Source organism: Borostomias antarcticus (assembly GCF_949987555.1).
Source record: "Borostomias antarcticus genome assembly, chromosome: 19".
NCBI classification, from domain to species: Eukaryota; Metazoa; Chordata; class Actinopteri; order Stomiiformes; family Stomiidae; genus Borostomias; species Borostomias antarcticus.
In genome coordinates this window covers 2,570,674-2,642,762 of record NC_140252.1, presented here as the reverse complement: position 1 = coordinate 2,642,762, position 72,089 = coordinate 2,570,674, and the positions used below count along the sequence as shown (strand labels likewise).

Here is a 72,089-nt window from a genome sequence, read left to right as displayed (position 1 = left end):
GCATATCGAGGGTTAGTGGACGTTCAAACAACCCTCCAAAACCAGGGTTTTCAGATGCTGACTCGAAACCAAGGGGTAGAAGAATACTCACAGGATGCTCTGTGAACCGAGGCAGTGATATGAAACACAGCCAGTGCAGTGAAAAAACATGGGGAAGAAGCCCAGTATTTTCACAAATAATCATTCAAAAATTGTTAAATCCGTGGAATAACTTAATAACTCAATGTAGATGCAAAGGAACATGTCATTGGATCGTTGTGACACGCATTTCAGAAAAAAAATCGCTATTCACAAGGGCTGGGTATCGATTCAGAATTTCAAGAATTGATTCGATTCCAATTCACAAGGTTCAGAATCGATTATCACAATTCGATTCGATTCAATATCGATTCAGTTAGTGTTACTTAAACCAGATTTTTTATTTTTTAGCTGTAACCTTAATTACATGACTGCCAAGTTATGCAACACATCAATACTAGGGCTGGCTATCGATACTGATTTCCAAAAATGAATGAATGAATGAATGAATCATTGAATGAATTAATGAACTATTCATTCCTTAATTTAATTATTCATTCATTAAATAAAAGATCAATTTTGGGATTCATGAAACGATTCTGAATCATTTGATTCAGAATCGATGAATCGATTTTTTTTTTTAACCCAGCCCTACTATTCACAATGTCAACTGCATTTCAATGCATTCCTGCATTTTGTTGCTACTGTGCATGTTGAATGCAATGTGATGAATAGAACTTTGTGTAAACGACGATTCTTGAGTGACAGTAGAGGTGACTCAATGTCCCATGTATGAAGTGTGAAAAATAACGACGCAGCAATTTTCCCCGGCCACTCATCTGATATCAGTGCATTTTAATGGGCACGACTAACGCAAATCAGGCAACTAATACAATTCCGAAAGATGTAGCGAGTGATGTCCCATTTCTTAGGAAAAGATTTCAACCCCTATCCCTTGTGGCTCCGTTCTGAAGGGCCACAACCCAGTCGAGGGCACTCCAAAACTAGCCGCTAGGGCTAAGGGGGGTATTGTGATTGGGCCTAACAATCCACCAACCAGATCTACGATTTCCTATCAACACCCTCAAACTACAGAACCTGTACCATATCCCCCCCCCAGGCTTGTGTGGCCTGTCGGTGTCGGAGCTGAGCGAGGCGCTGGAGGAGGTGGAGACGGCGATCCGGCGCTACAGCGAGGAGCTGATCCAGGCGCTGGCGCTGCGGGACGAGCTGGACTTCGAGAAGGAGGTGAAGAACGGCTTCATCTCGCTGCTCATCGACGTGCAGAACCGGCAGAAGGAGCACCGCGAGCTGCTCCGCAAGAAGAGGAAGGTCCGGACGGCCGGCGGGGCCAGGGCTGACCGCACCCACGTACCCGGCACGGTGAGAGAGGAGGGGGGGGGGCGGGGCCAGGGCTGACCGCACCCACGTACCCGGCACGGTGAGAGAGGGGGGGGGCGGGGCCAGGGCTGACCGCACCCACGTACCCGGCACGGTGAGAGAGGAGGGGGGGGCGGGGCCAGGGCTGACCGCACCCACGTACCCGGCACGGTGAGAGAGGAGGGGGGGGCAGGGCCAGGGCTGACCGCACCCACGTACCCGGCACGGTGAGAGAGGAGGGGGGGCAGGGCTGACCGCACCCACGTACCCGGCACGGTGAGAGAGGAGGGGGGGCAGGGCTGACCGCACCCACGTACCCGGCACGGTGAGAGAGGGGGGGGGGCAGGGCTGACCGCACCCACGTACCCGGCACGGTGAGAGAGGGGGGGGGGTGAGGGGGGAGGAGAGACGGTGAAAGAGGGCGGGAGGGCGGTGAGAGAGGAGGGGGGGAGGAGGAGAGACCGTGCGAGGAGGAGGGATGAGAGACGATGAGAGGGGGTGGGGGGGCGGTGAGAGAGGAAGGGGGGAGGAGAAGAGACCGTGCGAGGAGGAGGAGGGGGAGGAGGAGGAGAGACGATGAGAGGGGGTGGGGGGGCGGTGAGAGAGGAGGGGGGGGAGGAGGAGAGACCGTGCGAGGAGGAGGCGGAGGGGGAGGAGAGACGGTGAGAGGGGGTGGGGGGGCGGTGAGAGAGGAGGGGGGGGAGGAGAAGAGACCGTGCGAGGAGGAGGCGGAGGGGGAGGAGAGACGGTGAGAGGGGGTGGGGGGGCGGTGAGAGAGGAGGGGGGGAGGAGGAGAGACCGTGAGAGGAGGAGGCGGAGGGGGAGGAGAGACGGTGAGAGGGGGTGGGGGGGCGGTGAGAGAGGAGGGGGGGGAGGAGGAGAGACCGTGCGAGGAGGAGGCGGAGGGGGAGGAGAGACGGTGAGAGGGGGTGGGGGGTGACACACACAGGTAGATGCGTCCACCGTTTTTAAACACCGCAGTTGCGCCTGGTTTGCACGTTTGAATCCAGCTGCCTTTCTGCTCCTCCTGCCTGCTAGACGGGTCAACTTCCTCTCTGTCTTCTGCTCTTCCCCTCCTCCCTCCCTCTAGCTCTTCACTATGGAGGGACTCTCCACTGTCATTCAAAATGGCCTCCGGCAAACTTTCGGCAGTGCAGGAGGGGACAAGCAGGTGCCCCTCTCTCTCTCTCTCTCCCTCTCTCTCTCTCTCTCTCTCTCTCTCTCGAGCTACGCTTGTTTCTGTGACATGTTTTCTCTACGACAGCCGCCATTCTGTCACGTGTATTTCTCCATTTATTTTTGGTCGTTCACTGTTCATTTTCTTTAGTTCTCTTCATGCTCTCTTGTTTCTGATCTTCCATTTCTTCCATTTCTTCTCATTTCTTCTCAGATTCTATCCTCAGAAGGATTCACGCCACATTTGTTTCAGAACTGTTTTCATCTCCTAATTTCTCTTCTCTCTGCTTTCCCTGTTTGTGAACTGATCTGTGCCGTCTGATTGGCTGTGAGAAAGACTTGTCTAGCAAGTGTTTAACCAAACCAGGGCTACAGAGTGCGACTAAATTGGTTGCATTTGTGACCATTTCTCTGTGCAGTGCAACTGATTATTTAAAATTGTCACCCCAGTGCAAATAGTCTAACTGAGAAGAGTCCTCCTCCTACAGACTACTGACCCTTCTCCTACGGGCGTGGTTTAGGTGTGGCGACGGCATGTGACAGGACTAGCCTGTGATAGACGGATGGTTCATCCAATCACCTGCCGAGTATTTTTTGAAGTGCCTGCCCTTTTCCAAACCGTGTCCAATGACGCCTCTCCAGATGGTTCTGTCTAACGGGTCATCTGGCGCTTCAGGTTCGCCTATTGTGGTGTCGCGGTAAAATGTTTGTGCCACCAAATATCTGTATGTATGTATGCTGGTGCCACTAACTGAGGAAGTTAGTCTGAAGCCCAGCAAATAGAAATTTCCCTTTGAAAATTCCCAGCATACTCACCCACTTACCTACACAGATGATTAGTCTCACATAGCCAGACACTCTGTTCATGCTGTGTCAGCGCTGGAGAAAGGTGTGGCTGGACTCATTACCGATCGGGGATCGGGGGCGGGGGTTCTTTAAACCAATCACAATCGTCTTCGCCTAGCGGTTGGTTAGGTGGTTTCTGTGTCATGTAGTGAAATGTAAGGATGTTCCTATTAGACAGTAATTGCCAACATATTCTTTGTATATCTTTACATTCATCCACTGAAGGAACCATACAGGGCTGCCTTATTGCACGGTCCAGATCTTCAATCAAACGTTCAGTGTGTAGGTGTCTAGCTCTCCGCTCACGTGGTTGTTGTTTCATGTAGTGAAGGAGACTTGAAAACCGGTAACACGCAGATACGGGAGTCGGGATTGAATCTGATTGTCGCCACTGATTGGGCCAGATGTGTAATCTGTAGCCACTGATTGGGCCAGATGTGTAATCCGTAGCCACTGATTGGGCCAGATGTGTAATCCGTAGCCACTGATTGTGCAGGAATAAACAAATGTCAAGGTTTATCTCCAAAACCTGCGTTTTTGACTGCATTAACCAATCACAGATACTCAGCGTTTGCCTAGAGTTGCCTAATGACAGTGTGATTTTAGTTTGCTGTTCTTGCACTTTGCCTTCAGCACTTAGAATATGCTCTTAGTCACTTGTTTTAGAAAGGAGATGCACAAGTGTGAGTTCTGGCAAGTAGGAGTACATTGGCTTTATTTATGTCACTTTGGATGAAAGCATCAGCTAATTGACTAATGTAATGTAAATGTAATTATTCCTCAACAATTCAAACTGTTGTGGCTGATTATGTACTAGCAGTAGATGTGATAACATTTTCTGTTGCTGTTTCTATATGCTTTCTCTTTTTATTATTTGGTTTTGTTATGTTTTTGCACTTCAGTTTTTCACAATTCACAATTCAGTTTTTCTTTAGCTGTGTTCCGTATCCACTTGATGTCCACGTCCCCCCGGCCTTCTGTCCCCCTCTGTCCCCCTGCGTCCCCCCGGCCTTCTGTCCCCCTCTGTCCCCCTGCGTCCCCCCGGCCTTCTGTCCCCCTCTGTCCCCCTGCGTCCCCTCGGCTCTCTGTCCCCCTGCGTCCCCCCGGCCTTCTGTCCCCCTCTGTCCCCCTGCGTCCCCTCGGCTCTCTGTCCCCCTGCGTCCCCCCGGCCTTCTGTCCCCCTCTGTCCCCCTGCGTCCCCTCGGCTCTCTGTCCCCCTGCGTCCCCTCGGCTCTCTGTCCCCCTGCGTCCCCCTGCACCACCCCATCCTTCTGTCCCCCTGCGTCCCCTCGGCTCTCTGTCCCCCTCTGTCCCCCTGCGTCCCCTCGGCTCTCTGTCCCCCTGCATCCCCCTGCACCACCCCATCCTTCTGTCCCCCTGCGTCCCCTCGGCTCTCTGTCCCCCTCTGTCCCCCTGCGTCCCCTCGGCTCTCTGTCCCCCTGCATCCCCCTGCACCACCCCGTCCTTCTGTCCCCCTGCATCCCCCCGGCCTTTTGTCCCCCTCTGTCCCCCTGCGTCCCCTCGGCTCTCTGTCCCCCTGCGTCCCCCTGCACCACCCCATCCTTCTGTCCTCCTGCGTCCCCCCGGCCCTCTGTCCCCCTGCGTCCCCCTGCACCACCCCGTCCTTCTGTCCTCCTGCGTCCCCCCGGCCCTCTGTCCCCCTGCGTCCCCTCGGCTCTCTGTCCCCCTGCGTCCCCCTGCACCACCCCGTCCTTTTGTCCCCCTGCATCCCCCTGGCCCTCTGTCCCCCCCGACCCTCTGTCCTCCTGCGTCCCCCCGGCCCTCTGTCCCCCCCGACCCTCTGTCCCCCTGCATCCCCCTGGCCCTCTGTCCCCCCCGACCCTCTGTCCTCCTGCGTCCCCCCGGCCCTCTGTCCCCCTGCGTCCCCCCGGCCCTCTGAGACTGACGTGTGCTTCTCTCCCCAGTATCTGACCACCGTCATCCCCTACGAGAGCAAGGCCGGCTCCCCCTCAGTGGAAGACCTCCAGATCCTCACCAAGAGTGAGTCCACCGCCTCTGACCCCAGAACGCTGGCTAACCTGCTCCTTAGTCCTCTCATGAGTCCGTATGAGGTTGTCCTCTGTCAGGCTGTGTCAAGTGTTGCTCCAGCTTCTCTCCAGATGCTGAAACTCCTTATTACTGGTATTATCTTACCACTATAAGAGGGCTTGAATGGATCTTCACAGTTTGTGTATCTGTCCTCTTGTTTACGTCCCCAGTACTCCAGGCCATGAGAGATGACAGTGAGAAGGTGCCCAGCCTATTAACAGACTACATTCTCAAAGGTGACCTCCCACTCTCCGTCCACCACATGAACATTACACACATCCCCAAGTCTGCTGGTATTATCTGTGCTCCATAGACCGGAAGGACATGGCTGCCACACATCACTACACAGGCGAAAACCCTCCTCCATCTCTCATCCTTCTGTACCGTGAGAAGACCAGACTGGTGAAATGTGAAGGAGACAGACAGACAGACACAGACAGACAGACAGACAGACAGACAGACAGACAGACAGACAGACAGACAGACACAGACAGACAGACAGACAGACACAGACAGACAGACAGACACCGACAGACAGACAGACACCGACAGACAGACAGACACCGACAGACAGACAGACACCGACAGACAGACAGACACCGACAGACAGACAGACACCGACAGACAGACAGACACCGACAGACAGACAGACACAGACAGACAGACACCGACAGACAGACAGACACCGACAGACAGACAGACACCGACAGACAGACAGACACCGACAGACAGACAGACACCGACAGACAGCCAGACACCGACAGACAGACAGACCGACCGACCTGCTTATTGTCCCATACATACACGTGTTTGTTCTCTTGCTGCTGTTGTCTGTGTGTGTGTCTTAATGCTCGGGTGTGCTACCTGTTCTTGTGTTGCTCTTTCTTCCTTTATTGCCCGATCTTGTGATTTTAGGGTGTGTTGGCGGCGTTTGGATGTATGCTTGCTCTTGTGCTGCTGTCTGTCTGTCTGTCTGTGTTAATGCTAAGTGTTCCTCCTGTTCTGCTGGTGCTGTCTTGTCTTGCTGTGTTGCCTTCAGTCCGTGAGCCAGTAGGGTCGGTCGCTGCCATCTCAGGGGAATAATGCTAACAGGGATTTTTGGTAAGGTAAACATCTCTAGAGTTAGACTATATGTGATAGCACTGCACCAGTGGTAGCTTTATGTGTACTGCCATGCATTTTATAATGCTATCCTAAAATAAACCTTTCTGAAGTGGCCAGTTTGAGCTACAGTACGTATTCAACCTAGTGGCATTTTATCACCAGGGATCCCACAACATTGACATTCGCCACAACGATGGCTGAGTTCAAGCACTTTTCAGCAAACATCAAATTCTACATTGAAAACGGTGTCATTGGCACTTGCAGTACAGTGCCCAGCTGTAGTGGAGTGAATCTTTTCATCTTTAGAAAAATATTTGTCTTGTTTATTTTGGAAAAGTATGAGGCATAGCATAAGGCATATGTATGTATGGGGCATACCCAGCAATGTGAGATTGGCTTTTGGTCCCTGGTGCTGATATTTAAACCAGTCCAGCTTGGGATTGTCTGATTCTCCGGATCTGTTTGCTTTGCAAGTGTCCACTAAGCAGTTTCCTTGGTTTTAAATGATGATCTTGTTGAAATTGGCTTGGCCCTCCAAACTTCCCCCTCAATACAGTTTTAAAACGAAAATGTATGTGTGCCTAGATGGTGATACAAAAGATATGCTATGCCTCATGCACTATATTTAGTTAATTGAATTCCATAATACATTTCCTTCAAATCTCTAAGTAAACATGGTATTCATACTTTAGGTTAGGTACCGGGGAAACTTTGGTTGCATCTTTCATGAAAACAGAAGTACATCTTATGTACCGTGTAGTCACTGTATTGTCACTGCCAGTTATAGATGACATTTCTAGAGATGCTGATTATAACATGTTTTCAGAAAGACATGGTGTGCTTTGAGCTTTACTCCCACCAATATTCAGAGAAAGGGCGAATAATAAGAGAGAACCATCAGTTTGAAGCAGAATGCCTTATTCTGTTCTATGCATAGTTTTGAAAAGTGTGTACGTGAGGCCTGGTTATAATAGTAATAACACAGAAATAACAACATAAGAGTAATAACACACAAAGCTCACACAGATGCAATGCTACCACATATTTTCTAGCACTAGGGGTGTACACCTTGCCAAAAATGACAGAATTATTATTCCCCCCAGATGGCAACTGTGGCCCAAATTTGGGTTTCTGGGTCACGGACTAGATGATGTGATTGTAAGTAAGTAGGTGTGATGCCTTTTGCCAGGCTGCTATTGTAAATAGAATGTTTAAATGTATAAATGTTTTACTGTTTTTACTGTTGGAAAAAACACCCAAAAAAGAACAAAAGATGGATAATAACTTAATTTATTCACAAATCTATTCAGTATCATACAATATTGTACATTATATGTTTGTGTTGCTTGCTGTATCAGTATACAAAACCTGACTCTTAGAATGAACCTTGCCAGTCACACTGCTATGAGGATGATATTACAGTCTGGGTACATCAGTTAGGATTCTACTGCTGTATTATCAGCTAACTTTTATTAACTGCTATTCTAGGCTGCTTACACAATACTGTTATTGCTACATTACTACTTCTCTTCAACTAACACTGCTGCAGTGTAGCCTGCTGGTGGCGCTGCAGCGCTGCTCTGTTGTGTTGACCTGTGCCCTCCTTGTTTCTCATCTATGCTGCGTTGTTCTCTCGCTAGCTCTGGTATGAGAGCAGGATGTGGAGGTTTGTGAGGCGAACGCAACCGCACGCACGCACACGCGCACACACTCACTCACAGACTGGACCCATCATACTCAACCTGTACTTAAATCCTTGTGCGCTTGTTTGTGCGCTCAGACAAGCAGCCCCTCTGTCTCTGATGCACACAGACAGACTCTCAGGGTGTGTTGAGGACAGACTCGGGGTGTGTTGAGGACAGACTCTCGGGGTGTGTTGAGGACAGACTCTCGGGGTGTGTTGAGGACAGACTCTCGGGGTGTGTTGAGGACAGACTCTCGGGGTGTGTTGAGGACAGACTCTCGGGGTGTGTTGAGGACAGACTCTCGGGGTGTGTTGAGGACAGACTCTCGGGGTGTGTTGAGGACAGACTCTCGGGGTGTGTTGAGGACAGACTCTCAGGGTGTGTTGAGGACAGACTCTCGGGTGTGTTGAGGACAGACTCTCGGGGTGTGTTGAGGACAGACTCTCGGGGTGTGTTGAGGACAGACTCTCGGGGTGTGTTGAGGACAGACTCTCGGGGTGTGTTGAGGACAGACTCTCGGGGTGTGTTGAGGACCCCCAGCTCCGCCCACTGGCTCACGCGTAGCTCCCACGCAGTGCTTGTGATGACATCATACACCCACTCTCTCTCTCTCTCTCTCTCTCTCTCACCCCACCCTGCCCAGCTTGTAGCACCATAAAGGTGTCGTCGCGTGCGCGGTTCATCCAAACTAAGCAGGGTCCTTTCTCTCCCGGTCACCCCGTTCATGTCATCCTCTCTCCCGGTCACCCCGTTCATGTCACCCTCTCTGCTGGTCACCCCGTTCATGTCACCCTCTCTGCTGGCTCTCTCCCCCAGAGGAGGAGGCCTCTCGTTCAAACTCTCTCCCTTGTTTTGTGCGTCACGTTTCCAGTGACACTTTGCTCTGTGCTCTTGTCTTCACAGTTCTCTGTCCAACATAAACCCGGCGGTGGAGCCCGGTGTTCTAGAACCTCCCGACAGAACGCTTCATCCCAATGAGTTGAATCTCCCACCACCACCTTCCTTAATATAATGGACTCTTCCTCTGGATTATTTCTTCTCTGCCACATCTTTCTCCTGTACTTAAAGGACAATGCTCGTTTTTGACAACCTGGACCTTATTTACGATAAGACGTTTGACTCACCGAGATCACTTTGGTGTAGTTCGGAGGCATGTAGAAGAAATTTAAAATCCATCGCGAGCCAGTATATCCATGTAATGGCGGTGGTGGGGGCACTGAGAATGCAGTTTCTAAAAATCTATTTTCTGCCGCGAAACGGTTGTTTTCATCAATCTGTCTTTATGAATCACTAGTTGTGCTTACATAGAGCGTAGGCCTGTTGTGGTTGTTCACATGCCTCTGTAATATGATCTTTAGAAACATCTTTCGAAACGAAATAGCTTCCCCACTTGCTCCAGCAATCGTTGCTCCAGCACGCTGTGCGCATGCGTGCTGGAGCAAGTGAGGAAGCTATTTCGTGTCTAAAGCTGTTTCTAAAGATCATATTACAGAGGCATGTGAAAAACCACAAGAGGCCTACGCTCTATGTAAGCACAACTAGCGATTCATCAAGACAGATTGATGAAAACAACCGTTTCGCGGCAGAAAATAGATTTTTAGAAACTGCATTCTCGGTGCCCCGACCACCGCCATTACATGGATATACTGGCTCGCGCTGGATTTTACATTTCTTCTACATGCCTCCGAACTACACCAAAGTGATCTCGGTGAGTCAAACGTCTTATAATATGTCGTAAATAAGGTCCAGGTTGTCAAAAACTAGCATTGTCCTTTAAGATATATTATTGCCTGATATTTTATCCTATTGACTTCTTTCTCTTTCTGTGTAATTTTAAGCAATGTTTAACTACATTGTCACTACAACATCCTCATTAGTTTGAACCTTGTACCTGCATGTTGTTCGTTGTTATAGTGGCAGTATTATTATTCTGCCCTCTGATTGGCCCTTGGCTGCTGACAGGACAGGGTGTGGTACGGAGAGGAAATCAGACTTCCTCCATCTCTGAGTGTCATCAGCTGTGTCATCCAATGGGAACGATGCGTTCTTTTCATCCTGGTTCTCCCAGTGGATCATAGTAGCGGATGGCTGATTGCAGAACTTGCCATCCATCAGATTCAGATTATTGCTTTCCTCAACGGTGAAAGTTGTACTCAGTAAAGTTGGGTTCATCAGTCAGATGTACAATTGTATCCTGTTGTCAGTCATACAATTGTATCCTGTTGTCAGATTTTTTAAAATATTTTTTTATAGCTTCTTAAAAAGGGACAAAATCAAATTACTTTGTAAGAAAGGAACTGTAAAAAACAAATGTGTACAGCCCATTATTTTTAGAGGACGGGACATTTTAGATGCCAGTATTGTGCCACTTATGACATCATAGTTTTAAATTTGAAAAAGAAACAAAACACTTTGACTTCTGATCTCAACGGTAGCCCCGCCCCTACTACCATGACACTGACCTGACCCCCATCTGACCCCGTGGCTCCACTGGGTGCGTCAGCGTCAGCCATCAACCAAGAGACGTTCAGGAAATCAATCCATTGTAGTCAGTGACACCTCACCACACTCCACTGCAGCCGTTGTGTTGCGTTCGACGCCTGCGTCCAACGTTAAGAGAATTGCAGAGGTTGATTTCTTGATTTTGACGGACGCAGAGTGGCCAAGGGATTAGTCTGCTGAGAAATGATCAAACCAGACATTTATACTCATTCATATTAAGACTTGCTTAATGCAGGGTTAATGTTAAGTTTCTTGTGGGCGTGTGGCCGTCAACATTTAATGTAGTCAGTCAGTGTTCTGGCCATGTTCAGTGGTAGTGCTGTAGGTGTGCTGGGCGTTCTGGGGTTGGTAGATGAGTATCAGCGCACACACACACACACACACACACAGATTCTATCCAGACTATCAGAACTCTCAGGTGCTCCTGGTTCTGGTTGGTCTATCAGTCAGTCAGTCAGAGCAGTGAAGGACCACCCCGTTAGGCTTCTTTAAGCAGTTTAACAGCTAGAATGCTGTTGAATCAAGTATAGAACGTTCCCATTGGCTAGACTAGAAACTTCAAGTGGCTGTTGTACGCTAGCTCCTTGACTTAGCTGTTGTTAATGGTGTTACTTCATTGTTAGTTTGTTTGTGATGTATCAATTAGCCTGTTGTCCTAAAATAGGAGTAGCTATGTTGTTACTTTTCATAAACAATTTTTTTCCAGCCCTAGGCCTTGAGTAGCACAATCGTTGACCTAATTAGTAGCACTAGCTTGTAGTAGCAGTATGCTGTAGTAAAGCTAGCATAGCTACTGTTGTGACATCTGCTGGACTGAGCATCTAGTATTATCTTGACACCATAGATGGCTGGATGAGATACACAAAGTAGAGCTTTGGTGGATTAGTTTACATCTAAGTCCTCTCCTCATTATCAGGGAGGGAATAGTTTAAATAATGAACCTCATCTCAAGGAACCCCAATCTTTTCTTGTCGGGTTGTGTTCCAGTGTGAATTAGCCTCATTTCCTCATTGCCTCCCCCTCACAACCACTGTTCTACAATGGCGATCTTATTTTATAGTGTGGCAGTGAAAGCCATAGATCTCACCAGAGATAAAGGGAAGGAGAGGAGGCCATTTAAGATGATTTAGATGTAGCCAAGGATGATATGTGGCCTGAAAGGGTGTTGAGTAATTGGGGGACTTTGTCAGCTTTAGTAAGGGATACCCGATAGCCAGTAGACGTCTGGATACTACAGATTCACGTGTAACCGTCTCGTCAGCTTCTACCCAGCTTCAAAAGCATTCACAACCTAGCATGTGCTGCATGCACTTTATAGCTGCAAATACATTTAGTGAATGATATCTGAATAATATGATATACATTATATCACACTAAATAAGAACTATTTCCTACTGTCTGCAAAGAGTTGTCATGGAGATTGGTAAAGGTTATTGACTCCGGCTGAAGACCCACCCCCTCAGTCTGGATCTTTTAGCAGCTTATTCACACTAGAAATGTATATGTATATATAAACACGAACAAATAAGGCTGCCTTTGGAAATGCCTGAACATTTTGTATATTGAATCAACTTGTTTATTTTTAAAGCCAATATACTACTTCCCCCATTTTGGGTGTTTGTTTACCGTCTCTTCTTATGGTACATACTACAGTACAATAATTTATTAATTAAATGTATTTTGCAACCATATTAGCAACTGTAGTGGTATACATGTTTTAGTGTCAGAATTGCATTGCAGCCCATTTCAAATAAATGAATATGTTGATTTTACTTGGATGTCTGTTGTCTGTGAGGTGTACAAGATGATTCACTTTTTATTTATATTTCTTACTTTATTAAACTAAATTGAACAATTTTTACATGCGTTTAATGGATAAAATCTAGATCGCAAAATTTGTTCAGAAACAAATTAAGACATTTAATTCAGCATTTAATATCAAACAATAGTCATTTACTTAATGGTGAATAAGAGTGGAGATGAGAGGTCCAGTATAGCAGTCTTGTCTTTATAAAATGAAAATATATTGACTTTTCTCTTTGATGTAGATGAAAGTACAGAATAAGATCATTCATTATCTTCATTGATGCAGTAATACTGTTCTTTATACCAGGAAATAGTCTTTCCCAGGGAAACCACTCCTCTCTCCCTGACCAGGCCTCCCCTCAAACATGGACTCAGGATACACACCTCTCCTCAGAAGACACCACTAGACAGTAGACTGTTTATACTGTACCACATCATTACATCAGTTTTCTCCATTCCTGTAGGGTACTTCCAGGATATCTTCAAAGTACACGTCGTCAACTTTTACAAACTCAACATAACCACTATACAATGTTCTGACTGGCCAACACTAGACATTCCATTGTTATTGTGTCTAGGTCTGTGACAGTCTCTGTTAACCTGCTGACTCTTTGGATCAAGAACAGATGTTGCTTCTAATACTTAACAGACTTTGCAGAGGTCAGGCATGAAGGTCTGGTTCAAGCGTCATTCTGGGGTCACAGATTGGTGTCGGTAAACATGGTATGCTCCTTCCGCACGGTGCTGAAGCCTTTAATTGTGTCAACAAACTCCTCATCTTCCATGAACTGGGAGAGGTCATCAGAGTGAGAGTGAGGGAAGAGGTAGGGAAATAAGAATGTAAATTGTGTTCATTTCAAATAGAGGAGAATTATTTCCATTCTACAGTTGAACACAGTGGGCAGTGTGTTTGGTTTGAGATCCTGCCCTGTAAATGTCCGCTGACAGACTGCTTGATTGACTTGATTAAGGAAACATGTTCTCTGTAGCAATGCCCTCATTATCGGGGGTGGGGGGGGGGGTGCAGGCATTCGTTTGTGTGTCTTACCATCCCACTGTCATGTCCTTGCACGTGGGCGTCCCACACTTCCTCATCCTCCGGCTGCGACTTCCTGTCCATCAGCTGGCTCACGCTGCGCCGCAGGGAGCTCTGGGAGTGGCCTTGTGCAGAGACGTGGAGCGAGGAGACGCTGAGGACGCCTAGCTCCCCCCCGGGGGGGGCGTCCCCCCCGGCCCCCAGCTTACTGTCCACCACGCCCTGCGGAGGGAGGAGGGAGGAGAGGAGTGGCGTCGCTGTGCAACATCAGCTGTCCAGTTGTCAAAACTAACTGCCAGTAAACTGGTTATGCTAGCCAGCTATTTTTCCCCCAAGTAAATGTGACGTTTGTTTGGTATCATGCAGTACATTGGTCTGCCTGGTACAAGATTATGGTGCGTGCATCCGTGCGTGTGTGTCTTACCTCCAGATGCATGGTGAACCCTTTGAGAGTGACACTGTTGGATGAGCTGGTCGTATCCGGCACCATGTCAAACTACAAAAAGAGTGCATATTTGTCAACCACCTGTACACACAAAGTTTTGTTGTTGTTGTTGTTGTTATTATTATTATTATGAGGCTCCCACTTTAAATCAGTGAAAGGCCACATATGCGCGTCTCACCAAGTACGAGTCAGTGGGCGGGTAGATGGCCATGGGGCTCCTCTTCTGCAGGGGCAGGGCCGCCAGCGGGGGGCGCTCTCGGGTGAACGGCGGCCGGCTCAGGGCCCTGTGCAGGATGAGGCCCAGGGCGAGGGCCAGCAGGAGCAGGGCCACGCCCGCCATCACGCAGATGAACCACAGCTCCCGGTAGAAGAGGGGGGCGTGGCCCTGCCCCCCCTCCGCCCGCTCACCCCCCCCTCCGCCGGGAGGAGTGGCTCTCATAGGATCTGCAGGGAGGGGTTCAGGAGGATTGCATGCTGTAATTGACCTGCCATGTGCCAGGCGGGTGGAGTGCTCTAGAACGTAGGACAGGGGTCCCCCAGGAAAAACATCCGGCTTGGTTACAGTACCCAAGAAAGGGCACCCCAGAAATTGTCCCCCAATTTATACGTAGTTTGTTGTTTCTGGTGCACAGCAGAGAGACAGCACTTCAGCAGCGTGCAGGAAGAGACCACAGAGACACGACTAGTGTATCAGTTACTGGGACTCGGTATGACTACAGACTACATACAGTATTCCTTTACACTTAATACTTACACCTATTGTGTTTGTGTTTCGTAATCTTCTTTGATGTCCTTTGAATGTGGCTGATGTAACAGTGCAATATCCCCTTTGGGCTTAATAAATTACCTACCTAAATTACAATAGTAAATACTGGACCTTGAGGATCTTTTATAGGACACTTTGGCTCACTACCTTAAGCTGGGATCAAACCCGGGACCTTCCATTCCCCAGCCGGCCACTCCAGCTCCCATGCTACGTACCCACCTTCCAACAGTATGTACACTAGAGGAACTGACATTCCACATGAAGACCCTGGGAAGGCTTGTGGTCTCATATCCCAGGTGAAGACACACTTGGACCCTCTGCAGTTTGCCTACCGAGCTCACCTAGGAGTGGACGCCGCCGTCATCTGTGCTGCACGGCGCCCACTCCCATCTGGACAGGGCGACGGCGCTCTGAGGACCATGCTCTGATCTCTCCGCTGCCTTCCACACCTCACAGCCCTCACTTCTGGGAGACAAGCTACGGACCCTGCAGGTGGACGCGCCCCTGGTGACCTGGATTACGGACTTCTTCACTGGCAGATCTCAATAACAATATGTGAGGTTCAGGGATGTGTGTCTCAGGGCGAGTGGTCAGCAACCCTGGGGCTCCACAAGGGACTGTCCTGGGTCCCTTCCTGTTCACCCTCTACACATAGGATGTCAGATACAACTCGGAGACATGTTATTTGCAGAGGTTTTTTGGATGAAGTGATCTGGGCCAGCATAGGTCAACATGAATATGGATGTATGGCTTCAGCGAACTCAAACGAGGGGAAGATGATTAAACCGGACCCAAAAACCCAGACCAAAAGTGCCAACGATGCAATACAACAGCTCATCCGCCGATGCACACCATGCACACCATATTCCTGTATTAATCAGAATATGCTCAATATTCCGGTTGGGCAAGAGTCATGTAAACACGTGCTGAACCCGATTAAGGCCATATTCCGATTGGAGAATATTCCGAATTAAGACCCCTGGTATATGTCTGTTTGAATCTGAATATTTTGACATGTATACACCTTAATCGGAAAATGGCCGGGTTTCCCGAACGAGTTAAGATGCCAAAGTACTTCCATGGTACTCCCATGCAAAGGGTTGCTTAAGAAGGGTTCCTTAAGAAGGTTCTTTATCGGGAAACCCGGCCAATTTTTTTTTTTTTTTTTAAACGCGTCACTGATACCTTTGACATGCGCAGCCAAAGGTATCAATGGATTCTTGTAGTCCACGAACAGATTGCGTTCATGTGAAATGCAAAAACGCGTTCATGGATCTCCCCGCTCTGAGTAAGCAATGAAAAGCGGCTTGCTTATTAATCTACTTTCGTCAAATAATGAATGAATACCACCTACTAGCAAACAAAACATGTTCAGTCACAATTATACTGTTAAAACTAAGATGCCTGGATAAAAAAAATGTTTTCCAACGGATATATTTGACGAATGTAGATTAATAAGGAAGCCGCTTTTCATCGCTAACTCAGAGCAGGGAGAGCTATAATTGCAATCTGTTCGTGGACTACAAGAACGCGTCATTGATACCTTTGACTGCGCATGTCAGTGACGCGTTTTTTTCAAAGATGGCGCGGTTCAATAGGGCTTCACTTTTTCGAGCAGTCAGTGAATGGAGTGACCCTATCCAGTTCTATTAAAGGAGTAGTAAAGGAGAATGATGCTTGTTTAGCCCTGTTTTAAGGTTACTTATGATGTTATACAATGGTTCAGATCAAAAAGTTGACAAAGCTAGCATTTTCGAGAAAGTTGATAATTGCTCTACCACCGTTTTGGTCATACAATGGATGTGGATGGGCATCTTGAAAAATCATTCAAAAACATGGTAAACTCTCGATTTCAAAGACAAGAAACTCACCTAGGTGTTAGTTGGCATTCTGACATATAATTCGCCATAATTCGCCATAAAGTAAGATTCTAGTTCATCTGGAAAGGCTTTTTTAAATATTTAGCATAGAACTATTTAGTCGCAGCACATACGTGTGTAAACTTCCGCAAACTCGGTAGCCTAGCAACATAAACAATAACAATAGCTAAGTAGTAAGTAGTTCCGCTTCCTGAATCCCCTCTGCGGATTGATCTACACATCCACAACGGTCGGTCGCTTCAATACAAGTCAATGGATTTCATAAAATGATCAATAAAACCCTACAGGATTCATACTTTGCAGCGAATTTGATGTCAGAACACCAAAGGACACCAATTACCCCCTCGGTGAGCTTCTTGTCTTTGAAATCGAGTTTAACATGTTTTTGAATGATTTTTCAAGGTGCCCATCCACATCCATTGTATGACCAAAACGGTGGTAGAGCAATTATCAACTTTCTCGAAAATGCTAGCTTTGTCAACGTTTTGATCTGAACCATTGTATATGATCATAAGTAACCTTAAAACAGGGCTAAACATGCATTTCCCCTTTACTACTCCTTTAATACATCCATGGCATTTCTGGAGTGAGGAGGAGACTGCAGTCCTACTTCACTACTACTACTTGTGGTTCAAAAGCGCAAGTAGGAGAACACAATAATGGAGGACTATATAGGAAACAAGCATTAAGGCCTCGCTAGCTGTAGGACGCTCACTCAACACCACAACCTAGCTACCAACACTAACCTTACTATAGTAACAACTATCATATGATTTTCCCGCTGAACCACGGGAATATGCCAATTAACATGTAAACAGAATATTCCAGTTGCTACAGCGCATATTTACACCTTATTCGGAATATTACATTAACCAGAATATTGACCCTTATCGGAATATGGTGTGCATGTAAAGACAGACCCACCAGAACCTATCCAGTACCAATGAGCGAAACTGAACTATAATAATCGTCACACCAGCCTGAGCATTAGTTTGCGTGTGGTTTTCAGTGGCTTGGTAGGGAGAGACGGGCGTACTTATCCTCCACCAAGCCGCTGTCTGTCCACTTACGATGTCTTTGTCAGTGAATGCCACAGTGTCCCTGCTTTCTCTGACTTCTATGAGGCTTATGGCAGTGAGCAATAGGGACAAGTCTACACTCCTTTCTTCGAAAGGTGATCACACACACACACACACACACACACACACACAGATAAGACCGTAATTGGAGAGGTACTCCTTTGCACGGCCTACTTTCTATGACAGTACTCCACAGGCAGGCCTCTCCATCCTTCACATTGGCCACTAATAGGACTATTTTTGCCATCCCATATTCCTCCATCACCCACAACTGATACAAAACACATACTGGTGTATCATAAAGATTATTCAATTGTTTTATTATTACATAGACAGCTGTTTTGGTTGTTTTTGGAGTCATCCAAATATTCTCAAGATATTTTTGCGTCAGAGCTTAACCATGTACAGAAAGATTGTGTCAACAACAAAACGGAAAGATCAAAGACATTTAGGGAGAAAGAGCTAAATAAATAAGGGGTCAGAGTGTGAATAAGAGCCGGATGTGTGTCCAGAGACTCACCTGTGCTGTTGTCCGTGGCGTAGTCGGTGGCGGGGGTGTCGACACCCCCTCACCGTGCAGTGCATGTGATCGGGAGGGCGAGGGCCGGCCGAGGGGTTTGGGATCACACCTGTCGTCCCATCAATATTTCACTGCGCCGCTTACCCTGGCTGACACACTCTGGTCGACGCCCCAGAGAGGAACACACACCTTCCAACGTTTCTACAATACTGGATAGTTTGTTCTGCTCACCCCGTTTGTCCAGAGGCATGTAGTCCAGACCCAGAATGTGTTTGTGTGTGTGTGTTTGTGTGTGTGTGTGTGTGTGTGTGTGTGAGAGAGTGAAAGAGAGAGACAGAGAGAAAGATAGGAGCGAGGTCCTGTGTGCTGCTGCTGGATGTGTCCTATCCTCAAAGAATTCCCATCAACCCCTGCTTCCTCCCGTGTGTGTCAGTGTCATGGCAACAGCCAGGTTTCAGCTTACCTGAGCGGGCACGATGACGGCCATCTCATTACTGAGATGGTTCGGGGAGTGTGTGTGTGTGTGTGTGTGTGTGTTGGTTTGAGCTTTAGTCTAGAACATAAGGCAACAGCCATCCATTGAAAGAATGATATTATTTTGTTATTGCCAAATCATGAACGCCTTTGTAATGTATCCTCATTAGAAGCCCTCCAGTCTGCCTTACTTTGCAAAGTAAAACATTTTTATGCTGTAATGCCAAACAAATATCCGTTACACAGTCACACACTATAATGCATTCATGTATACAAGCCCTGCACTCCCAACTGAAAGGGCGTCTTTACCTGCGCTGCGTCTCTTTACCTGCGCTGCGTCTCTTTACCTGCGCTGCGTCTCTTTACCTGCGCTGCGTCTCTTCACCTGCGCTGCGTCTCTTCACCTGCGCTGCGTCTCTTCACCTGCGCTGCGTCTCTTTACCTGCGCTGCGTCTCTTTACCTGCGCTGCGTCTCTTTACCTGCGCTGCGTCTCTTTACCTGCGCTGCGTCTCTTCACCTGCGCTGCAGTCTCTTCACCTGCGCTGCGTCTCTTTACCTGCGCTGCGTCTCTTTACCTGCGCTGCGTCTCTTTACCTGCGCTGCGTCTCTTTACCTGCGCTGCGTCTCTTTACCTGCGCTGCGTCTCTTTACCTGCGCTGCGTCTCTTTACCTGCGCTGCGTCTCTTTACCTGCGCTGCGTCTCTTTACCTGCGCTGCGTCTCTTTACCTGCGCTGCGTCTCTTTACCTGCGCTGCGTCTCTTTACCTGCGCTGGAGTCTCTTTACCTGCGCTGCGTCTCTTTACCTGCGCTGCGTCTCTTTGTGATGCATGTTGTGTGTGGTTCTTCCTGGAGGTATCATGCTTGCTGTTACAGCAGGCTTCATTTGTCTTGCTCCATCCTTAAACCATCTGTACTCCCAGTCTGTCACTGCTGGTTGATAGAGATGTGTATGTCACATCTATACCCTTGATTGTGTCAGGAGAAGGTCATGAGTTGACTCAGCACAGTAGGCTACTAAGATCTGTTCTAGCTAGGATGCTGGGTTGAAATAATGTACTGAATATTTAGATGAAGTAGGGTCCACGTGCTTGTTTGCTCCAACACATATACTTTTATTTGGACATCATTTTAATCCCCATTATTCACGTTATGCGTATAAACGTATGTGTTAGAGTTTATAAACGTATGTGTTAGAATTTATAAGCTTGTGTTAGAGCTTATCATTATTGAAACAGCATACACCTGCAGCTTATTTACATGTATAGACATAATAGCTTACATACAGATACTGCGTTCATGCTAGATACTGTACTAGTAATATAGTACTATTGTGTGTACGTATGTGTATATGTATTTAGAAAACACCCTCGTACTCGCATGGTAGCATGAAATAAAAGGTGTTTTACACCTTGTCCTGTGACTCTTTCTGGAACCTCAAATTGTAACTTGTTTCAGCCCACTCCACTCCCTTATCCTCACTGCTCACACCCAGAATAATCTTACGGAAAAAAAACAACTATAAAACTATAATTTTCATCAGTTGAATAAGTTCAATATGGTATGTATAGCTTTTTTAGTTGTTGTTTCTCACAGAGTATACTGTAATATAAACATTGTAACAATGCCTCTTCAGAGGTCTAGTAGTAATCTAATAAACCACAACACGCATGTACATCAGAAATCATCTGTCATCAGTCTATATTTATTCCATAGATAATAAACAAACAGATCAGCTGTAGCAATACTGTATTCATATCCTGCTTTAGTTGGCATGAGGTCATCAGCAATTATAGTCACAACATATGACACACACAGGGTTTCCCAATCCCCTCCATATCTCCAGTGAGTGAGCCCAGATTTGAGTTGCTCAGCAGTATTGTTGAATATTTATTCACCCTGAAGGGGTGAGTCTTATTTGTGTGTTGGTGTCTCTATTATTTAAATGAAAGAAACATTGAACGCCAGTGTTCAATTTATTGACCTCTGCAGAGCCAAAGATGATCCTGCACCATCCAATCACAGTTCTTCTCAACATCCTGAAGGTGTCAATTAACCTGAACCTTACTGGCAGAACCCGATTTTACTTTTCTGAATCTCCCTGGCGTGCTTACACAGTCAACAGTGTCCATAGTGAATTTAGTATAGGCTGTGACCCTTGCTATACATTAATCTGGACACATGATATTGTGGCGTAGAGACATTGCAAGGTATACGTTAGAAGCGTTCTGTTTCTCTAAACTTAAACTTGACAACATGACAATGCTGTTGTGCTCTGAAGATGACCTAAAACTAACCATGCTTAATATATTCTGAAGATGTCCCTTGTGCAACATCAAAAAACATCTCCCACAGTATTCACCCGCAAGCTAGATCTTCATCCACCCACCAACAGGGGGCGCACCCTGTCCTCTGATGACGGGACTGGGTGTGACATCTCACTCTGCAAGATGCTGCTGGTCCCTCTCAGCCCAGAGGATGTGATTAACGTCCAGATGGTACGTTTCATGTCATATGACAGCATAGATGTTTTATTCTAACCATCGCTGATGTTAGCTTGGACTCCTCGGTCTCCGTTTGATGACACACTTCCTCCCCTCCGTGGTGTGTGGGCAGGGCTGTCCGCGGGGGGAGGCGGGCCGGAGGACCTCGCGCACACGTCTCTCCCTCCCCGGCCCGGAGCTTCTGGTCTCCCCTCTCCCCACGCAGGGGCCCCAGTCTCTCCACCTCCCCACCTCGCAGTTCACTGAGAGAGAGACACACACACAGGAGGAGAAGGGCTTGGGTATTGGATGCATTTGTAAAAAGAGAATAATCTGCACTCCGGTCAATAATGTTTCTGTCTTTATTCCATAGCAGCAGTCAGTGAACGGACGCGTTTCTTCTTCTATTGGACGCATTTCCAATAATGAACTGGAAGACAAACAAACTTTAAAAAATATATAAAAAAATAACACAAGAGGAAACATGGTTTCATATTGGGATGGCTCATTTGCAGCTGTTGTGGGGGGATGAGGGAGGCACTGGTGGTGGTCCCTCACCTTGCGGAGTGCACTTCATAAGCTGTCCCTCACGCTCAAAACCCTCTGGACATGTAGGATGGCACTGGCCATGTAGGAGGTACCGGCCTGCTTTACATCTGGCACAGGTACTGTTCCTCAGACACCCATCACAGTCTGCTGGACACTCTGAGAGAGAGAGAGAGAGAGACAGAGACAGAGAGAGACACAGGGAGAGAGAGAGAGAGACAGGGAGAGAGAGAGAGAGAGAGACAGGGAGAGAGACAGAGAGAGAGACAGAGAGAGAGAGACAGGGAGAGAGGCAGAAGGAGAGAGAGAGGAGCACAGATTAGATACTGGGATTTTCAGCTACTGTACTACTAGTGCAATTCACACACACACACACACACGCATGCAATGCATTCTAGAACACACTCACCAGTGCACTCTCGGAGTGCAGTGTTGGGGGTGAGGCCCTCTGGACAGCGGTCCTCACACCGGCCCCTGTACAGGTAGTGGCCCTGGCGGCAGTGAGTGCAGAAGCTCCTGTTGAAGCAGGAAACACACTCCACCCTGCACTCTTAACCACACAGACAGGGGAACACTGGTTAATACCAATAATATCCACCAATGCTGCCTATTCTCCGAACACAGAACAGCTGTCTCTCTCTCTCTTGTGAAATTGCTGATGCAAGATCACGAGTTTTACCAGAGTTGAACATTTTTCAACTTTTGACCAATCAGAACACGTTATTTTGTTTGACCGGTGAAATTGAGCTGTCATTCAACAACTGTCCATGACCATGTGTAACCGAGTTGAATTGGTTAAACTCCTCAGTATAAATACCACCCATCCCAAAACGTTCACTTTTCAGTGGCGTTGCTGGTAGCGGTGTTTATGAGAGGTGTTCAGGTGCGTTGACAAGTCAGAGGACCAGATATGGAACCCAGCCTGGACAGGTGAGGGTGTTGGAAGCGACTCTGACGAGCTACGCAGCGATACCTGACCTGGAGCAGTGGTGCTGATGACTCAGTTATGCTCAGCTCCACCAGCAGGGGTCGCTGTGGTGTGGAGTGAGTTTAGGGGGATGAGTGTAACTGAGTTGAATTCATTAAACGCACCTCTCAGTATAAACACAGCCCATCTGCGCCATCAGATTGCTGCTTTTACAGACGTTACACGATGGCTGCCTGCGTCCCGCCCCCTCCCTGTGTTTAGAGACAGGTAGGGTTTATTAACCTTAATAAGGTAATGTTCTCACTTTAGATCCTGTACCTACAAAATGCAATAAGTGCATAATTAATAGCTAATAAGTATGTATAAGAAACTACTAAGACGTTTATTAACGTTCTGAAGCAGTTTATTAACTGTTAACAAGTTTCTTATAAATGTCTTATTATCTAAGATTAAATGTGTCTATAATGCGATTAGTAACACTTATAAATGTCTTATTAACACATATTAATGTTAAGCATCTTATAAGGACCTTTCTACCTATTAACTAATGCTTAATAAGAGGACTTTAATATAAAGTGTTACCCATGTTTTGTATTGCGCCTATCGAAGGCCACTCTGGCCACCGTGGGAGCTACTATACAATGAGCGGACATTCCTTCTCCCCAGTAGCCTGCTGCTTTTTAGTCGAGCACCTGTTGCTCTTTTTCTTTGATGCACCTGCCTTCCTCCTGCTTTTGAGATTCACCCACTGGGTGAGGAGGATGCCGTGTGAGATTCTCAGAACTCACTGGTGCAGGTGTTGAGGTGTGGGGAGCGCGTGCCATAATGCCCCCGGGGGCAGGACGCCACACACATGCCCCGCTCCCGCATCACATCGCTCTGCAGGTGGAAGAAAAGGCGGGGCTTGCAGGACAGGCAGCCGTTGAAAGCGGAGCAGGTGAGGCAGCCTGCCTGGCACGACCTCCCCGCCGAGCCACCTGCAGAGTAGAGGCCAGGTTAGGGCTCTGGTGCTCTCACTCTCTGAGTGAGTGTGTGTGTGTGAGTGTGTGTGTGAAGACAAAGGTGCATGGGAAAGGGAGAGTGTATGTGTGTTTGCGTACCAAGGTTATTATAGTTAATAAAAACTAACTAAAAAAAAAAAGAAAATTAGGTGTGAAAAAACATTTTAGTTCACTGAAATGAGAATAAAAAATAGGCTTTATAAAAATATTTAGTTAAATTAAACTGTGCCAGTACGCAAGTCACCTGACATGCGCCAGATGATTTGTTTCACACGGAGTGAAACAGCTTGAGCTTGAGAGATCAGGATAGTCTCATGAGGCTAGAGCAGAAAGAAAAAAAAAAAAGAATACTGAAACTAATAAAAACTAAACTAAAACTACATTTTCAAAAACAAAACTAGCAAACCCGCTTTAAAAACTAATTAAAACTAAACTGAAATTGAAAACAAAAAGTTAAAACTATATATAGAAATAAGAACTAATGAAAAAAGCACAACTATTATAACCTTGTTGCATACATTGTACTGCAGTATAGTCACCTATTCTAGAGGACTTAAAGGAAAATGCTCGTTTTTGACAACCTGGACCTTATTTACGACATATTATAAGACGTTTGACTCACCGAGATCACTTTGGTGTAGTTCGGAGGCATGTAGAAGATATTTAAAATCCAGCGCGAGCCAGTATATCCATGTAATGGCGGTGGTCGGGGCACTTAGAATGCAGTTTCTAAAAATCTATTTTCTGCCGCGAAACGGTTGTTTTCATCAATCTGTCTTGATGAATCGCTAGTTGTGCTTACATAGAGCATAGGCCTGTTGTGGTTTTCACATGCCATGATCTTTAGAAACATCTTTCGAAACGAAATAGCTTCCTCACTTGCTCCAGCACGCATTCGCACAGCGCATCGTTGCTCCAGCACGCTGTGTGCATGCGTGCTGGAGCAAGTGAGGAAGCTATTTCGTGTCTAAAGACGTTTCTAAAGATCATATTACAGAGGCATGTGAAAAACAACACAACAGGCCTACGCTCTATGTAAGCACAACTAGCGATTCATCAAGACGGATTGATGAAAACAACCGTTTCGCAGCAGAAAATAGATTTTTAGAAACTGCATTCTAAGTGCCCCGACCACCGCCATTACATGGATATACTGGCTCGCGCTGGATTTTAAATATCTTCTACATGCCTCCGAACTACACCAAAGTGATCTCGGTGAGTCAAACGTCTTATAATATGTCGTAAATAAGGTCCAGGTTGTCAAAAACGAGCATTGTCCTTTAACTTTGTAGTTGTGCTCTGAATTCTTTCTGACCATATGTTATTAATCTAGAGTAGCATATGACTAGAAGATAGAGGACTCCCAAATGTATCAAACGTTTGCCCAGCTTTATACAATTTAGGGTTTACCAGTGCTATCATAAATTATGGAAATACACTCAGTTGCCACTTTATTACAGTAGGTAGCCTACAACTATCTAGTACCAGGTAAGACCTACTTTTGCCTCCATAACAGAATTTATTGTGGCATTGTGCCCTTTTACACACCAGCTTTGTAAACAGAGCATCTGTGGCCTTTCTGAACGAGGCCATTCTCCAAGGTGTTTTCACAGACAGAACTGCCACTCACTGGATGTTTTTGCTGGACCCGACCACAGGGCCATCCTAAGTCTGTTACTGAGTGACTGGCTGACTCACTGATACCATTGTTAAAACATGCATGTGTGAAAAGAAAGTTATGCAACGTTGGCTAGCAAGTTTTATTAGTCACAATTGATTAGCTTGCTGGCGGAAAAAAACTATTTTCTCAGCAACCAAGCACCTGATCAGGAAATAGATTTCACCACTGAAATCAGTGTGAACTGTACGTGGTAGCTAGCTAGTGTTGCAGTCACTCAGGCGTTTTGAGAAATTGTTACGTGACGTTAAACTCACTCCCCCAGTAATCAGGTTCACACCTTTGTGGCGGATCAACTGGCATTGTCGGCCAATTCGCCTTATTCACCTGGCAGTACAGGACAATGCTCGTTTTTGACAACCTGGACCTTATTTACAACATATTATAAGACGTTTGACTTACCGAGATCACTTTGGTGTAGTTCGGAGGCCTCTACAAGAAATGTAAAATCCAGCGCGAGCCAGTATATCCATGTAACGGCGGTGGTGGGGGCACTGAGAATGCAGTTTCTAAAAATCTATTTTCTGCCACGAAACGGTTGTTTTCATCAATCTGTCTTTATGAATCGCTAGTTGTGCTTGAGCTTATGAATCGCTAGTTGTGCTGGAGCAACGATTGCGCGCTGTGCGCATGCGTGCTGGAGCAAGTGGGGAAGCTATTTCGTTTCGAAAGACGTTTCTAAAGATCATATTATAGAGGCATGTGAACAACCACAACAGGCCTACGCTCTATGTAAGCACAACTAGCGATTCATAAAGACAGATTGATGAAAACCGTTTCGTGGCAGAAAATAGATTTTTAGAAACTGCATTCTCGGTGCCCCCACCACCGCCATTACATGGATATACTGGCTCGCGCTGGATTTTAAATTTGTTCTAGAGGCTTCCGAACTACACCAAAGTGATCTCGGTGAGTCAAACGTCTGATAATATGTCGTAAATAAGGTCCAGGTTGTCAAAAAACGAGCATTGTCCTTTAAGCTGCGGTTTAGCTAAGAGAGTGTTTAAAGTTTACCTGTGAGAGGTGTTACTTTTCTATTAGGGAATGACATCGCTGGTGGCAGAGTTATGCCGGTTTTAGAGGTTTTAGAACGCCCTGAGATTTTGTTGCCTGATGTATTGGCTCAGAAGTTCCCTGAAGTGTTTTCAGTTTGTGCAGTCACCCGTGCTCAAGCACGTAGTTTGGGTGAAGTAGTGGACCTGTCAGAGACCATGTTCGCGACTGAGTTGTCTGATACGCCTGCTTCCCCACCTGGGTCTATTCAGCCTACAGATGAGAAGAGTGACCAGCTACTTCAGTGTGATAAGCTTATCTCTGAGACAACCCAACGTCCCATGACTCGTAGTAGTCTTATTGTTGCTCAGAAGGAGGATTCTAGTCTAGCCAGATGTTTTGCTGCTGCTCTTGCTCCAGAAATAGCTAGAAACAAGGAAGTAGCTTATTTTATGGAAAACGGCCTCCTGATGCGGAGGTGGAAATCCCGCGTTGATTTTGAGAATGAGTGGAGTCATGTAGTTCAGATTGTCGTGCCTACCCCATATCGGCAGTCTGTTTTATCTCTGGCTCATGATCATCTCTGGTCGGGACATATAGGGGTCACAAAAACCTATGACCGAGTTTTAAAGCATTTCTTCAGGCCTGGGTTAAAGAGAGATCTAGCCAGTTTCTGTCGGACGTGCCATGCTTGTCAAGTCACGGGGAAGCCCAATCAGGTTATTAAACCTGCCCCTCTTCACCCGATCCCGGCTATGGGGGAGCCGTTCGAACATGAACTTGTGGATTGTGTTGGTCCTCTGCCTAAGACCAAATCAGGCAACCAGTTCCTGTTAACGATGATGTGTGTAGCTACACGGTACCCTGAGGCTATCCCTCTAAGGAAAATAACTTCTCAGTCTGTGGTAAGAGCCCTGATCAAGTTCTTTTCCACATTCGGACTCCCTAAGATAGTACAAACCGATCAAGGTACTAATTTCCTTTCAGGTATATTCAAACAGGTGTTAACATCGTTGTCTATCTCTCACAGAATCTCAAGTGCCTACCACCCGGAGTCTCAGGGGGCTCTCAAAAGGTGGCATAAGACTTTCAAGTCTGTTTTGCGTAAGTACTGCATGGAGAGCGGTAGAGACTGGGATGATGGCGTTCCCCTAGCTCTATTCGCAGTTCGAGAAACGGTCCAAGAGTCACTGGGTTTTAGCCCAGCTGAGCTGGTGTTTGGGCATGCAGTAAGAGGCCCTTTGAAAGTGCTAAAAGATCAGCTTATGGGAGAGACTCCACACATGCAGCGAAATGTGTTGTCCTATGTGAGCAGGTTTAAAGAGTGGCTGCATGAGGCTTGCAGTGTCGCTAAGGAGAGTCTCTCTGCTGCTCAGAGCTCTATGAAATGGCAGTTTGATAAACATGCACTTTAGCGTTCTTTCCAGTTGGACTTGGTTTTAGTTTTGCTGCCTGTCCCTGGTTCTTCTGTGTGTGCTCGTTTTTCTGGTCCTTACTCCATCGAGAGAAGATTGAATGATACTGACTATGTTGTCCGGACCCCTGATAGGAGGAGAAAAACTCAAGTATGTCACGTAAACATGTTAAAGCGTTACCATCCTAGAGGAGACATCCAGCCTGAGAGCCACAGTGTGCCCCCCATGGCCGCTGTGGGAGCTGCGGTGCCAGTTGCTGTGTGTCCTAGCTCTTCAACGCTCACCGTGAGTGATGAGGATGGTCTGAGTGGACGTACGGTCCAGCAACAAACTCCTCGATTATCGAACTCTGAGGTGTTGTTGGACCTTCCTTAGTTGATGCCACATTTGAGCAAAGAGCAGGAGGTTGACATGGTGGAGCTCATCCATGCTTTTCCTTGTCTGTTTGGAGATGTTCCAACCCGCACTACAGTTCTGCAACATGACATAGATGTGGGTGGTGCGCGGCCGATTAAGCAGCATCCCTATAGAGTGAATGCAGTGAAGAGATCAGTGATGAGGCAGGAGGTCTCATATTTATTGGAGAATCATCTGGCACACCAGAGTTCAAGTCCATGGAGCTCCCTGTGTCTGCTGGTTCCAAAACCTGATTCCACTTTCCGTTTCTGCATAGATTACAGGAAAGTGAATGCTGTAACAATTCCTGATTCATTCCCCATGCCACGCATTGACGATTGCGTAGACACCATAAGTTCAGCCCGTTATGTCACTAAACTGGATCTTTTGAAAGGTTATTGGCAGGTGCCTCTCTCGCCTCGAGCCACAGAGATATCGGCCTTTGCTACACCTGATAGTTTTTTACAATATTCAGTCATGGCGTTTGGAATGCGAAACGCTCCGGCAACATTCCAACGGCTGGTCAATATAGTGCTGGGAGATGTGCCTAACTGTACTGCATATCTTGATGATGTAGTGGTAAACTCAACTGATTGGTCTGCTCACATGAGCTCGCTGACAAGTGTTTCGGCGGTTGGCAGATGCATCTCTGACATTGAATTTAACAAAATGTGAATTTGTAAAAGCAACTGTGACCTACCTAGGCAAACAGGTGGTCGGTGGCAAAGTGCGCCCCCTTGAGGCTAAGGTAGAGGCCATAGCATCTTTCCCAGTGCATCTTTCCGAGAGTTACGCCGTTTCCTCAGGATGACGGGTTATTACAGAGGGTTCTGTAGGAACTTCTCCTTAGTGGCAGCCCCTCTGACTGACCTGATCAGTCCCTTGGTGTCGTTTGTGTGGTCGGATAGGTGTCACAGCCTTTGAAAGCTGTAAAGCCCTCTTGTGCAGTGCACCAGTCCTTAGTGCTCCTGATTTTAGTACTCCTTTTCCAATTGAGGTTGACGCGAGTTGTATGGATGCTGGGGCGGTTCTCACCCAAATGGATGCTGAGGGTTTGGTCCATCCAGTAGGATACTTCTATAAGAAGTTTAATAGTAGTCATATGCGATACTCTACTATAGAGCAAGAGACTTTGGCCTTACTGCTTGCCCTCCAGTTTTTCGAAGTCTATGTGGGGTCTAGTGTGGAGCCTGTGGTTGTCTACACAGACCACAACCCCCTAGTGTTCCTACACCGCATGTACAACAGCAACCAGCGATTAATGCGGTGGTCTCTGATCTGTTTATCTGTAGACAAACATACTCCAGGAGCTTGCTCGATCGCCTTGTTGAGAGGGGTCAGGGAAGAATTTTTACAGCTCACTTATCTGGCCCCTGGGTGATACTGTTTTTTTGCTTCCCTCTGGAATATGTAGAGGTGGGCCGTATGCCCACCTCCCTTGTTCTCTGTAAAGCGCATTGTGTTGCCTCTGGGTATGAAATGCGCTATACAAATAAAGCTGTGATTGATTGATTGATCATTCAGAGTTATAATTTGGTGATCCGCCGCAAGAAAGGCACTGAGAATATTTTGGCTGACGCCCTTTCTCGTGAGTAGCTTGTTGGTGGGTGTTGAAGGGGTTTATTGCGGTTTCGTTGGGATGGTTTGAGGTATCGTCAGCCATGGGCTGACTCTTTATGGGGGGGAGTGTTACGTGTGTTGTTTATGCATGTTGTATGGATGTAGGCCTACTGTGTTTGGTTCTGTTTTGTGTTGTGTTTTTGTCTCCCCCTTCTGTTTCACTTCTACTTCTCAGATGCGCGCGCCTGGTTCACCAATCATCATTCACCACCTGGTCCATATCTCCAGTCAGCCAGTCCCACGCCCTATATATAGTCCCCTTTTTCTTCAGTTCTCTCTCTCTTTTGAGAGCTGGGTTGATTTGTGGTTAGTTGGAGAGCTGTGGCAGAGCTCTGGTTTGTTTTGATTCTGTTTGATGTTTGTCCTTTAGTAATATGTGAAGCTTCTATACTTTGTAAGCCTACTTTAGTTGTGTTATGTTTGTTAAATCTCTTGTTTTTGCATACAGGGACAAGTGAGAATAGGAAGATACCCTGGGGTCTACATCTTAGCATCACGTAGGTTTACCTGTTGTTACAACCCTAGGTTAGAGTGAGCACCACCCACTGTACTTAGGGGTGCTTAGCACCTGCCAAGGGGGGTGGGGTTATTATTTCTTTTTGTATTTTCTTTGGTGCCACTGATAGTTCTCCTTGATCCCTGTGTTGCTGGTTACATTATATTAATAAACCTTCTTGATTTATTAGTGGTTTCTGAGTTTTGTGTTGCTGCACCCTCACCTGCTATATGTTGCCTTATGTTGCGCCCTTCCTCCCTGAGCCACCTTGTGGGGGCGTAACAATATAAATATATATATATATATGTCCACCTAGACCCTCATATATTTTTCTCCTTCCTCTTCCTCCGCCCGGCCCCGACCCAGTGCTGCGCAGCAGCTATCATTAGGGCCCCAGCACTGGCGGTGCGAGGCCCTATTGAAACTGTAAGGATTATTATTCTCCTACCTTCTCCTTCTCCCCAAACCTTTTTGGCGGCCTAAATATCGATGAAAAGCATGAAACTTTGCAGATACGTCAGTCTCAGTGAAAAATGTGATATTTCATGGGTGACGGAAATGGGCGTGGCAAAACGGCTTAAGAGCGCCCCCTGGAAAATTTAAAATGGCGAGCCCCACCTTTCAATTTGATGTAGGCGAACGAAATTCAGTTGTCATATGTAGTTCATTGAGACACACTAAAATGTCTCTTGGAGCTATACCCAACATCCAACAGGAAGTCAGCCATTTTGCTCTTAATGTGCAATTTTTTCCTTGCTTTTACCATTTCCATGCCTCGTACTTTAACGAACTCCTCTTACAGATTTCATATTCGGTCAGCTTCATCTTAAGACCTTTGTGATCAAAAGTAATAAAAAAAATTGAGTTGTCACCAAACACCCTTGCCGTGGCGCCCTGCCAAATTCATTCAGAGACGTGTCAAATGTCATTCAAAGACATTTCACCATAAAACAGGAAGTCCTCATAACTCCTACATACATTATCCGATTTGCACCTAATTGCTGATGCTTCATGAAGGTCGCATTCTGAACACATCTATGCGTCGGTATTGAGTCACACTTACAGCGCCACCTACTGGTGAAACAGGAAGTACTCAACTCCTACTCCAAATTGCTCATGCTTGATGAAGGTCGCATCTTGAACACATCTGTAAGTCAGTATTGCGTCATATGCGTCGTTCCAGGCAACCCGTAACTCGTGTTTTTCCGACCTCCTACACATGAAAATGCACTGGAATGGCAGTCAAACCCGTAACTTCCCACCCGTGAACTCGTACCAGATCAATGTACTCCCAGTTGCGCTCTCTGACGTCACACAGCCCTCTAAGCAAGATGGCAGCCCCCATGGGTATGGCGACAAAGATAACTTTAGGGCAACGTAAAGTAAATTTGTACGTTGTAATCAAAATAATACAAATGATTATGCACTACAACCTGCTATGTGTATGTAATGATGCCCAAATATGTTGACAAGAGATAGCTAGTGCTAGCTAGCTAACATTAAGGTAAACCTGAACGTGACCATGCAAACGGCGAAAAGTCGATGATGTCAATAACTATCAAATGTAACGTACAATTTCTTAGCATAGCGAAATTAGGCATACAATGTTTAGCTTGCCAGCTCTGACAATGTGCCAAATCTCAAGCTTTTTACCGTATCGGCTTGTTTAGATTTATCCAGAATGCCACGCATTCAGACAGTTTGCCTGGAACGCTATGAAGTCGCGAGTCGTGACTTGAAGTCATAACTTACGAGCTCAAAATCCTATCTGGAACGAGGCAATAGCTAAAGCGCCACCTACTGGTGAAACAGGAAGTCCTCATAACTCCTACATAAGTTATCCCATTTACTCCAAATTGCTCAGGGTTGATGAAGGTCGCATCCTGAACACATCTGTGCGTCAGCATTGAGTCATACTTATAGCGCCACCTACTGCTTAAAGGAAGTCCTCATAACTCCTACATACATTATCCGATTTACACCAAATTGCTCAGGGTTGATGAAGGTCGCATCCTGAACACATCTGTGCGTCAGCATTGATTCATACATATAGCGCCACCTACTGCTTTCAGGAAGCCCTCATAACTCCTACACACATTATCCAATTTACCCCAAATTGCTCACGCTTGATAAAGGTCGCGTCCTGAACACATCTGTAGGTCAGTATTGAGTCATACTTATAGCGCCGCCTACAGGTCAAGCAGGAAGTCATCATAACTCCTACATACATTGTCCGATTTACACATTTAACCATCCTGAACACATCTATGCGTCGGTATTGAGTCACGCTTAGAGCGCCACCTACTGGTGACAGGAAGTTTCTCTCAGTACTGGACACCGAAATAGCACACCCTTTAACGGCGCCGCACCCCGACACACATGGGGTGCGAGGGCCTGCTCACTGCTGCTCGCAGCCCTAGTTTATAGATTATCTTTTACTTGACGAATTAGCTGTTTCACGTAGCAACACCAGGCCAAGAATCTTTGGCGTGGGTGGATTCAAACACCATTGCAGTTGAGGGATTGTCTTGACGTTGATACCCTTGGCTGAGGAAGCTGCACATCCAAAGGAAGCCAGTGTTGACAGCATTCCTTCCGTCACTTCTGCTTCATCCAAAATCATCTGCAGAGCATTGATCATCTGCTTTCATGAAGCGAATAACCAAGAACAAGCAAGCACATTGCTGATCCTCCAGGCTGTGCTGGCATCACAGAAAAACCCACCTGGTGCACATTTGGTGTTCTTGTCAGAAACAGACGTTCTAGTGCTAGTCACACAAACTATGACCTTCTCACCAGACATTACCATTCTAGTGCTAGTTACAGCAAACTATGACCTCTTGCTGAAGAACATGTCAATTTCTATGGCCTCTGCTGTTGTGCAGATCGAGTGAGCTCTAGGTAAAGAAAGAGCAAAGGTTTTCTTCAATGCATTCACTGGGGTCGACATAGCGAGGTTCTCCCGTATAGGAAAGGCAACTTGGCTGCAGGTCTACCTCAAAGCAGATGATGATCAATGCTCTGCAGATACTTTTGGATGAAGCAGGAGTGACGGAAGGAATGCTGTCAACACTGGCCTCCTTTGCATGTGCAGCTTCCTCAGCCAAGGGTATCAACATCAAGACAATCCCTCAACTGTGGCATCTCTCCTGCGAACATATGACAGAAAGTGACAAGCTCCCTCCAACACTTAGAGCTCTGAAGCAGCACATCTTGAGAGTCCATCGCTCTGCAGGATCTGCAGCTGGATCCCCTGCAAAACAGGTACTTCAAACACTCGGGTGACATGCTGGAACCAACGACCAGGTCCTCCCAACACTCGGGTGACATGCTGAAACCAACGACCAGGTCCTCCCAACACTCGGGTGACATGCTGGAACCAACGACCAGGTCCTCCCAACACTCGGGTGACATGCTGAAACCAACGACCAGGTCCTCCCAACACTCGGGTGACATGCTGGAACCAACGACCAGGTCCTCCCAACACTCGGGTGACATGCTGAAACCAACGACCAGGTCCTCCCAACACTCGGGTGACATGCTGAAACCAACGACCAGGTCCTCCCAACACTCGGGTGACATGCTGGAACCAACGACCAGGTCCTCCCAACACTCGGGTGACATGCTGAAACCAACGACCAGGTCCTCCCGACACCTAAGGCCATCATTGAGACGGTCCAATGCAAGAGTAAATCTGACTGTTCTTAAGGACTCAGCCTGTAACAACATGTGTCAGTGCAGCAGCCATTATTAGAACGATGATGATTCCCATCCTGTGATATACAAAAATGATGATGATGATCATGATAGTTATGATGATGTATAGAGACTGTCTAATGAATAATGTTGCTTAATAATGATAATACTGTGGTCTAACAAGCATGTCATGATGCTGAAGATGGTTATAGAAACATCCAAAGTTCACACTTGCCAAATTATAAACTTGTTAGACAAATGATCAAACTCCTCAATAAAAAGTATATTAAAATGCATTTTAGTTAGTTCTACATCAATTATGTTGGTATCATTGGATTCCTTGACCCAGAAAATGTAGGTTTAGCAGTTGAAATCAATGTTCCAGCTTATTTAGAAGCAGATATTATAAAACTTTTACGATGGTCATTTTGTAAATTCTAAGATGCCTGCCACATAGACATCAGGGCAAATGGAAACATTGATTTTCAGATTCCTGATACAATACCCTTTCCAAAAATGTATAGTTTTGCAAATCCCCCCCAAATTCTAACAAAAGTTAAAATCAAAACATAATGAACCTGACTACAGTACAAATACCCTCCACCCATGCTGATGAACTAGCTTTTCATCGCGTAGCTGGTTAAAACAGTGTCTGTCCCACGGGAGAACCGGGTTCGAATCCCAGCCTGGGCATGTGCATCAACGAGCAGGCGTACTGTACCTAGTGAAGTGACAACCGAGCAGGTGTACAGTACCTAATAAAGTGGCAACCAAACGTATGGGCATATTGTGTTTCTAAAGACCTCTGTATTTGTGCATGTGAAGAAGAGAGAATCTAACTTACAGTAGGGCAGAACAGGTGCCATTCAACATATACCAGAGGTAGCCTAGGTTATATATATTGAGCCGATGCTACTTACGTCTGTGTCGCAGATGTCTTGAATAATAATATTGACCATTGATCAATTCCATTAAGTATAGAATCAAAATCAACAATGGAATCAAAATATGCATTTTCTCCCCAATGTGCAGTACAGCTTTTAATCCGAGAAGATGGTGCATCTTGCGCTACTTTCCAGTGGCTTTTTTCCTGCACAAAAACTTCACAAACAATTATTCCAAAATATTCCAAAATCATCCGTATACGTACATTGAAAATGTGGTGTGAGACCATATGGAATTAAATGTAGCCTAGGTTACTTCTGATGAAGAATCTTATGGAATCACTAATGACCCCAGACTTCCATCGGGAATGCAAACATCTGAGACCTATTGTTTCATAGTCGCCCCTCAAATCAAACGCAAGTTTCGGGTGAGATGCTCTCTCTCTCTCATGCAGACATGACCAATTGCATTCCTCTCACACTAGAACACACTCCCTCTCTTCCACCCTCCTTTTCTCTCCCTCTCTCTCCCAAGAATGTGGGCACCTGATGAGTCTTATATCACTGTAGATGTTTAACATCATCATGCTTTGCATCAAAATATTTAATGTATGTAATATTGTATTGTGCTGTTTTACCTTGTGTAGGTCATGTCACAGCTTTCCCCATTGCAAAAAGCTGCAGTGCTGTCAGATGTAGTTGTAATAGCAATAAAGCGATGGAATGTGTTGATGCTTTGCAGCACATCTCACATATATAACATCTAACAGTGTCCACGGATATCTCCATAATACCATCACCCCCCCTGTATTTACAAGGTAATGAAAAGTGTGACTGCAAGTTTGAGAAATGTCTCCATTTGGTTTCATTTAAACTAGAGAAGCATGACTTTACCTCAGTCTTCAAGTAAACCTGAGTTTACAACTCGAAGCACTCCATCAATGTTATCACACTGAGCCTGGTTGGAATCAAAATGACTGAAGAGGCTCAAAAAGATATTTCTACCTGCAGAGAAAAGCCTGTATTCCCACGCCTGGGAGTGTGTGATCACATGCCTGACTGAAGACTCACCCCGACTTCGCTCCAGTCTCCCTCACGTTGAAGCAGCCACAGCTCTACTGGGACTCTGGGGTTTCACATTTACAATATGTGCAGGAAATAAGAACCAAACTGTAAGACTCTCACATCCTAAAATGTAGATGTGGACATCTAGACAAATCAACAGTCCTTTGTCCCAGAGCACTAGGGAGTGAAGACCAGACACCCTGGACCAGACACACTGGACCAGACACACTGGACCAGACACACAGACACACTGGACCAGACACACTGGACCAGACACACTGGACCAGACACACAGACACACTGGACCAGACACCCTGGACCAGACACACTGGACCAGACACACTGACACACTGGACCAGACACACTGGACCAGACACACTGGACCAGACATACTCGACCAGACACACAGACACACTGGACCAGACACACTCGACCAGACACACTGACACACTGGACCAGACACACTGAACCAGACACACTGGACCAGACACACTGGACCAGACATACTCGACCAGACACACAGACACACTGGACCAGACACACTGGACCAGACACACTGACACACTGGACCAGACACACTGGACCAGACACCCTGGACCAGACACCCTGGACCAGACACACTGACACACTGAACCAGACACACTGGACCAGACACACTGACACACTGAACCAGACACACTGGACCAGACACACTGGACCAGACACCCTGGACCAGACACACTCGACCAGACACACTGGACCAGACACACTGGACCAGACACACTGGACCAGACACCCTGGACCAGACACCCTGGACCAGACACACTGAACCAGACACACTGACACACTGGACCAGACACACTGGACCAGACACACTGGACCAGACACCCTGGACCAGACACACTGAACCAGACACACTGACACACTGGACCAGACACACTGGACCAGACACACTGAACCAGACACACTGACACACTGGACCAAACACACTGGACCAAACACACTGGACCAGACACACTGGACCAAACACACTGGACCAGACACCCTGGACCAGACACACTGACACCCTGGACCAGACACACTGGACCAAACACACTGAACCAGACACACTGGACCAGACACACTGAACCAGACACACTGGACCAGACACACTGACACACTGAACCAAACACCCTGGACCAAACACACTGGACCAAACACACTGGACCAGACACACTGACACACTGGACCAGACACACTGGACCAGACACACTGGACCAGACACACTGAACCAGACACACTGACACACTGGACCAAACACACTGGACCAAACACACTGGACCAGACACACTGACACACTGGACCAGACACACTGGACCAGACACACTGGACCAGACACACTGGACCAAACACACTGAACCAGACACACTGGACCAGACACACTGAACCAGACACACAGGACCAGACACCCTGGACCAGACACACTGAACCAAACACACTGGACCAGACACACTGAACCAGACACACTGGACCAGACACACTGAACCAGACACACAGGACCAGACACACTGGACCAGACACACTGACACACTGAACCAAACACCCTGGACCAAACACACTGGACCAGACACACAGACACACTGGACCAGACACACTGAACCAGACACACTGGACCAGACACACTGGACCAAACACACTGGACCAGACACACAGACACACTGGACCAGACACACAGACACACTGGACCAGACACACAGACACACTGGACCAGACACACAGACACACTGGACCAGACACACTGAACCAGACACACTGAACCAAACACACTGAACCAGACACACTGACACACTGGACCAGACACACTGAACCAGACACACTGAACCAAACACACTGAACCAGACACACTGAACCAGACACACAGGACCAGACACACTGAACCAGACACACAGGACCAGACACACTGAACCAGACACACAGGACCAGACACACTGAACCAGACACACAGGACCAGACACACTGAACCAGACACACAGGACCAGACACACTGGACCAGACACACTGACACACTGGACCAGACACACTGCCAACGACTGTTGTTTTGGGTCTCTGAATACATTTGTCATGTTCTGGGAAGTCTGTGGTGATGAGGACCTCGCAGTGTTCCAATAAGATGGTCTATTTTCTTGTGGAACTGGTTTCATTCTATGTTCATGAAAATCTGTACACTCACAGCCAGTAAATATTTGGCCAACAATGTCATAATGGTTAGTAGCTAGTATTAAATCCACTGTTATTACTCCAATACCTACTGTTTCATAGTTTGACCTGACTGTAAAATTGGGTTAGGGTAAGGGGGGTTCCACTGAAGCAAATCAAATGTGATTTATAGCGCATTTCATACACAAGGCAACACACGGTGTAGTAAAAATGCACAGGACTGCTAAGGGAGGAATAACTTTAGAAGAACACCTCAGCCAAAATAGCTCCACTTCTCTTGGTGCCGGGAACAGTGTCAAAACCTGTATCAGCGGGAGGTCATGGAGGGTTTCTGTTGTTGGAGCTGATTTATCTGTTGGAGATCAGCCCGGCGTTGCCAGACAGGGGAGCTGGAAGAAGTTGTAAGCCTAAATTGTGAACATGTGCTCTCTCTCTCTCTCACACACACACACACACACATATTGACAGGGCAGGGTGAGTCCAGGGTAGTGGTGACAGGGTGAGTCCAGGGTGGTGACAGGGTGAGTCCAGGTTAGTGGTGACAGGGTGAGTCCAGGGTGGTGACAGGGTGAGTCCAGGGTGGTGACAGGGTGAGTCCAGGGTAGTAGTGTGGTGACAGGGTGAGTCCAGGGTGGTGACAGGGTGAGTCCAGGGTGGTGACAGGGTGAGTCCAGGGTAGTAGTGTGGTGACAGGGTGAGTCCAGGGTGGTGACAGGGTGAGTCCAGGGTAGTGGTGACAGGGTGAGTCCAGGGTAGTGGTGACAGTGTGAGTCCAGGGTAGTGGTGACAGGGTGAGTCCAGGGTGGTGACAGGGTGAGTCCAGGGTAGTGGTGACAGGGTGAGTCCAGGGTAGTGGTGACAGGGTGAGTCCAGGGTAGTGGTGACAGTGTGAGTCCAGGGTAGTGGTGACAGGGTGAGTCCAAGGTAGTGGTGACAGGGTGAGTCCAGGGTGGTGACAGGGTGAGTCCAGGGTAGTGGTGACAGGGTGAGTCCAAGGTAGTGGTGACAGGGTGAGTCCAGGGTAGTAGTGTGGTGACAGGGTGAGTCCAGGGTGGTGACAGGGTGAGTCCAGGGTAGTGGTGACAGGGTGAGTCCAGGGTGGTGACAGGGTGAGTCCAGGGTAGTGGTGACAGGGTGAGTCCAGGGTAGTAGTGTGGTGACAGGGTGAGTCCAGGGTGGTGACAGGGTGAGTCCAGGGTAGTGGTGACAGGGTGAGTCCAGGGTGGTGACAGGGTGAGTCCAGGGTAGTGGTGACAGGGTGAGTCCAGGGTAGTGGTGACAGGGTGAGTCCAGGGTAGTAGTGTGGTGACAGGGTGAGTCCAGGGTAGTAGTGTGGTGACAGGGTGAGTCCAGGGTAGTGGTGACAGGGTGAGTCCAGGCTAGTGGTGACAGGGTGAGTCCAAGGTAGTGGTGACAGGGTGAGTCCAGGGTAGTGGTGACAGGGTGAGTCCAGGGTGGTGACAGGGTGAGTCCAGGGTAGTGGTGACAGGGTGAGTCCAGGGTGGTGACAGGGTGAGTCCAGGGTAGTCGTGACAGGGTGAGTCCAGGGTAGTGGTGACAGGGTGAGTCCAGGATAGTGGTGACAGGGTGAGTCCAGGGTGGTGACAGGGTGAGTCCAGGGTAGTGGTGACAGGGTGAGTCCAGGGTAGTGGTGACAGGGTGAGTCCAGGGTAGTGGTGACAGTGTGAGTCCAGGGTAGTGGTGACAGGGTGAGTCCAGGGTGGTGACAGGGTGAGTCCAGGGTAGTGGTGACAGGGTGAGTCCAAGGTAGTGGTGACAGGGTGAGTCCAGGGTAGTAGTGTGGTGACAGGGTGAGTCCAGGGTGGTGACAGGGTGAGTCCAGGGTAGTGGTGACAGGGTGAGTCCAGGGTGGTGACAGGGTGAGTCCAGGGTAGTGGTGACAGGGTGAGTCCAGGGTAGTAGTGTGGTGACAGGGTGAGTCCAGGGTGGTGACAGGGTGAGTCCAGGGTAGTGGTGACAGGGTGAGTCCAGGGTAGTGGTGACAGGGTGAGTCCAGGGTAGTAGTGTGGTGACAGCTGGGGGGTTGCTAGGCAGAAATGTGGGGGGTCAAAGGTCAGAAGGGTGGGGTTCTGTAACCTTCCCCCTCTCCCCTCCCCCCTCCCCCCGCTGACTGTAAACACATGAAGAGGCTCTGCTCTCTGGGACGTCCAGATCAGGTTCTGAACAAAATAACGTCTGGAGAGAGAGGGAGGAAAAACCAGCCAGCTGTCTGGAAAGACGGGTGGAGAAACACTGGGAGAGGGAGGGAGAGGGGGAGGAGGGAGAGGGAGAGGAGGGAGAGGGAGAGGGAGAGGGAGAGGGAGAGGGGGAGGAGGGAGAGGGGGAGGAGGGAGAGGGAGAGGGAGTATGGAGGGATTGGGGGAGGAGGGAGAGGGGGTATGGAGGGATTGGGGGAGGAGGGAGAGGGGGTATGGAGGGATTGGGGGAGGAGGGAGAGGGAGTATGGAGGGATTGGGGGAGGAGGGAGAGGGGGTATGGAGGGATTGGGGGAGGAGGGAGAGGGGGTATGGAGGGATTGGGGGAGGAGGGAGAGGGGGTATGGAGGGATTGGGGGAGGAGGGAGAGGGGGTATGGAGGGATTGGGGGAGGAGGGAGAGGGGGTATGGAGGGATTGGGGGAGGAGGGAGAGGGGGTATGGAGGGATTGGGGGAAGAAGGGAGGGAACTTAGAGCAACCTTATAGCAATCTAAACCCTTCGAACTGGTGAGTTGTGCTCATTTTCACATCATGCCCCCTATACCAGATAAGTAAAGGAACTGAACACCGAAATACACACCAGGACATCAACAGGAGAGAGACTGGAGCACTCGGGTCATCTTAAAACCTTTTTATTAGGTGCAAAGTCTACTTTCAGTCGAAACGTCAGTTTTTATTAAGATGACCCGAGTGCTCCGGTCTCTCTCCTGTTGAAGATATTGGTCCTATTCTGAGAAGCACCGGTCCTCATCTCCAGAGAAGAAGGGTGAGCGTGTGAACTCCCAGGTTTACACACCAGGACATGTCAGCATTGTGTGTGAGGTCTAGCTCTTCATTGTCATCACGTGGTCCACTCATATAGCAAGCACCCTTAAGCCACCCGATAACCCTCAGCCTTTGAGAGAGGATTTGCTCTGGGATTATGTCTACTCAGTGATTTGATAGGAGCACTTCCTTCTGGACACAGTCAAGTGCCGCCGCTGCAAAAGCAGACGTGAGGGGATAACACCCTACAACAGGGATCCTTTGTGTAGCATGAAAAGGTGAGCGGTTCAGAGGAGCTCTGACCAGTGTCAGACCAAGCGCATGCGTAGTGAAGAGCGAAGAACCGCGCCCGACTATGGCTGAGGAAGATGGGACCCTGAGATAGGTGGGGCTCTTACACTGAAATATTGCTTCCTACAGGGCCAATACTAGCATGGGCCAATAGGCTACTAGCATCACCTATCATGTTCACTATTTATATTTTGGCAGGTGCCCCATCTACGGCCTCACAATCACTGCGGCCGTAAGAACAGATGCACCCACTTTTTTTTTTGCGTGCTGAATTTTGTTTTCGGAAACTGTGTTTTCAGAACCTAACCAACTCTAACGCTATTCCAAAGCCTATATAACGTGTTTATGGCTAAAATATACTAAAAACTAAAATATACTAAAAACTAAAATACTTCCGGCCACCGTAAGAATAATCACTGCCTCATATTTCAGTATTATTCTTGTCTACAAAGATGTAGAAACCCCTTTGAATACTGTTGATAAACAATGGTTTTGCAAACCTATGCTAAGGGAATAGACAGCAGACCATTAATAATAATAATACAATTTATTTGTAAAGCACTTTACAATTGAAATAAATCACTGTAAAGAGCTACAGAGAAAAAACAAGACCAAAACATGAGAATAAAAGCACATAAGCATAAAACAAACAAACAAAAAAAGCCTTATCAGGCCTTGTGGCTGCAGCAAGCTACTTCACTGGAGGTGGATGAAAGGGAAATCACTTTTTTTGCTTGACAGAATGGAATTGTGGAAGGGTGAAAATAATCAATCTGCACCAAGTTATTCTAAATACCTAAACAAGAGAATAAGTGACCAAAGTAACTACACAAAAAAGGTTGCAAAATGTAAATAAAATCTACACTTATAGTAATGAACTTAAAAACAACATTTGTATGAATATTACATTATTATTGCTGTCGTGGTCTCTCTCGCTTCATCCTCTCACTCTTCGGAGAACTCCCTGCAGACATAAAGAAAAGGGTTGGAAATGTTATAACAGGTCCCACTTAAGCGTGAAGGAAACCCCAGATGTCCCAGTATACCTGCTATATGATCATACATATGGATAAAGTTAAGTAAGTTTTCAAAGCAGGTGGTAGTCGAGTTTTGTACATGAAAATTACATTCCCCCAGTGGACATTTATTCAAGTAGTTATTACAACAGATGTGTAACTGAACCCATCTCTAGTTGCACCTGTATCAGGGCTCCGTTATAGAATAGAATAGAACTTTATTGTCCACCGAGGTGGAAAATTGTCTTTGGCTCACCATACAGAAAAACAACAACATAATACAGTATATTGCACTGTATAGGCCGACTATGCCATTAAAAACAGCGCACATTAGCGAAGATCAGTTCATTCTGTCCAAACAAAGGCATAATACTCATAATACGCATCTAGCGCAGCATGCTCCTGTATCTTAAACTACAATATAGCCTACATACCTTTGCAACTAAATTGTCGATCCATCTCAAAGCTGTATATTTCGGTATGCGTGTGCTGGTGTTTTTCGGAAAACAATAAATTAGTTGCAGCTATTGTAGCGATCTGGCAAGGACGTGGGTACAGGTGGCAGTGCCAGGGGGAGCGGTCCTGTTCAGTCTCTGCCTAGTGTGTCTCTTCCCTACCCCTCATGTGTCTTTCACCGAGAGCAGCAGTACTAGGTACTGCCCCCACCGCGCAGCACCAGAGCGTGATTTAGGGGTTCGGTGTCTTGCTCAAGGATGCTTCGCCACACTCCGAGAGCTGGGAACGAACCGGGGACCTTCTGATTCCCAGCCGGACACTTCCGAGCTGCGTGCCGCTGTTGTTTATGGTCCAGAGGGCCCCAGCGCCATGGCAACCCCTGGACATGAGTTACACCTTTCTTTGGACATAATGAGCTGCCCGCTTTCCAGTGGTTCGTTCCATGCCATAGTGCAGTAGGCTACAAGTGACCTATGTAATGATAGCTGTAGTCTCTAGTCGTCTACAGATTCACTTTTGGATCTGTTGTTATTGTGACTGACCAGGTGAAAGGCGACTGAGTAAAGGTCATTTTACTTATTTTAGCTATTCAGATGCATGCATTAACTACCTCTGCCTTGCATTATTCTCTCTGATAACCATGCTGTCCACTTCCCCAAATTTGTTGTTTTCTTAAATGAGTTCAAATTGTATTTGAATTCCCTAAAGCTATTTAAGGAGTTAAAACACACACACACATACATACATACATATATATATTCAAATATTTCCTCACCGGCTTAGATAACTAATGTAACAGATGTCCCCCTAACATCATAGACATTTGTTTCATTTTCCTTATTTTGTATCCTACTCCCCCCCCCCCCCATTTATCATTGTGTTGTCTGTTGCTCTTTTGCGTTTTGTAACTGAATGCCAGCTGATGTTCCCCTTGGTAAACTCCTTATGTTTCTTGATCTGTAATATGTAAATATTCCCATTTACAAAACATGCTGTCCAGTGTCCCCCATAACTAGTGACCTTGGACACCGCGGCCACGTGATGCGCTTTGATGGTCCCCGTCTTCTCCTCGAAGGCTTTGGTCCTCGCCTCCTCGGCCAGACGGTGCAGGAACAGCAGCACGCTCAGCTCCACCTGGAGGACCACAGATTTGAGAGCAACGATTTGAAAGTTCAACACCATCAAGCCAACCTAGCTGCCTGGTATAAAGTCGGTTCCCGGCTGTTGTGTATGTGGCCTAACTACACAACTATACATTAATCAAACACTTGAGAAGAGCACTCAGTTTAACGATGTTTAATGGTCGAGACTCAGGGTGAACAGGCAGAGAGAGATCAATCCGCGCCTCCTTGCGCATGCAACAGCATGTTACTATATAACATAAAGTAGTCCCTTATTATGTAGGCTAGACACTACACCGGCCAACATAAGCTATGACTATGCTTACAGTACATGATTAGATACCGAAGGGAGCTGAAGTTACAGGGAATGAGACGATGAGAGCGGTCAGGAGGACAAAGTTCAGCCAACGAGCTACTTACCATTGCATCCGCCGCAGTGCCAGTGCGCATATGAACATGCTTCTTCATCAACGACTTTAATGCACTCCTTGGTGCCCTTTTCATCATGTTAATCTCGGTTAAGCTCACTTCAACACAGAACAGCTAAAGATGTTCGTTTACCTTTTTCAATCTCCCGCCTGCCTACTACCGGCGCACAATATGACGTCAGGATTGTTTGTGTTTAGAGCATTGGCGCCCTCTTGTGGCTATTAATGAAAATGGCCTATATCAGAAATATGAGTGTACAAAAGTAGATGAGAAGTGAGCAAGGAAGTTAGTGCTTGTAATAGAATCAATATGTATTATCGGTCCAGTAACTTATAGTAGCAGTAGTAGTAGAAAACATGTAGGCCTACTATCCTTCATGTGAAAATGGGGTTTGCAGCATCACACAAACACAACCAACATCAAACAGACAAAAGAAACACGTTCCATTGGCGATGGTGATGCACCCATGGATTATTAAGGGATTATTAGGGAAAAAGTACAACAGGCAATAAAATAGCTTTTGTAAAATTGTATTTATTTCATTTTAAATGTGGATAATACAATAAATATCATTGGAGATATCACATACAGTATGGCATACACTTTCTAGTTCACAGGGAATAACACTGAGGACATTCACAGTGAGAACAACACATCTATAGGACACACAACAGCTAAAGCAAACCCTGCACCTGGCAATATAGTGGCTATGCAGAGTGGGGCACCATACCTGGGTGTGGAATAGCTTCAGCATTATGTGGATCCATGCAGTAAGCTGTCAGAACCCTTTGTCACTCACACAGGAAGGGGAGTGAAACTCTTTCTCTTATCGATCTTGGCCAATAAATAAATAATAGAAGCAAATGTCACAGGAGTGACATCCCGGAGGAATGCACTGATGGAACATACGAGAAAACACACCACTTTTACGTCCTAGAACAAATATAAATGGTCCGTTTGTGAATAACACAACACTTTGGACAAGGAACAGCTGTATGTAATGTTATAGAAAAGACAGTGAACGGTGAAAGGTTTTAACACAAAGAAATGCTTGCAGTTGATTTCACAAAGCAGGATGTTTTGAAAGAGCTTAATGAAATGTACTGTACTAACCTACACTTCTCTCTTCCTGACAAACACACGATAAAACCCTCTCTCAGATCAGATCAACAAAACAAGAAAGGTTATTCAGACACTTTACACTTTCTCTCCTACTGCACATCCGCCTTGCATGGCAGATAACACAACTTCCCTTAAACACAACTTCCCACTAACCAATCAAAACACAGAAAACATGACATTCAAAAAATTACATGTGATACCATTTTATAGTCGTGGATTCTCTTTAAAAAGGACTGTAAAACATAAAAATAAAATAAAATATTTATACAAATATAATGAGCGAAAAACTGATAAAATGTAAAAGAAAACATATCACAATCCACCCCCTTTACTTTCCCTTTTAAATAGCAGTCGTTTTGGATTGAAGGGAGGTAGGACATGGAATGGTCTGTTCATACAGAAATGCAATGGAACATTCTTATTCAGTAAGTTTAGGACTCATCAGAAGGAGATGGTACAAGTCTTCTCTTGGTAAACAATGTATTTTCTTTCTTCATTTGAAGGGTGTTTGTGGTGGATATGTGTTTAAGTAGAGAGACGAGTCTTAAGATGTGCGCCTTAAACTTCCTCCCCTCTACACCTTTTTCATGTGATGGAAAACGCATATTGCTCCTGAATATAATGTTTCCTCCCGACTATGACGGTCCTTCCAAGAACATCTGTACATGTCGTCACCTAACATTATTGGACCACTTGTTTCTAGTTCAGTCATTCGTTCATTTAGCCAGCAATATTTCCTATCCGTCACAAGACCAACAGTAGTAATTGACGTCAGGGTCTGTAGGGCATGTATAGCGGCTAGGCAGGCTGCATGCTGGGATAGCTGTAGGTGGCGTGGGAGGTATAAGGCAGCCAATGCAGTGAGAGGAACCAACGCTGTTACCTCAACCTCCATTTGGAAGAAACCAGCTCTACCATAACCAAGTCAAACCGCCTGGGGAAACCCCACCTCGAACCCCCAGTTTGTCTTTTAATCCATGAATCACAGGACAACAACAACCACAAATCGACCAGGTCTATCAACACTTTCCTAGAACCACGAGAGACCATTGAGAACCATAGGACTCCAACACACTTTAACCACAACACACCAAAACCTCCAGGTATGCGTATAGGTCAGTTAGCATGTAAACTGGACATCATAGCTTGGGTCGCCATATTCAATGGGGGAATGGTATTTGGAGCTACAGTAGGTGGTGCTGGGTGGGGTTGTACTGGGGGGGGGGGGGGGGGGTGTTAGGTAATCGGTGGGTACAGGTTACTCAAAGGCCCAGACCTCCAGGCTGTGGATGGTGAAGTCCTTCTGGGAGGAGAGGGGCTGGTTGTTGAAGGTGGCGCAGGTGGAGGTGGAGCCGTGGTACAGGTCAGCATCCAGCCACAGCCCTAACTGACCCCTATGGAGACAGAGAGAGGGAGGGAGAGTGTATGGGAGGTATAGTTTTGGTTTGAGATGTCTCATCTTTTTCCAGTCCAGCTGCTTTGCCTTCAGTCCACATTACTCAACTAGAAAAACCGTGTAGCGGCTAAATGCCTCCGCCCAAAAATGCAACCTAACCTAATTAACCCTAACCCTAACTGACTGCTAACCTAACCCTAACGCTAGCTAGTTAACGCTAACTATAATGCTAATGCTAACACATGCTAGCTATAGTGTTAGAATTATCGTTAGCTAGCTAGTGTTAGCATTAGCGTTAGCTAGCAAGCATTAGCATTATCGTTAGCTAGCTAGCATTTGCGTTCAAAAGTGCCTTTTGTGATATCATGGTGACCTTGACCTTTGACATTTGAATACCAAAATCTAATCCAATTAATCTAATTAAGTCCAACTGGACATTTTGGCCAAATATGTACAAATTCCGTCAAGCCGTTCTTGAGATATCGTGTTCAGCAGGCCAAAAACACCTTTTGTGAGGTCACAGTGACCTTGAACTTTCACCTTTGACCCCCACGATCTAAGCAGTTCATCATTGAGTGCCAATGAACATTTCTACCAAAGGGGAAGAAATTCCATCAATGTGTTCCCGAGATATTATATAACATCGGACGGACGGACGGACAACCCGAAACCATAATGCCTCCGGCCAGGCTATCTGGCGGAGGCATAAAAGCTGGAATGTGAATTTCAAAAAGTGAGAGAGAAGGGGCTTTGCATCGAGGTCTTCTGCATCCTGCACCCTATGATGGATGGTCTTTTTTTCTCCTTTATCATTGATCCTCCATTACACAAAACCAGCAGTTCTCAAAGCTCTGCTTTCCCTGCTACAGCTTGCTGTGTTCTTTCAGAAGTACCACACCTGCTCCAGAAGTACCACACCTGCTCCGCTTCATCAGTAGTTCTACCCCACGCTGCCCACAACCGCCCTGCCTCTGTCTGGACCTAGTGTGCCGAGTTAGAATTTTCATTTGTGTGAAATTGTCATACTATTGCAGTTCATGACCAGAACCAAAATGGGCCCTGCTTAAAGGAGTAGTAAAGGGAAAATCATGTTTAGCCCTGTTTTAAGGTTACTTATGATCATATATAATGGTTCAGATCAAAAATTATTTTTCACGGTGCCCACCCACATCCATTGTATGACCAAAACGGTGGTAGAGCAATTATCAGACTTTCTCAAAAGTGCTAGTTTTGTCAACTTTTTGATCTGAACCATTGTATATGATCATAAGTAGCCTTAAAACAGGGCTAAACATGATTTTCCCTTTACTACTCCTTTAATCTGGGCTATTTGCTCAGGAGGTAACCATAAAAGCTCTGTTTAAGGAGGGTCATAACCTTTTAGGCATATACATGGCAAGGTATTTGCATAAAGGGTGTTCTCATTTAGAGTATAAAAGAGAGCTGTAATGGTTGAACACTACGGTTTTGGGAAACTTCTGACTGCACTTTAGCTGAAAATGAGTTTGTGCATCGGAGAAGAGGCTTCTTGTTTCTGGGAGCTTATTTTCTGACACTTTGCTGATATGTGCTGCTCTGCAGGTAATCATAACAGGGCTGAGTGTACTGTATGTGTTTTTTATTTAGCCTTAATGTATGCTTTAAGAGAATACATAAGTCAGTGAGCCCTGAATTATGTCTACAAGAGTCCAAGCTTACAGTCACCATTACATTGTAACTTGTATAGTACGTGTTCTCAAAATGGCTTACTGTCAACTGTAAACTTGCTAGTTAGCTCCACTCACCCCCCTCCTCCCAGCTGAAGAGAATCAATGTTGCCTTTCACAAAGTAGGAGTTCTCCCCAGTCCAGCGGAACATCTGAGGACAGAGAGGAAGAGAGTATATATGCATTGTTGCAATGTAAGGTCCAAGCCCGGTCACACAGCGGGGATCATGTGAGGACTGAGCAGACGGATGGAAGGAGTGTTATTGACTCAGACCTTGATCTCAGGGCAGAAGCTGTAGAGGAACGTCTCTCCTGTGCCATAGCAGTGCTCACTCACTCTGAAGGGATGTGTGGAGAACGCCCCAAACACCTGAGAGAGAGAGAGAGAGAGAGAGAGAGAGAGAGAGAATTGGTAATCAATCAGAGTCCAGTATAATGACTCACACCCTTTCTTTGTCCTGCAAATAATCAGCCACAGATCTGGATTTGCTGCAGCTTATAGCAAGTCTTTACTACATATGATAGTTTGTATGTTTGGTGTGTGTGTGTGTGTGTGTGTGTACCTGGCTGTCCATGTCTTTGATGACCAGAAGTACAGGGCTGTCCACCTCTGCCAGGCTCCTGTACAGAGTCTTGAGGCTGGTCCCGTGTTCCCCGGTGCTGTAGGCCAGTCTCCAGGGGTAGCCCTGCACCCTCGCTGGCAGGCGGCACGCCAGCTGGAGCACACACACTTCCTCATTAGTCTGCACAGTGTGTATGCTTGTGTGCTGTTGGTTGTGTATAAGATGCCATAATGTCACATTTCTCATGTAAGGAAAAATGAGGAGAGAACAATTCCACAGGAATAAACTATGAAGATGTAGGTGTATGTGTGTGTCTGTAGGTATGTGTGCGTATGTGTGTGTATGCGTCGGTGTAGATGTAGGTGTGTGTGTATGTGTGTGTTTACCTTCTCAATGTGTGTGTCCTGCAGCAGGGCGCTCGGGTCAGTCAGAATGGGCAGCTGATCCCCAGGCTCCTCCCCCTCGTAGCTGCCGAAGCTCTGCCTCCGTTTGGCCTCGTTGATGTTGATGATCTGTGGGGACGGACGCGTTGTCACATGTGTGTCCAACAGCCAGAACATGGCACCACACAGCCACAACACAACACTCACCACAGCTTTACACAGCAGAGGGCTAGTCCAGACAGACCAGTCTGGCAGTACAACTGACTGAGTGTGAACATCAGGAGACAACATGGATGAAAAAAGACGGAAAGAAAATAGGCCGCGTGTTCCATCATTATTGCAGGTGAATTTTTGATGTATTTCGCCAAACAAACGTTGTTTATAGCCAGTTGTTGATTATTAGTTCATTATGTCCTTCAACCACACAGGAAGTTTCAAACATTTTGTTTCATAAAACAAGTTATATTACAAAATATGGCAGACAGTAAATCATTTAGATGCACAATTTGTTATTTTTGTGAAGAATTGCTGATTTTTGTTGGTGTCTCAACTCTCGAGGGATAAACATTAGGTGACAGCAAAGAGAAGAGAAGACTTTTGACATTTTTTTCCTGTTTGCTTACATGTTTGAAAAACACAATCCAAACTGCAGAGGTTCTCAACAGTCTCAACTGCCAAACATTGCAGTAAATAATTTAGAATTACATTTCATGATTGATGTTATTTTCGTAAAGAATTGCTGAGTCTCAAAGGATAAAGATTAAGGGAGAGCAATGACCAAGTGAGTAATACATTTCTTTGTTTCCCTGGCACAAAAGGGGGAATTAAAATAAAATAAACATCGGCCGGATTGTTATTTTAATCATTGGCCCAGAATTTTGCGATCGGTGCATCCCTTATATATACACACACACAGCATATATATTAATATATATGAGAAAAAATATTTTAATCCACATCACTGTATATTTTATTATTACCTATATGTATGTATATATATGGGTCAAGGTTTTCAAAGTAACAAAAAAATGTAACTGATATTACACTTCCCTAAAAGGATTTTTATGTTCATTAGTGTGACCTATGCCCTTATGTAAGTTATATTCAAGAATAAAGCCCATAATTCATTGTCCCCCACCCAGTGACAGCCGAAGGGGAGGGGGGACTTAAGTTTGGCCCGTGTCACGTCATATGTCCGTCCGTCCGTCCGTCAGTGAGTGAGTCTGTCAGTCCCCCCCGTAGTACCAGAACCCACCACAAAAGGGGCGCCTTTCCAATGCATTTTTTTATTGACAAATACATTTAGATTTTTATATCAAAAACTATGCTTGGTGTCTCAGTATAGTCTCAGACAAGTTTAATTGGGAAACCATCTACTTTCTACATTCACAGAGAGTACAGCTTGAGGTGTTTAGTAGAGCTAGATATGTCTGTATTGCAACATTCATTACAGGACCTTGGACCATACAGGTGCATGGACTTGTTTGCCCACTAGATGGAGACGTTATTGTACTCTTATTCACTCTACCATGGTTTGTAGAGAGTTTACTTTGGTCAATCATTGATCCACATGATATGACATTAGTAGCAATAGATATGTCTGTATTTCAACATTCATTATACTGTAGGACCTTTGACCATACAGGTGCATGGACTTGTTTAACAACTAGAAAATGTTGCGTCTAAAGCCCAGTTCACATACAAGATTCGCAACGAGACTGGTTGCAACTTGCAACCACCTGCAACAGTAACCCAAAACTGTGCTTTGCAACATTCTAAAACGGAACTATTCACACCAAAGCAACGAGCGGGGACCGTTTACCGTTTCCATAACAACGGCTCTTGTCACAACCTTACGAAACGCGAGCCATTCTTTCGGTTTTCAAATACGTGGTCTGTAGCCACTGTAATATGATCTTTACACTGGCTATTCTCCCTCACATTCTCTGCGCTACGATCGGATTGTTGCTGACGAATGACGACGACAATATTCTCGGCACCAACTACGATCGTAGCGCAGAGAATGTGAGCCGGAGAATAGCAGGCTGCGCGCTGGCCTGTGCGCATGCGTGCTGGAGCAAGTGGGGGAGAGGCTTGTAAAGATCATATTACAGTGGCTACAGACCACGTATTTGAAAACCGAAAGAATGGCTCGCGTAGAGGAATATCAACTGTCGATTCATGCAATGTGATTGATGAAAACAACCGTTTAGCGGCCGAAAATGGATTTTGAGAAGCTGCATTCCCTATGCCCCGTGCGCCGCCATTACATGGATATACTGGCTCGCGCTGGATTTTAAATTTCTTCTACAGGCCTCCGAACAACACAAAAGTGATCTGGGTGAGTCAAACTTCTTATAATATGTCGTAAATAAGGTCCAGGTTGTCAAAAACGAGCATTTTCCTTTAAGGGTCATGCCTCTCGATTCCAGACTGCCGGCATGTGATATAAAATCACACATTACGCTGTCTTTCTTTGGTTCATTATAAACAACAAAGACTGAAACAAAAATTGAGGGGTCTTCTTTAGGGCAATATAGTGGGATCTCTGTATATAAACGCCTAGTGAGAGGCAGGGGGCTTGATACCACAAAGGAACATGCATAATGGATGGGGGACATGTTTACATGTATACAGTACTTGTTTTTATTTTGATTCATATGAATGGTCCCTCGTAAAATGTCATTCAGTATAAAGGCCGTTTCAGACGGGGAGCGATATTCCGCCTGCGTTCTCGCTCGGATCAGCGGGGGACGCACGCGTCCTGCGCGCAGCGGGGAAAGCTGACTACAATTCAGCTCTTGTCGCGGGCGGGCGTGTGCACGAAAATAATTTCACGGGGTCGCGCCCGCTTGCCGCTCCGCCCCAGATTGTCCGCAGCTCCCAAATTGTCCGCTCGCCTCTCTCATTGAAAATGAATTACAATGCGCGGATATCGCTCCTCGTCTGAAACGGCCTTTAACTGTTTTTTTTTGGGAAAAATGTGATTTCATGCCCATTTTTCATAATCACAAGTTTATATATGCCTGCGTAGACTGGCAGAAATATAACCACCCAGAACAAATTACATTTTATTTTGAATACTACATTTTTGATGTGTCATCATGGGTGCAACTCAATAATTGTTGTTTTACAAAAACCTTCAGCATCTATAGAAATATATTTCACTTCATCCTTTGAGATTTGTTTTTGTCTCTCCAAGTCAACAAAACAAGATTTGGATTTTAATATAAAATACTGGCGTTGTACTGTATGACAATATTTTGTTACCCTGAATGACACATATCACTACTTCCCACAAATATTGATTAAATGTGATTCATTCAGCAATAAAAACGACCCTATGACATATTATTAGTTGCAGCTATTGTCTCTAAAAAACAAACAGGATCGGATGTTTATGTGCAGGCTACCTTAGATTCCATTATCCACAAGATAATGTGCCTTGAAATAGCCTACCAGTTCAAAATGACAGTATTCAGTATGCTAATATTCAGTATTCATACAGGGGTTTCAAGGTAGCTTTATTTGACACTTTGAATGCATAGCTAACATCAGAAGACAGACTAAAAACTGTGGTTGCAATAGTTATGTATAGGAGCTAGCTATTACCAAGCTAATGTTATCTTGCTATCTACTGTAACTATAGCCGCTAGTAGCAGCTAATGTTAGCTTGGTGATATACTGTAGCTAGCTACATAAGTAATGTAACCACCATTTTTAGATGTCTTCAGATGTTGGTAGCTATGTAGCTATGTTTGTGGACAGTTCTAAATGGACATGTTGGCATTCAAGTGAAACAGTACCTTTCTTTTCTTCTGGCTAGCTAGTCTTTCCTCACTGGAAACAGGATCTGCATCTGCTGTGCAGCCCTCTCCTTATCAGACAATGGTGGTAATCTAGCTACAGTAGGCCTATACAGATAATGCGCCTTGAAATACCGTAAAATGGTTTAAAATGACAATATTATAATGTTTATACAACAAGCAAATATGAATTGCATGATTACATTTTGTAAACTAGTGAAAATGTGGCATAACAATGCTACTGTCATTCAGTATAATGGCTGACACTGTGGTATAACATGAAACTCTTTTTGTAGCGAGTTTGCAGAAAGCTCACCTCCCAGCTCCGGGGCCCAGGGTCACTGAAGAAGTTGTCGATCATGTTGAGCTCGTCCTTCTCCACCACCACGAAGCCCTGCTCCCGCGCCTCCTTACCGTACACGTCAGGAGACCACTGAACGAAGAACGCATACAGGTGGTCCACCCTGAGGACACACACACACACACACAGACACACACACACGCACTGTCCCTTTAACACGTGTATGGAGACAACAGCAACCCTCTCCTCTCACGTCAGATCTTTGGTTCTCTACATTTTCTTTGCAAAATTCATCGTCCCAACGTCAATTCATTACACAGTCAGCCCTATACAATTTTACATTTGTGGGATGCCCTGCGTGTGACTGCTATCTTCTCATTGGTTAACCGCTCACCTCTCTTGTGGGACAGCGAACCAGTACTCCGGCTGCTTCCCCTGGCCCCCGTAGGAGTGGGCAGGGCTGGAGGTCAGACCAATGGCAAAGGACTTCCTCATGGGCTTGCCCACTTTGAAGCAGAGAAACATGGGAGGGGTCTTACTCTTCTCCTCCGACGAGAGCAGCATGTCTGCACGGACAGAGGGATGGAATGCATGCAAAAGAGGAAGAATATTTCAGCCAACATTCAATATTTTGTGACACTTCAAGGTGCAGTATGCGGTTTGGCTCGGAAGCATTTTTGTTATACTTTTTGCAATTCCCAACAGCAATCAATCAATAAAGTGCTCTGACACTAAAATTAAATAAATCTGTAATCTGTGGAAGAAGCAGGACTTTAATAAGTGTGTCAAATAATTTTGAGTTCCTCCTGGACCTGAGTGCAGCCTTTGATACTATAGATCATGCAATCCTCATCAAAAGACTGGAGAAATGCGTTGGCCTCTCCGGTCCATTCCTTAATTGGCTTAGGACCTATCTAACCGGTCGTGATTTCTTCGTTGCCCTCGGTGACCATAGCTCAGGAAAGATCCCTATGACCTGTGGGGTGCCCCAAGGATCGATCCTAGGACCCCTACTCTTCAGCCTGTACATGCTGCCCCTTGGCAGTGTCATCGGGAGGCACAACATTAGCTACCATAGCTACGCAGATGATACCCAACTCTAGTGTTGTCATGATACCAAAATTATGACTTCGATACGATACCTGCCCAAAATATTTCTATACCGATACCGAAACGATACCACGGCGAAAATCTAAAACATAAGGAAAAGTAATGGAATAATAGATCACAGAACATGGAACTTTAAATTGTTGGCTTTTATAGTGCTCTGTTCAGTCTTTTTGCATCTTTTGAGTCTTTATTATATTTCCTGTAGCTTTCAAACACAGCTGGAAAGGAAGGCTGCCTCGACTGGGTGGTTTGGGATTGTGCTGGCATCTGTTTGTTTGTCTGTGTGGGGAGAAATCAATAAATTATGGCTATGTTGTTGCAAACTGTGAGATAATCAGAAGAATTTGAAAAGCGTATTATTATTATCAATTAACCCAGGCCTATTGAAGCATTTTTGCTATTTCAAATTATCAGAAGAGATAATTGTCTCACGGTTAACAGTTCTCTCGCTCTAGGAGGTCGGAGCAGGTATTGATTTTTTTTTGTCACACGTGCGCTAGGCAGAGAGCTAGGCTTGCAGCCAGGCTGCAGCTATGCTAGCTAAAAGTCTCATGCTACGGATGAAAATTAGCTTCTCTAGCTATCATCTGGTGCAATAAATGTATTGTGCATTCATACATTCAAACATAAGGTAAGCTAAATATCCTTCGGTTGCACGCGCACACACACACACACACACACACACACACACACACACACACACACACACACACACACACACACACACACACACACACACACACACACACACACACACACACACACACACACACACACACACACCTGTGGGATCTTGGGAGAGAGAAGCAGAGCGCTATTAGCCTACAAACAAACACGGCTTCACTGTCGCATGAACGCAAATCAATACGGCTCTTATTAAAACACTGTCTTTCTTAAAGTATCGATACTTTAAATTTGGTTATTGTACCGTTTTTGACGACAGAGTATCGCGGTACTTTTCTAGTATCGATACACCGTGCAACACCACCCAACTCTATATTTCTGTAACACCCAGTAACTACAGCTTGGTTGACTGCCTTGTCAAGTGTATTACGGATATAAATGTATGGATGTCACATAATTTCCTCCAACTAAACCAGGACAAAACAGAAGTACTGATCATTAGAGAAAAAGCTGAAAGAGAGAAACTATCTGCACACTTAAAAACTCTGGAAATTGACACCAAATGCCAGGCTAAAAACCTAGGTGTCATACTTGACTCGGATCTTAATTTCAAAAACCACGAATACCACGATCAAGAATATTACAAAGACATCTTTTTACCACCTAAGGAACATTGCCAAGGTGCAACCCTTTCTCTCTCAGGCTGACACCGAAAGACTATTGCATGCTTTCATCACAAGCAGGCTGGACTACTGCAATGCTCTACTATCAGGCCTACCAAAGAAAGCAATCTCTAAGCTACAAATGATACAGAATGCTGCAGCACGAGTCCTCACCAAGACTAGATGAAGGGCACACATCACACCAGCCTTAAAATCACTACACTGGTTACCTGTCAACTCTAGAATAGACTTTAAAATACTATTACTAGTCTATAAATCTCTCCACAGTCACGCACCAGAATACATTTTAGACATGCTTGTTAGGTACATGCCCAACAGACCACTCAGATCCTCAGGTACTGAACTCTTAACAGTTCCAAAAGCCAGGACCAAGAAACACGGAGAGGCAGCTTTTAGTTTCTATGCCCCCAACCTCTGGAACACCCTGCCGGAGTGCCTAAGAAGGGCCAAAAAAACGGAGGTCTTCAAGCGAGATCTCAAGACGTACCTTTTCGACCTAGCCTACAATCACTAGCTAGGACCTTGAGACACAGAAAGGCAGCCCCAAACCTACCTGTGAATCCTCTGTATACATTGGTGTATATCCTGCTATGCACTGTATGTATATCAAGTTGTGTACAGAAGCTTGTTACCCTGAAACAGGCTTGTACTGTTCTGACAGCTGTGTTGCTTCAATGGCTCAGTGTGCTACTAACCGCTTTCTGCCTCCCCTAGTGCCTCTCTCTCTCCCTCCTACCTTCTAACCAGGTCCAGTGGATGCCCCACTGTCGCCCGCAGACCACCCTGAGTCCGATAGATACCCCCGTGTCAGCTGTGGATGTCGTAGTATTTAGTTAACACACACACACACGTACACACAGACACACATCAATCCACATCCGGCTTAGGCCTGGACCTGATGCTCTTAGCCTTTCTTGCTCTGAAAATGTAATTTAATGTAATTTATTGCTCTATAAATGTTCTTAGCCGTTAGACAAATATATTCCAGGAGCTTGCTCCATGTTGCCTATTTTAATATCTGTGTTGCTTTTATGGCTCTGTGTGCTACTAACCTTGTTCTGCCTTCCCTCTCCCTAGTGCCTCTCTCTCTCCCTCCTATCTTCTAACCAGGTCCAGTGGATGCCCCACTGTCACCAGCAGACCTCCCGGAGTCCGATAGATACCCCTGTGTCTGCTGTGGATGTCGTAGCATTTAGTTAACACACACGTACACACAGACATACACCAGCCCACTTCCGGCTTTAGGCCTGGGCCATAGCAAACACACACCAGTATTTGCCATGTCTCTCCTATGATGCTTTTTTAGCCTCTCTTACTCTGAAATGTAATTGAATGTAATGTATTGCTTCATAAATGTTCTTAGCCGGTAGACAAACATACTCCAGGAGCTTGTTCGATCGCCTTGTTGAGAGGGGTCAGGGAAGAATTTTTTACAGCTCACTTATCTGGCCCCTGGGTGATTACTGTTTTTTTGCTTCCCTCTGGAATATGTAGAGAGTGGGTCGTATGCCCACCTCCCTTGTTCTCTGTAAAGCGCATTGTGTTGCCTCTGGGTGTGAAATGCGCTATACAAATAAAGCTTTGATTGATTGATTGAGTTGTCCACTCAAATGATTGGATGGCTTACCTGCCTGTCAACCTGCTCAGAGTCATTTGTTTGCACCCAGTTTGGAGGAGTGGCTTTGAGGGAGGCTTGAAGGGAGGGGCTGGGATTTTGTCGGTTGCAAATGTATTTCTAAATGGTCCAACAGGAAATCACAAACCGCATACTGAACCTTTTAAATACTCAAATCCTAACTATCCACAGCCCCAGGTGACACTGTACATCACTTTACAGTTTTAATGTACTCTCAAATCTAAAAAATATCATACAGTATAACATAGCATCAACCACATTGAAGGAATAGTCTAAACTGTAAATGTTTTGAGTTGTTTTTTGTGCGCTCACCTTCGATGGGCGCGTGTATCCGCTCTAGCAGCCAGGACTTGGCCTCTGCATCAGAGCTCCTCTTCCTCTTCTCCTCCTCACTCACACCCTCATCTCCTGCTGGTCTTTTATCAAGCTCCCTTGCAGGGATTGCTCCCTGAGGACTACATTTCCCAGACGCCTTAGCAGTCTCACTCAAAGTCAACTTCCCGCTTTGGTCCACTATTGAATGTATGGAGTCAGCAATACCATCGCTAACGCCGTTCACTAAGGCCTCAGTCTCTGTGGTTTCCATATCTTTAGCTTTGGCTGCAGCTAAGCTAACGTTAGCCGACTTCTCCTCCAGTATCCCAGCACGCACATGGTTATCATCAGCCGCTGACGACGCATGTGAGTCTGTGGTGCCCTCGGTGGAGATGCTCTGAACCAGTCCTTCATCCTCCTCCTCCTCCCTTTTCTCCAAGGGGCGATCTGCCTGGAGAGTGTCCATCTGTTCTGGTGGACTGTCTGAGAGCTCCCTCTGTTGGTCCTGGCCTGCAGAACCGTTGTGTAGTTTGGTCCCACTCTTCAGGTCTTCTGTGGTCCCGTTCACAGGCAGCTCCAGCTCAGTGAAACCCCCGTCCGAGGAAGACTTCTCTGTCCCCTCACGCTCTGCCGTCTCGATGACTGGGAGAACAATCGCGTGTTAGTGACGTTTTGCCTGACAGTATACATTTCTATCAATTTCAGGCTTTGCCCAACTCCTTCAAAATGTAAAAACATGCTTTCATGTTTCAGACTATCCTAACAGGTGTTCCAGACTACCCTAACAGGTGTTCCAGACTACCCTAACAGGTGATTCAGACTACCCTAACAGGTGTTCCAGACTACCCTAACAGGTGTTCCAGACTACCCTAACAGGTGTTCCAGACTACCCTAACAGGTGATCCAGACTACCCTAACAGGTGTTCCAGACTACCCTAACAGGTGTTCCAGACTACCCTAACAGGTGATCCAGACTACCCTAACAGGTGTTCCAGACTACCCTAACAGGTGTTCCAGACTACCCTAACAGGTGATTCAGACTACCCTAACAGGTGTTCCAGACTACCCTAACAGGTGTTCCAGACTACCCTAACAGGTGTTCCAGACTACCCTAACAGGTGTTCCAGACTACCCTAACCAGTGATCCAGACTACCCTAACCAGTGGTCCAGACTACCCTAACAGGTGTTCCAGACTACCCTAACCAGTGATTCAGACTACCCTAACCAGTGATTCAGACTACCCTAACAGGTGTTCCAGACTACCCTAACCAGTGATTCAGACTACCCTAACCAGTGATTCAGACTACCCTAACAGGTGTTCCAGACTACCCTAACCAGTGGTCCAGACTACCCTAACAGGTGATCCAGACTACCCTAACCAGTGATTCAGACTACCCTAACCAGTGATTCAGACTACCCTAACCAGTGATTCAGACTACCCTAACAGGTGTTCCAGACTACCCTAACCAGTGATTCAGACTACCCTAACCAGTGATTCAGACTACCCTAACAGGTGTTCCAGACCAGCCTAACAGGTGTTCCAGACTACCCTAACAGGTGTTCCAGACTACCCTAACCAGTGATTCAGACTACCCTAACAGGTGATCCAGACTACCCTAACCAGTGGTCCAGACTACCCTAACCGGTGATCCAGACTACCCTAACCAGTGATCCAGACTACCCTAACCAGTGGTCCAGACTACCCTAACCAGTGATTCAGACTACCCTAACCAGTGATTCAGACTACCCTAACAGGTGTTCCAGACTACCCTAACCAGTGATTCAGACTACCCTAACGGGTGATTCAGACTACCCTAACGGGTGATTCAGACTACCCTAACACAACTATTTATGGCTAAAATGCTTGAAATTGATGGTTAATAGACGGCGGCCAAAAGAAGAGACGTGCTATTCTTACGACGACGACGTGCCACGACACAGAATCAATACAAAACGACACCGCAAGAATAGTCACCGCCTTTTTTGAGTATTATTTACATTTGTTATTAAAAATAAACTACCACTTGAATGTTCCTGAACATAACTTAGCCCAGACTGATCTTTTCAGTGTTATCCGTCTTGGGGAGCTCTGATATACAGCCTTGTAAATCCTTCTCAGCTAGAGGATAATTGGAGAAATTGAAATAATTTTCCAGGCAACACACGATTTTCCAGGACATTTGACTTTTCTCTCATTTTCCATGTGTTTTCCATGACTGGAAATCAGTTATCTATTTCCCAGGACGCCTGGGAACCCTGATATATTGTCCGATTACACTCTCCCTGGACTTCTTTAGTATGAGGTCTTAATGAAAAGACTATTAGAATAAATATGTGTGTAGTCCTACTAGTGGATGAGTGGGCAGGGTGAATGTCATCCAGCACGATGGGCCTTTTGGGGTCCAGCGCCTCGTAGCGGCTGAAAGGGTTGAGGTCCCTCTCCGAGGGTAGCTCCTCCCACTCCCCGGGCCTGTAGAGAGGACACAGATCCTGGGATAGGTCTCTATGGAGACGAGGACACCGCACACCGCAAAGAGGACAGAGAAAAATGAAAGGAAACAAAGGAAATGCAAAGGAAGTATAAATTAACACAAAGTAAAAAAAACAACAACAATGGAATGTAAATTGCTAAATATTGAAAATGTCAACAAAAAATGTCATGGGACGGGGTCCTACCAACATGCCCAAGCTGGTAAATACCAGGCCAATTAGTCCAACTACTAACCACTATAAATAAGTATTAACATAAAAATGTCTAAACTACTATAAATACCACTACCATTGCTAGTACTACTATAACTAATAACTACTTTCTCTTCCGAGAAAGAGAGAGAGAGAGAGAGAGAGAGAGAGAGAGAGAGAGGTCCCTGAGGTAGGCTAATGTACTGCACAGGGTGCACTGATCATGAATTGGTATGTCCGTTACGATTATTATTATTTTCTTACTGACAAATTGGCCAATACTAATAGCATTATACATATATACTAAAGCTTATACAGACAACCTTCCCCCTGTTTCCCTCCCTAGCTTTTCCAAGTGGTATTATTGTTTGTGCCGCTGTCGCAAAGCCATACCACATTTTAACAGACCCTAATACAGTGCAATAGAAAAACAAACAATCTGTCTGCCTATCAACTCTCTGATAATAACAGAATATTGTGACTTTCACCACTGCTCATTTTAGAAAGGTACTACAAGAAAACAAGTTATTTTTTTAGATGATCAAATGGATCATTTGTTTGTTTCTGGCTGAAGGTGCACGTTCACGTGAGGAGCTGGCAATGATTGAGAAAGGGAGCAAGGGAGAGTGGTTCTGTGTGTGTGTGTGTGTGTGTGTGTGTGTGTGTGTGTGTGTGTGTGTGAGAGAGAGAGAGAGAGAGAGAGCTGGACTAGACTCAGGGCTGTATAAAGACATTTTTCCCATATCCATGTAATGAGAAGTGTGGTTAGAAGAACAAGGAATGAGCTCGTTATGTTACAAAACATCACACCAGCGGTGCTTGGCCTCCTAACTAGCAATTACAACAGGGTTCCTAGGGGGTAGGACCCCTAAAAAAGGAGCAATATGAAGATTAAAAACAAAATAAAACAAAAAACACTTTGATAAATAAAAATAATGAATGCGGAACACATGTAAATCCTTCTTCTCTTGACAGTCTAGAAAGAGAAACCAAAAACAGTTGGATCTCGGGACATTTCCTCAAAGAAAGCAAGAAGACCCATGAGGAAGGAATATAGAAGAGAGCAGAGCAGAGATGGGCAGGAATATCCAGCAGGGAAGGTACAGCGTTGATAGAAACATCAGCAGGCCAGGGAGGGCAGAAAAGATGACAGCAAGAAGAAAGAGGGCAGAAAGGAGTCTGGAGCAGAGGGCAGGTTTGAGAGAGAGATGACTCTGGGGTGGGGAGGACAGGGCCCTTACGACGGCAGCTCGTCCTTGAGCCTCATGCGGGAGACGTCGTCGTAGAGGGCCACAGACACCACCTCCTCCATAGGGCAGATAAGGCCGTACTCCTCACAGCCATGCTCGATCACCAGGGGGTCCGACTTGTGGGGGTCAAACATGATGTTGTTGGGCGTGACGATCATCACCCCTCCCACCACGCCCTGCCAGACAAAACAACGCCCGAGTTCAAACTCACTCTTTCACGAATGCATGTCATACAACAAAACCCAACCGCAATCACATGACTGAACAATAGTTTGATTGAACTTTTAGCTTGAAAGGCCACGTCTTTTGGCGCCAGTCTACAAAAGATATGCCTCTCGTCAGGTACTGTGGCTTCTACTCACCATTCCGTCTGTGAAGTACTTGCAGCTCATTTTGATGAACTTGACTGTAGCGGGACTCTCGTCCTCAGAGGGGGGAGACAGCTCACGGCAGATCGGTCTGGTCAACCTGGAGTCCCCATCCTGTACAACATTAAGAGATTCACTAGAGATCGCTCTGTCCATCCTGTACAACATTAAGAGATTCACTAGAGATCGCTCTGTCCATCCTGTACAACATTAAGAGATTCATTAGAGATCGCTCTGTCCATCCTGTACAACATTAAGAGATTCATTAGAGATCGCTCTGTCCATCCTGTACAACATTAAGAGATTCATTAGAGATCGCTCTGTCCATCCTTTATAACATTAGGAGATTCATTAGAGATCGCTCTGTCCATCCTGTACAACATTAAGAGATTCATTAGAGATCGCTCTGTCCATCCTTTATAACATTAGGAGATTCACTAGAGATCGCTCTGTCCATCCTGTACAACATTAGGAGATTCATTAGAGATCGCTCTGTCCATCCTGTACAACATTAGGAGATTCATTAGAGATCGCTCTGTCCATCCTGTACAACATTAGGAGATTCATTAGAGATCGCTCTGTCTCTTATATCCAGGCGAGTTTCATGTCCAACGCTAACCACCTTTGCTTTTTGCTTCTTTTTTATTTTTAGACGCATATGACTTACATGTGACTCTTTCTCTGACTGCCCGTCGGTCATGGCAGGATCCCGTGAACCCTGTGACTGAGAGTCAGCTTCTGATTGGCCCACATCAGGAACAAAGAGCTTCTGCGAGGGCGATAGGCAGGTATGTTACAGAGGCCGGTCACAGGTGCATGCTTCAGTAGCCAGTCACAGGGTCGTGTGTCATGGCTGACAGCATGAGGCCGGAATAGAATTGAATTGAAACCTTTATTGCCCCAGAGGGGAATTTGTTTAGCACACATCAAGCATACAGAAAACATTAAAATGTACGCCCATCACCAACACCACAATGTCACCAACCACCATCATCTGTCATCACCATCCTCACCAACATCATCGCATCAACATCATCATCACTGCAACCGGCATCAACAGCTGTTCAACAATTTAATGCTTCTCGGCACAAAAGAAGTGCTGGCTGGTTTTGTCCTTGTTTTGGGCGTTCTAAACCTGCGTCCAGAGGGGAGTAGGGGGAACTCTGAGAAGAGTGGATGGGAAGGATCGTCCAGTATTCGTCTGGCAAGGTTGATGGTATATTGATCAGAGAGCTGAGAGATACTATGAATATCTGAGCCAGTGATTTTCACTTTAGGGGGGCGATACTGACGGACGACGCACCTGTCCAGGATAGACGCTGCGGGAGAACAGGCGGTTGATCTGGACCAGCTTGTTCGGGGTGATGTTGAAGTTAAGTGCAATGCTGTACAGCGTGTCTTGGGGCCCCACCTGTATAGCATCATATGTATATCTTATAAGATTAAATACCTTTGATACCAGCCAAGAGGTCGATTTATCCAAAGTATAACGCAGTGTGAAAATACAGAACAGTGTGTCTCTTATATCTGATGTTGGTTAACATAACTCTGGTGAGATATTATCAGGGAGTCAGAGCCCTGTGTGGGGTTCTGGGAATTCTAGAGAGAGGGTGAGAGAGAGAGCTTTGGGACGTTACTCACCATGTACTCTACTGTCCCCGGGGGTATCCGCTTCTCCCTCTTTGCCTGGCTTTTAGTGTTGCATACGTCATCTGAGAGAGAGAGAGAGAGAGAGAGAGAGAGAGAGAGAGAGAGAGACACTGTCAATATTTCTTGAGTCTGAGAGAAGTTGAATTGCTCAGTCTCACTCAGAGACATGGATTCTGTCTAAAGAGGAGTTATACCAGTGTCAGCATGGAATGTGCTCACTCTCTTCCTCTGTTTCTCCATATCTCTCTCATCCCTTCCTCTCACTCTCACACACACACACACACACACACACACACACACACACACACACACACACACACACACACACACAGCATAACAAAGTGAACTCCAAATGACACAGTCATGGTCAGCACTTTTCTTGCCAATAACAAGAGGTTGTAAATATCAGAACCCCCCTCCCACTCCTTCCCATACCAGCCCCAGTCCCTCTGCACCCCTGAGTGAGGAAGGTAAGTAAGTAGCCTTGAGAACCAATGTGCCTAGTGGCCCACAGGGCAGGAGCCTTTCTCCTGATTCCTTAGCGTGAGGCAGCTTGATGTACAAGTCCACCCCCTGGACACGACGCTAGTACGTCAGAGGGACTCACCCCCAATCCAACCCTTAATGCTGAGTGCCAAGCAGGGAGGCATTGGATACCATTTTTTATAGGTTTTGTTATGACTTGGCCGGGGATCGAACCCCCAACCTCCCAATCTCAGGGTGGACACTATCCACAAGGCCACTGAGCTGTGCCCCTGAAGGGATGACTAAGTACACTCCAGCTTTGTGTGTGTGTGTGTGTGTGTTTGTGTGTGTGTGTATACTGTACATGGACGGACTGTACATCAGCACAGAGGAACATCTGTTACTCAGGCCACTTATTCACTGAAATCTTTGTACAGAATAATTCACACATGGTGGATGTGGCTTTTAAGTGTTAGATTAAATAAACTGAAGTAGCTAGTAGTTAGCTCATACCATTTCGCTCCAGTAGTTTTTGCATAACTCTGCTAACCGACAAACACAGGCACACACACACGCCACCAAAAACATTACCTATTGCACTGCGCTCTCATTGGGGAGGAGGTAAAAAGTGAAGGGGTCTGAATCATTTCTAAATGCACTGGAGATTTAAAAAAAATAAAAAAAAATAAAATAAATCCAGTAGCCGCACACACACGTGCGCACACGTACACCCACAAACACACATACACAGGAAAAGGAAATTGGATTTTACACTGATTCTAAGAGATACCGAGTCACCGTGAGTAATAGGCTTACTTATCTTGAGTGCTTATTATTATTGTCTGGTGGGCTGAATTAAGTTAAGGCTGCACTTTCATCTGCCCTCAGGAATGTGCAGCTGCGATAGCCGAGGATGTCAAACCTGTGGTCTTAAAACTTGCCTAATCATCATATTCTGTCTAGAACCGCAGTGGTCTAGAACTGCGGAACAAGTTGTATAACTTTCTTTATAAACATGAAGATCATAACGACCATTAGGCCCCAAATGTGTCCTCTGCTGCAAATTAGCAGAGCCGCGTATGTGTTCTTGTTTTCTGTACAATGTTTGTCAATTGTAAAGTTTACAATAGAGATTTTCACAAGATGGGCCACTACTACCTACATGTAGTGATTTAACTTAAAAGTCCACATAAATGATCTCAGGCTAATATTTAGACGTCTTCATCCCTCTGTAAACCTTCGGGCTGAACCGTTCAGTAGCAGTTACACAGGGTTTAATAGCACAGGCCTCACCTGAGCCTTCTGGAGGGGTTGGTTTGATCCTCTGTAGGTTTGCTTCTGAGGAAGTCTCATTGGGATAAGAAGCAGGGGCATCTGGACAGGAGATGATGGGTGTCTCCAAAGACGAATCTGATTGGTTCTGCTCAGTTACAATCCTCTCCGATTGGCTCTGCTTGAGCTCTCTCCGCCTCTTCAGCCTGATGGGACAGAAAATGAGGAGGTTGGTTTTGTTGACTTCCACTCAAAATGGGGCCACTGCATGGAGATATACACAGGTTTAAAGTGGAAAACCGTCAATAAATCACCACGCCAGTCTTCAGTCAAACGTGTCCATGCCATAACGACACTCCCCATCTCTCTCTCCCGCTGATATACATTTAGCACTGTCCTGTCTAGTCCCTGCAGCCTGTCTAAGGTTGTCTAACCATCAGTGTTATGCACCAACTGACCAGAACAAATTCCTAGTAGCCTGAGTAAAAATCTACAGTACCTGGCTAAAATAAATCTGATTCTGATTCTCTCAGGGTTTCTCACTTCCTCTGCTGTCTACTCGCCTCATCCCCTATTCAGCATTATAGCATTATCTCATCCCCTACTCAGCATTATAGCATTATCTCATCCCCTACTCAGCATTATAGCATTATCTCATCCCCTATTCAGCATTATAGCATTATCTCATCCCCTACTCAGCATTATAGCATTATCTCATCCCCTATTCAGCATTATAGCATTATCTCATCCCCTATTCAGCATTATAGCATTATCTCATCCCCTACTCAGCATTATATCATTATCTCATCCCCTATTCAGCATTATAGCATTATCTCATCCCCTAGACAGCATTATAGCATTATCTCATCCCCTAGACAGCATTATAGCATTATTGCACTGTTGTACATATTACTGTGGTTAAAAAAACAGTATAGTTTAACCTGAAGGCCTTGTATCTCTGTTGTAACAAAAACAACAAACATCTTTATTCATCACACAGTGAAGACACACACATCACACGGTGGTAGGCGGCAACACCGAAACACACACACATAATGACAGAAGCGTCTACTGATGAAACCTCTCCCTGCTCTGAACCCATCCCGACACCCTTCCCCCACGGGCAGCTGGGAGCAGACCGTAGGCAGCGTGCATCAGCCGCGCCCGGGGACCAACCAAGTGCTCCTGTCCGTCTTCACCAGGGACAGACAGCCCTAGCAACCTGTTCACCAGGGACAGACAGCCCTAGCAACCTGTTCTTCTGCATGTTTTGCTTGGTTTGTTCTTTTGGGAGGAAACCCTTGCAAACATGGGGAGAACATGCAAACTCGGAAACCCGGAGACCTTCTTGCTGTGAGACGACAGTACAGGGTACTGCGCCACCGTGCTACACGTGAGCGATTTCGGGGTTCGGTGTCCTGCTCAAGGACAAGTCGGCAGTGCCGGGAGCTGGGACCAAAATGGGGACCTTGCGATCCCCAGCCTGCCGCTCTACCTCCTGAGCTACGTGTTCTTATTGTCGGTCAACATTTTTTGTATTTCTTATTGCATTTCTTCTTTTCCTTTACTTTACTTAGTGTTGCACAATCTGGTAGCTGAAGGAAAAAACATTTCACTGCTCACTGTACCTGTATGATGTGGTATAAAGTGACGACAAATAAACCTTGACTTGTTCTTTTGACCTGAATAATCATTGATAGGTCAGGTGGATGCTACTGTCATGGCGTCTCCAGTAGCCGGGGTTCAGCCAGCGTTCATCATTACCAGAGGGTGGACAACAGTCAACATGGCTCCTTCGGATCTCAGTGGACACAGAAATAAGGCTATGGGACCAAATCAAGCTGGCTACCAGTGTACAAAAAGGAGGCCATAGGCCCACAGAGCTCGAGAAAGGAAAGAAGATTAGATGTCAGAGTGGCAGGGAAGGTAGTGTTAGACGGATACATTCATGAAAGTGGAGAGGCTCGTTAGACAGTGAGGCACAGCGAGGGGGAGAGTGTGTTATAGCCCTAATGGAACATCAGTGGCCAGAGGATCGATAGGGGCTGCAGACAGACCCAGACAAGTGAGTCAGCACGGTCCTGGCCTCCCTCCATCTCATTACCAACGCAGGCAGCCAGTCAGAGAAACATCTGGTAAACGTTTCAGGATTCCGCCACTGCATTCCAAACAACAATCCTGTCTCACTCAGGGACATTTCCGAGGGTGGAATGCAGAGATTTTCTTTGGTCTCTCCCTCTGCATGCCCCGTTTCTACCTCTCTCTCTCTCTCTGTGTTGTTTTTTTCTCCTTTCTCTGAGACGAGGACAAATCTGTCCCGTGTTTCTTTTCCCTTCACAGATCAGCCAGCGAGAATGCACAACATAAACAGCACTTTACTTTCCCAGCAACCTCCTTAACCCGGTAACAGACGCGTGGCTCTTTTGTCCATGACAGTGCTAGGAATAGCCCTGTTCATGCTGTAGGCAAACGAGAAAAGTCCTTCTGTGTAAGAACTTTCCTATGTAAGAACTATAGGCAATATTATATTGATAGGGAGCAAACCTTTCAGAATCTTGTGACATAACAATCCAGTCACAGTGAGTGAGTGTGTGTGTGTGAGTGAGTGAGTGAGTGAGTGAGTGAGTGAGTGAGTGAGTGAGTGAGTGAGTGTGTGTGTGTGTGTGTGTGAGTGAGTGAGTGAGTGTGTGTGTGTGTGTGTGTGTGCGCGCATTTCTGAATGACCTTTGCTCTATGGAAGAGAGGGAATGTGTTGAACGTAAGCAAGGGAGAACTGGACTTGCTAACTGTGGCTGTGTGTGTCCAAGAGAGATAAGAGGTCCTTTTCCTGTGTGTGCAGCAGGCTGTGTGTGTGCAGCAGGGTATGTGTGTGTACATGCAGGCTGTGTGTGTGCAGCAGGGTATGTGTGTGTACATGCAGGCTGTGTGTGTGCAGCAGGGTATGTGTGTGTACATGCAGGCTGTGTGTGTGCAGCAGGCTGTGTGTGTGCAGCAGGGTATGTGTGTGTACATGCAGGCTGTGTGTGTGCAGCAGGGTATGTGTGTGTACATGCAGGCTGTGTGTGTGCAGCAGGGTATGTGTGTGTACATGCAGGCTGTGTGTGCACATGCAGGCTGTGTGTGCACATGCAGGCTATGTGTGTGTGCAGCAGGCGATGTGTGTGCAGGCTGTGTGTGTGTGCAGCAGGCTGTGTGTGCATGTATAGACCTGTGTTGGGGGAGTGAGGGGGTCTCTAAAGAAGCATCAGTATCCACTTTCACCATAAGGCAGAAATACAATATGAATGTGAACAGCTTCCAAGTTGGCCTGGCGTGTGTGAGCTTTTCATTTTCCGTACATGTCACATCCGTCACACTCTCCTGCAGATTCATGCTCTACAACTTCAGGAGGATTCGCTGATGAAACGGCGCAGGTGCTCATCCAGTCCCTGGTCATCTCCCACCTGCTCATCCAGTCCCTGGTCATCTCCCACCTGGACTACTGCAACTCCCTCCTCGCTGGGGCCCCAGTGTCAGCCATTAAACCGCTGGAACTTGTCCAGAAAGTTGCTGCTCGCCTGGTGTTCAACCACCCCAAGTTCTCCCACACAACTTCCCTCCTCCGTTCCCTACACTGGCTCCCTGTAGCGGCTCGCATCCCGTTTAAAACTCTGGCACTAGGCTACAGGGCAATGAAAGGAACAGCCCCCTCCTACCTCCAGGCCATGGTCAAACCCTACACCCCCTCCCGACCGCTACGCTCTGCTACCTCGTAACTGCCCACTGATGTCAGCACAGCAGAGTCGCTGCCCATCTTTCATTGCAGGCTCAAAACTCATCTCTTTAAGAAGTACTACAACAATCCTCCCTCCTAAGCACTTATTGTATTTCATTGTATTATATTGCACTGCATTTTAGATTGCTATTCTTGCACTTTGCCTTCAGCACTAGATTATGCTCTTAGTCACTTGTTTTAGAAAGAAGATGCACTTATGAGTTCTGCCAAGTAGTAGAACATTGGCTTTTCCTACGATAAATGCAATTATTGTTAGTCGCTTTGGATAAAAGCATCTGCTTAATGACTGTAATGTAATGTAATGTAGCTCTGATGTGCCACTGCATGCAAGTACCAGGTGAACCCAGTATAGTGTGGGGACAGATGACTGTTGGTTACTATTCACTAGTACATAGGCTAACACCACTGAATTTAGTTCAGAGGGTGTGAATGAATACATTGTAAATGAGTCCTACCAATCACACTGTGCTAAACATTGCAACAGAACAGTCAGAAAGTGTAATTGACAAAATACATGTCCTTCAGCTCTCTCAGTCTCACAAACAAGTGTTTGATGTGCTCTGCAAACTAACAAGCATGCACACAAAACACACTTCATGCATCATCCAACAAACACACACACACACACACACATCTCAAATGCTGGTTGCTCACTTCCATTGATAGCCTTACACAGTTATCGAAGCTAATACTGTCCCTTAAAAGCACAGCTTGTATTAGTCTATACTGTAGTAGCAACACTCAGACATACAGACACGAAACCTCTTAAGACATACCTTTTTATTCTTGCATTTATCATGTAGGCTAGTTTTAACCGTTATAATAAAAAATAAAAAAATAATTGTACTCACTTAAAATTGTTTTACTATTTTTTTTTTTTTACCATATATGATCTGACCTGTTTTATTTTCATATTTATATCTAGTATTTTAAGCGTTTTTATTTATTCTGTACAGCACTGTGTGCTACATTTATTTGTATGAACAGTGCTATATAAATAAAGTTGACTTTGACTCTTACCTGGCGAAATAGCCTGGCTTCCTCTCTCTCTTCTCCATCGGTGTAGTGTGTTAACCTTGCATGCAGAGATGTGGTGAAGATCCCTGCTCCTTTTCCCTCTCAGTGCTCTTGCCCTTCCTATTGAAGGGAGGGGGGTTACAGTAGCTGGTAAAGTGTCTGAGTTGGTTGTAGACACAACAGTATCACGCAAGCAAACAAGCCCAGTACGAAAGACTATTGGAAAGAATTGAGTGGTGGTTGAAATAACAGGTCATCACTTAACATGATGCAGGACATTGACAGCATAACGAATGATTTGTAAAAGACTGCCGGTGGCATCCTTCAGCTCAAAAAGTATTCCCTTTCCTATTCTCCTTATTTGCGTACGCTCATAGCCTTCATTCTAGTTGGTGGAGAACTGGTGATGTGCAAAATGTTGTTGTTGTACACCATACAAAATAAGACTGGACGGTTGTCGTGTCGCACCCCTGGTTGACAGATTTCAAACACACAACGACTAACGTTAGAGTCCAAGAAAACTCAGTAGCTGTCTTTACTTTAGACGTGGATTCATTCAAATGTGAGGTGAACATGTCAGTAAAACAGCAGCAAGGCAGTCAAAGGAAATGGGTAGCATAGCTAGCACTAGCTAGCTAACAGCTGGTTGCAATCAGGCAACTGCAATAGCTACGGTATCAGCTAGCCTAGCTACATAGCGTGGCGTGGCTAGACTAGTCAGCTAGATACATGTTTTGATCAAAAGCAAGCTACCTACCTCCCATGGAGAGGTAGACCAGCTAGTATAGAAACCCCCATTAGTCTGGTTAGAGTTTGAATTCTATATTTGATATTAACTAGATAGTTTATGCGCTAGTGACGTTTCGAGGAAATGACTAAAGACGCAACGCAACTGCATAATGGGGAGTGTAGCTTCAGGGGGGGTAACGTGAGCAAGCTATCACTAAGAGCTGAGCAAGATATCAACTAACTTCAGTGTAAGACAAGCGAAACCTTATCCATTTCAAATGATGGATTTAGCTAGCTAGACGACCCCAAAATGATTTAACGTTCACGTAACCCACCTTCATTTACATCATCGATTGGTTGCCATGCACGAACGGGCAGTGAAGAGTTTTTTGAGGGATGAGTCAGTCTAACGTCTATCTCCAGTGCACTGACTAGGCTAAAGTAAATTAACTGAATTAGCTGGCTATGTGCTTACTTGGTATAGTAGCATATACATTTGATCGAAGAGAGCCCTGCTAGCTATCCGAAAACACCTAACGCATCCTTCAGCGCCCACCACTGTTTGTGTTTTCTTCTTCTCTTGGTTTACTGGCGGATCGCACAACTCCAAGGTGCATACTGCCACCTACTGTACAAGTGTGTGTGTGTGTGTGTGTGTGTGTGTGTGCGTGTGTATGAGAGAGAGAGAGAGAGAGAGAGAGAGAGATGGGTGTGTGGGTGGCAGACAGTGAGACAGACTATATATATATATATATATATATATACAGTGGTGGCCAAAATTATGTTCATGAAACATGCA

At 46.1% G+C, this 72,089-nt stretch overlaps 2 protein-coding genes across 4 annotated transcripts in view; one reads left to right on the top strand and one right to left on the bottom strand.

Moving 5' to 3' along the window:
• The window catches only part of fez2b (fasciculation and elongation protein zeta 2b), a 21,592-nt gene extending 11,838 nt beyond the window's left edge, over positions 1 to 9,754 (top strand). For both annotated transcript variants that reach the window (XM_084453332.1, XM_084453331.1), the window contains exons 5-8: positions 1,139 to 1,401; positions 5,346 to 5,421; positions 5,640 to 5,705; positions 9,162 to 9,754. In XM_084453332.1, coding sequence (XP_084309458.1) covers positions 1,139 to 1,401; positions 5,346 to 5,421; positions 5,640 to 5,705; positions 9,162 to 9,178 — 422 coding nt within the window. In that variant the 3' untranslated portion in view covers positions 9,179 to 9,754. The remainder of the gene's footprint in view (positions 1 to 1,138; positions 1,402 to 5,345; positions 5,422 to 5,639; positions 5,706 to 9,161) is intronic.
• A 35,210-nt stretch (positions 9,755 to 44,964) lies between these two features.
• On the bottom strand, positions 44,965 to 71,838 carry ncoa7b (nuclear receptor coactivator 7b). Of its 2 annotated transcripts, none has more exons than XM_084453770.1 (17): positions 71,626 to 71,838; positions 70,565 to 70,681; positions 65,791 to 65,975; positions 64,024 to 64,094; positions 63,686 to 63,793; positions 63,050 to 63,151; positions 62,377 to 62,496; positions 62,006 to 62,190; positions 60,431 to 60,585; positions 58,079 to 58,723; positions 54,108 to 54,279; positions 53,729 to 53,876; positions 49,610 to 49,735; positions 49,224 to 49,376; positions 48,935 to 49,030; positions 48,739 to 48,812; positions 44,965 to 46,952 (listed from the first exon to the last, which is right to left on the bottom strand). In XM_084453770.1, the coding sequence occupies exons 2-17, from the start codon at positions 70,600 to 70,602 to the stop codon at positions 46,817 to 46,819; spliced, it is 2,514 nt and encodes an 837-aa protein (XP_084309896.1). In that variant the 5' UTR covers positions 70,603 to 70,681; positions 71,626 to 71,838; the 3' UTR covers positions 44,965 to 46,816. The 2 variants fall into 2 exon arrangements, with proteins under 2 accessions (XP_084309896.1, XP_084309897.1); XM_084453771.1 differs by lacking the exon at positions 71,626 to 71,838 and adding an exon at positions 71,319 to 71,437.
• Positions 71,839 to 72,089: the final 251 nt, after the last annotated feature.

Bases quoted from the DNA above. Each gene is read 5' to 3' on its own strand.
- ncoa7b (XM_084453770.1), bottom strand. From the start codon at position 70,602: ATGGAGAAGAGAGAGAGGAAGCCAGGCTATTTCGCCAG. The intron at 64,095-65,790 runs GTGAGGCCTGTG...TCTCTCTCTCAG, and splicing joins AACCCCTCCAGAAGGCTCAG to ATGACGTATGCAACACTAAA. The intron at 62,497-63,049 runs GTAAGTCATATG...AATGTTGTACAG, and splicing joins AGTCAGAGAAAGAGTCACAT to GATGGGGACTCCAGGTTGAC.